Here is a 60834-nt window from a genome sequence, read left to right as displayed (position 1 = left end):
CCTCAAACCCCGAAATTATTAGCTTGGTCAAGAGGCTCAAGCGAGCCATTTCCCACCGTGACCAACCATTTTACATGATACATATGCGCTCACACACTGACCTTCCCGGTCCTATAGCGGAAGGGATTAGGATGGCAGATGCGCTCACTGCGCCTGTGCATGTTGCCAACATGCCTGATCGATTCCAGCAGGCTTCGTTGAGCCATGCACTATGTCACCAAAATGTCCTGGCCTTGAGGCAAATGTTTGAATTAACAGTGGACCAAGCCAAAGCCATTGTGGCAGCCTGTCCCCATTGTCAACCCCTCCAAATAACATCAATGGGGTCTGGAATCAACCCCAGAGGGCTTAACAGCGGGGAGCTTTGGCAGTCTGATGTGACTCATGTGCCCGAATTCGGCCGTCTAAAATCTGTCCACGTGAGCGTCGACACCTTTTCAGGCGCGATCTTTGCCACCGCGCATTCGGGGGAAAAGGCGAAGGATGCGATTTCGCACTTCCTGCAGGCCTTCGCTGTCCTTGGCATTCCTTGCAAGGTCAAGACGGACAATGGTTCGTGTTACACCTCTGGACCAGTGAGGAAATTTTTCCTCCAATGGGGAATCTCCCACATTACCGGGATTCCCCATTCCGCCACGGGTCAGGCCTTGGTGAGAGGGCCCATCGGTCCCTCAAGAGAGTGCTCCTTCAGCAAAAAGGGGGGCCAGAAACAGAGACCCTTGGCAAATCAGCTCGCCAGGGCTCTTTTCACTCTAAATTTTCTCAATTGCTCCAATCAGGAGCCAGACCCCCCAGTGGTTCGCCACTCTGCCAACAGCAAGCGAGCCAAGCTGAAAGAGTGCCCTCTTGTCCTAATCAAGGAACTGGACACCCTGAACATCATCGGTCCCTTCCCATTCATCATCTGGGGGCGGGGATACTGTTGCGTCTCCACCCCTGAAGGGCCATGATGGGTCCCGGGCAAGTTTGTTAAGTCCTTTTTGCAAGCAGGTCCTTTCTCACCACGACCGAACAAGAAAGATGTGACATCTGCGCACTGGAGGCGGAAGAAGAAGGCCAAGACGCCACCAGCTTCTCCGCCCCAGCTCCGGCCACGACTCCGCCGGAATGCCACATAACATCAACAGCAGAGCCCCTCCGGGAATCCCTGAACCAGCCTTCCCATTCCTTCCCCCTCTTCCCTATAGCCTTTCCTCCCTCCCTCCTGAACCTACCCACACAAAGTATTTCTTAAGTTAATGCTTTTCGTTTGTCTCCCCATTCAGTGAGCAGAATGTGCCTCTCCACCGCTATGCGTCTCGCACTGCTCGTCTACCTCGCGGTCCCAGTCCACCTGTAGGCTGTCCGGCAGCCAGACGCCAACGTCTGGGTGACATTAGCCTGAGCCATGAGCCAGCAGCAAATGTGCTTGTCTACCGACGTGGTCCGAGATCCACTCTCATCGGCCTTGGTAGGAGCACCAGTCCAAGTCGATGCATATACCCCCTCCCTGGTCTCCCTGTGGAGGTCAACTTTTAATTTGAAGCAAAGTCACTATGAATTTTTCAAGGACCGCCAAAAGTTTTCTCTCCCTCTTCCCATCCAAAACCCCCTCCTGCTGTGGCAGAAGTGGGTTGCAGATGAGCCAAAGATGGAGAAAGAGCCCCACGAATTTCAGTTAATTGGCTCTCTAAAAGCTATGGCTTGCGTGCAATTCGACTATCAAACCCCATACGAGTCTGACAAAAAGCTTTACCAGGGGCTGAGACAGGGCAACCCTAATTATGTTGCAAAGAATCGGTGCCTCCATATTGCCCACATCAAAGCGCCCTCGTGTCCGGACTGGCACTACCAACACCCGATTCGGCTCCCTGAGGGAGTATTTCTGATTTGTGGGGAACGCGCTTGGGCAGGAGTTCCATCTCATCTCGTGGGAGGACCATGCACTTTTGGCCGACTGACCCTTGCTTCGCCCAACATGACCCACCTCCCGGTGTGGTCAAACGATCCCAAAATCCTCCGATTCAGTTCCTGACTGCAGCACAGATATTTACCATTGGAGTAAAGGTAAACAAATCGCGGTTTCCGAGTTTCTGCCTTGGGTTTCTCCGGCCAAAGCACTTGGTGAACTCGGAAATCTCGAGTGCTGGATATTGAAGCAAGCCAAATTGACATCAGAGGCCATTGCTGACCTCTTGCGAGATGAGCAAGTTGCCAGGCACGCGACTTTACAGAACAGAGCTGCCATCGATTTCTTGCTCCTCGCCCATGGTCACAGCTGTCACCAGTTCGAGGGTCTGTGCTGCTTCAACCTGTCCTCCCAGAGCTGCAGCATACACCAAAGGCTCCAAGACATGGACTTGTTGATCCGCAACATCACCTTCGAGTCCAGCTTGTGGTTTGAAAACACGAAAGATGGCGTCCACAAAGCAATCAACGCCACTCTCGCCACTGTTGGAGGATGGGCCCACAAGCTCTTGAGAGGACTGGGGCTGCCTGAATGGGGAGCCACGCTTTTAAAAGACTGCTTTATTGTTTTAGTTGCGATTTCCTTAGTTGCTGCTTCGTTTGCAATTATTAAGAAATTTTTGATTAAACAGATTTGTTCCTTAGTTAATAAAGAAGGGGGAGGTGTAGAGGTGTGGCGGCCTGGGCAGGCCGATCCTGAGTCCTCAGCCCCAGCAGTCAATGCTCTTCAGGTCATTGAAGAGGAGGGTGCTGAAGATGCACTCTCCTGGGGCTCAGCAGAGGCTGAAGTTTGAGCCGCCCCCTCTCCTCCCCTGGAAAGTTTTCCCCTTGGTTTATTGGTTTAAAGTTTTGCTTCCCCACCTTGTTCCCTCCCCTGTTGCTGCCCCCTGCTAGAAGGTTCTGTCACTGCTGCTCCCCCATTGGTTACGATGTATTCCCTCCCCTGTTGTATTTGATTTGCTCCCCCGCTTATCCCTCACTGTTGTTCCAGAGCCCGTTGGCTCCGCCCCTGTTGTTCCGCCCTCGGAAACCCCGTATTCCCCAATAAAACCCCCTGTCCCCTTTGTCCCGGGCCCTCGTGGTATCGCGCCTGAGGACCCTACGAGCTCTGCTCCAGGCTTCCTTGTGTACCACCTGGCCTGCAAGCCCTCCGACGCTCACCCCGCTTCTGCTACCCTAATAAACGAGCCTTGGAGACTTGCAACTCGCCTTGGACTCTCTTTATCCTCGGGGGCCAAAGCCTCGTCACTGCCTTCCCGCCCCAAGGACTTTCTCCTTTGCCGCGGGCCTGCAGCGGGCCCTGGGGCCAACTGAGACTGCCGGGGGGACGGAGGAGAAGAGCAGGGTGGGCCGAGGTCAGGACCTCAGGCTAGGTCCCAGTGACCTACCAGGGGCCCGCGAAGCTCCCAGCCCGACCCATACTACAACACTTGGTTGCCTTTGTTCACTCATCCTCTGTCTTGCTGGGTGCTTGGCTAGACACCAGCTGAACTCCAATCCTCCCGTCACCTGTCCTGCCTCCCTGTGCTCCTGATGCCCTGCCTGCTTTGTCCCTGCATTCCTGCCTGCCTGTAACCTTGCTTCACTGATCCAGCCTGCCACCGCTATCCCCTCTGCAACCTGTCCAGGGTCCTGCCTCTCCTGCCCAATCCCTGCTCACCTCGTGTCCAGCTGCCTGTCCACGCAGGAGCTGTGCCTGTGAGGCTGTGCCTCTCCAAGAGCTGCACAGGTTCCCCGGCAGGCAGCGTGCATACACCCCCTGCCTCTTGGACGTCAACAGTACATCCCAACCTGCTGGTGAAAACACCCGCTTCTTCTGTCTCCTCTCTCTGCCCCCTACCCCCCCGCCCCATTCTTTTTCATTCTTCTCCTTCCTTTGCTGTCTTTTCTACTCTTCTTTAGTAGGGCCACTCCTTTTTTATTACCAATAAACGGTTCTCAGACACAATGTTGTCTCATTTGACTTAATTTCATCCTAAACTACTGTTGCCTTTTGGTGGTTTTAGAAACTATGCAGACACTGTTAAAAAGGGGTAAAAGGGTTTTACTTTGGTATTTTAATGGGATCCTAGGTGCACAGCTCTTCAAAGGTGGAACACACTGAGATGCACACACACACTATGTAATACGTATACAATTTTATTGGACTTTGCAAATTAGCATACCTGTGTAAAATCTTCCAATAAGAAACTTAATAAATGAAGTAATTATCCCCATATTCTAATCACCTCCTCCTACATGAGGCTAGAGCCCAGTTGACTAAATATGTTCCAGAGAGAAGGCTTCAACCAAAGTTGAAGCCTCGAGTTTTGAGATAGCATAGAACTCTCTGGCCTCCTACTGTGAATGTTTGGTCTTCCTGCCTTGTAGGACCCCAAAACTAAGCTAGACTATCAGACTACAAATATTACAAGCATGGAGGCCAAGGCTACAAAGAGTGTATAAAGGGTACAGAAAATATAAAAAGGGTATAAAAATTTATAGAAGGGTATATAAAAAGAAAAGGCAATCACCATCTGTTTTTAAAAAACTCCTTGCAGTTTCCCATAGTGGAACAGCTATGCTACGGCTTTGGCCTCAACAAGACCTGAAACTACTTCCACCCTTGTTGTCGTCAGCCGGGACGACTTTGCCACTCTGCCACAGACACCGTCTAGCTGGCAGCCCGTCCGTGAGGCACAGCTGCAGGAGCGGGTCACTCGCTCAGTCTTTAGAGGGGCGCGGCCCCTGGAGAGCAACAATGAAGCACGGTGGTAGACGGCCAAAGTCAGCAAAGGGATCGAGAGACAGAGAATCTCTGAGAGCACTTTAACAGGGAGTGCAGCAAGCTGTGGTCTCTGGGGAGATCCTCCCTGAGGAGAGGGTGCACGGGGGTTTTAGGGCAGGGAAAAGTGGGAGTGGAAACAGGCAGGACAAGGGTGGAGCCAACCAGGCTTGGGGAGATGGGTGAAGGACAAGCAGGACAGCAAATAAATTTTGAAGGAGGCAGCACCGAACGCAGGAACCAACCACGAACTGGGGATAACAGAACTGTCTAGAAGCTCAGAGGAACACATAAACTTTCCAACGAATCGAGGCTTAACAAACTTAGAAAACTTTGGGGGAGGAGGGCGGAGGCTTAAACTTCAGTCTCAGAGTCTGTGTCCCAGGTGTCTGAGGAGAGGTCCTCTGGGGGGCTTGGTGGCTGGGCCACTGCCACCACTGGAGATTGCGGGGACGAGACCTCCGCACTTCGCCTTCCGTTCTCAGTGTCAGGATCCCAATCTGGAGCTACTTGTGGCATTTTATGATCGTCGGGTGGGCCTTGTTGGTTTTCTCTTTCCCAGATTTGAATCCTGGCTACTCGTATCATTTGTCGTTCTTCCAGCGTGAATATTATCCTTAAGATTGATTTCAATTCTTCCCACATATAGGCGTTAGGGCTGAGAAACTGGTCTAATTGCTCAGCTGCTCCTACCAGGTCATCCAGCGATCCCTTTATTTCCCTCCTGAAACTTCGTACCTCTGCAGAGGTCAGAGGGGCATTCACATACCCTATTCCCCCTTGTGCCCCTCCCAAGGGCGCTTCCCTCAGGGGCAACAATCCCTGGCTACCCCCTTGCTCAAAAGCCTTCCTCCCTCTGGTATTTAAGTAGGGACCCTCCCCACTGAGACCAGGAGAACTCAGGTTCGTAGCTTGGTCTGAAGGACCAGGGGTGAGCGGTATATTGTTAGTAGTCATTGGAGACTGGCTGGAGAAAACAGTAGGGGCAGATGGGAGAAGAGGTCCGGCAAGGGCTGGAGTGGTGGGAGGGTTAGGGGTCACAGGGTTAGGAACGTAGGAGGGAGGTAGGGGATCCCAGGACCTCTTCTTTAGATTTTAACTATCCTGCTCCTCCTGAGTCCCCCCAATGTTTTAAACACCCTAACCTCACTGGTCTTACACTCCCCAATCCAGCAGGCCACATACTCGCATTCCTCCGGGTTGGGCACCTCTCTATTATTTACGTATGTGTTTAGTGCTGAACATATCCATTTTTCCATAGAACCATATCTGGGCCAATGCACATGGTCCATCCTAATCTTCTCTCTAGTCCACTCCATCATACAGAACCTTATCATTTTATTCTTATCTTTGTTCTTAGCTCTGGGGTCCTTATCCCACTGTGCTAATTTAATTCCCAGTAGGCTGTCTAGTGGAATTTCCCTAAGGATCTGTGTACCTTTTACCTTGGGATTAGCCTTGCTGTTCTTGGCCCCCATTATGTCTAGAATGGATTTTCACCCCAGATACCCTGATTTAAATTAGCATTGGACAACTCACTCACACCACAATAAAAAAGACACCCCGATAAGAAATTTCTTTTATTCCCTCCCGGATCCCCCAGTTCGCTTTCTCTCCATTTCACACTCTCACACTCACGGCACACTTTTTCTCTTCCTAAGATTTCTAACTTTTGACTTCTGGTATCCTTCCCAGCAAACTTTGATCCCCGGGCGGACAGCCCTGGAGATCAGCCCCCTCCTCGCCCACTTCGGACCCTGTCTGAGACGGCCCCTCTCAGGATCTTGGGTTCCAAGTTGCTCTCTTCTACCCTCACCCAGGAGTTCGAGCACCCAAATGTCACGTTGCTCTCCTTTCATGGCCGCAAGCCCCACGCGACACAGAAGGGCAGACGGCCAGGCCGAAGCACACCAGGTTCTCAGGGGGCAGTGAAGCCGCACGGCAGGCATGGAGCTCGGGGGCTGAGAGCCAATGGGGAAATGTAGAACAGATGAAATGTAGGCTTGCAGTCTGGGACTCCGAGGGAATTTATTGAGGTTGAGAGGTAACGGTCCAAGGGCGGTGAAGAGGGACAGAGAAGCAAGGGGAGGCAAAGGGGCAGGGAGTCTGAGGCTGCGAGCCCCGAACAAAGGATTACAGGGACTTGAAAGGGAGAAGGGAAGTGGCTAGCTCTAAGGAGCCAACTAGGGAAGACTCAAGGGGTGGAGACAGGGAAGGGAAAGGGGGTAACAACCAATAAGTTTAAAACAAGGGAGGGTACAAACTCAGGGAACCAATAGAGCACCAAACTGGGGAGAACTTTCTAGACTAGAAACCATATACAGAACAGGGATGGGGCAAAGTGCAGGGCCAATGAGCTCTTACAGATGTGCATACTTAATTCCCCAAATGCAGGGGCTATTGCTCCCCCATCGCCATAACTGAAACAGTCCAGACCAGCTCCTTTTACTTAACTGGCCTCTTCCTTATCCACTGCCCCCTGCAGCTGGTCTCTTGACCTTAAATCCTGCAATGCCACTGCAACATCCGAACTTGAATCCCTTTCCCTTCTCCCTCAGACCCAGGGGCTTGGACACCCGAACTTGAATCCCTCTCCACTGTCTCACTCACTCTCACAGGTTCGGATACTCAAACTTGAATCCCTCTCCACCACTCCTTCCCAGGGGCCCTTACCTCGTCCAACCGATCCCAGGGGTTCGGACAACCGAACTTGAATCCCTCTCCACCACCTTCTCACTCCCAGGGGTCCAACCAGGACTTGACTCCCTTTCCTTCTGGTAGTACCGGGCTTGAAGCCCTACCCTCAGTCTCAAAAGCTCCTCATGCACCCTCCCCGGCACACAAGGCAGCACCCACCCCCACCCAAGCCTGTAGGGGCTACAGACTCCTGGGAACATTTCCCCGGGGGACCCCTCTTTCTCTCTTCTTCACAATCACTTCACCCCTTCACCTGCCGACCTCCTCGTGGAGGAACAGAACCGCGGTTAGAAGGGCTCCACACTCATTTCGTGAATCCGAGCTGCCGGTCCGCATCTCACACACTCGCTTGGTCACCCAACCACCCCACTGCAGCCTACTTACTGTCCCTCTTTTTCAGCTGCGGGCCAGTGCACCAGTTGTGGGCCACTCCACTACTCGAGGGGAGCTCCAGGAGCCTTCCTCATTTCAGGTTTGTGTTGTGAGTCCCTTCTTGTCCTTCAGGACTTCAGTCAGCAGTCCTCTGGCGGGGTTGGAGGGGCCCAGTCAGGCCACCTAAAATATGGTGGGGCACGCCTCCCTTCCAAGACCCTCCAGTCTTGTCGAGGTGTGGCTTGTATCCCACACGAGTCCCCAAATTGTGACACTTCACAATTAAAAAAAATTTGAAAAGTTTATTAAAGAAAAGAAAAATGACAATAGGGGATGCCCACAATGCAAAGCAGCAGCGCTGGGTGCGTGGCTGGTCTGGCCAGAGGCACACGGCACTGGGGCTCGTGCAGCCACTTTTATGCTCTCCCGACATCAACCAAGGGCCCTTGATACATTCATCCAATACTGGACTGGGCTGTCCCCTTCTTGCCCCTTTGCCCACCTGCTGGAGATGGTCTTTCCTAAATCCTTCCCTTTGGGCATGCTCCCTTGTGGTAATGGGCATGGGGGGCTGTTGGACTGGCACCTTGACTTTCCTTCTGGAAAGCTCCTGGTGGCTCCCGGCGGCCATCTTACCCCTATATTTAACTATTTTAAAACACTAAATACTCTCTTTAATTAACTCATTTGAAAAATTAACTTCCCAACCCTTTCATACAAAAGTCAATTTCACTTCTTCATTTTTAACAAGGTGGATTTTCTCTTTCCCAAATTCTTACCCCTGCAATTCGTATAATTTATCTCTTCTCCAAATTAAATAAAGTCCCCATAATAGATTACATTTCTTCCCAAGTATAGATATTGGGACCTAAAAATTTACCCAAGGGGTCCTCTAATGTATTATTTATTTTTCTTTTGAATTCTTTTACTTCAGTGCTAGGGAGAGGTACATTCACAAATCCTACACTCCTTGGAGCTCCCTGCATAAGCACCTCTCGCAAGGGAAACATGGAAATATTTGCATTAACATTCGACATGGTATTTGAAGGGAGGAATGTGAAATTTTAAATGTCTTTCTTTAACTGCGCTAACTTTGTAATTCTAGTTCTCTGTGGCTGCTGTTCTATCATATTGTGAGATTGTACCATTTCACTAACACCAGCCCCACCACGTGGGCCCACTATTTCATGGGAAAAAGCTATGCCACACGGATCCGCCATTTCACGGGGACCAACTCCGCCATGTGGACCCGCCATTATAATACCTTTCCCACTCAACTACTGCTTCTTCTAAATTCGGACCATTTGATCCTCTGTCAGGCACACAGGGAGGGGCTAAGTGGTCTAAGGGGTCCCGTTTTTCCCCTCTTTCTCTCCCCGCTAGTTTTCGTCAAGTCTTTAGTCCAAACATGGACAAATATCCTTTCCAACAAGCAGCATAATTCCTCTCTTCTTTTGCATACAGGCTCTTTTGCATACAGATTTAAAGCCTGACATATCCAATCTTCTGAAGACCCACATCTTGCCCAGTATAATGGGTCTGGTCTAATGGGCTCTTTATTATACAATATAGAATCATCTTTTCCTTATCCTTCCCCTGAGTATAAGACAGCTCCTCTTGTCCCCAGTCTCTAAGCACCCTCCCCAAAGGACTGTCAGGAGGTATGCTCAGAATCTTTAAACTCCTCTCCACTCCCCTTAGTCTTCGTGTCAGGCTACCGCGCCCTTGACTCAGTTCGGGAATCGGGGGAGCTGCTATCAGTGGCACCCGCAGGGCAGTGCACCCGGGCAGGGAGGAGGGAAGGTGGAAAGCGAAGCTCTCCAGGGACCGAGGCAAACCAGAGACTGTAGGCGCGGAGACATGAAATGTAGGCTATTCAGTTGGCGTTCCAGCAGTAGGTTTATTGAGGAGAGGGCAGATAGGCGGGAGGACGGGAAGGGTCTGGAGACGGCAACCAAATGGCCCAGAACTGGGGTGTGCACAAGGTTTTAAGGGAAGGGAAGAAGGGGAGGAGAAACTGGGAAGGACCAATAGGGGTTACAGAATTGGGAATTGACAAGGCGTGATCGTATAGTAAACAAAGGGAGGGGTAGAGTGCATTTGAAAAAACCAGTAACAAAAGACTGCCTGAGCAAACAAAGAGGAACATTCTCGAACATTACCATAAACAGAACAGGGGAGGAGAGAAGTGCGAGGCCAATGGGTGACTTTGTGGACGCATATTCATGAGTCCTTGAGCAGAGCTCCCTGTGAATGTTTCACTCAGTCGCCGTGACTCAGAAGTCCCTTCACTCCCAGCACTCGCTTGTGGGACTTTCCCCATTCAACAGACCAGGGGCGCTCAAATGCGCCAGGGCCACTGCAACATCTTCACACTGCAGCTATTTCCCTTCTCGCAGTATTCCCACAGGACTCTTTTCTTCCAAAACCGACTTGCTTTGTCTCTTCACTGGCCATATTCCTGGCAGAATAAAGGAACCACAGTTAGAAGGACTCCACAATTGCTTCGCAGGCAATTCTGCATCTGTAGCACACTCACTCAGTCCTGCTCCCCCCAGCCACCCAGGTAATACTTAACGATCATTTTTCTTACATGGGTCCTGTGCGCAGGAGTAACCAGCTGTCGTGCGTAAACTTTACTCTCACCCTCTCTTCCTCTCCCCTTTTTGCTACAGAAGTCCCCCAGCCAGGTCTCATCTGCAGGTCTCACAAGGTAGAACAAGAAGCCAAGGGTTGCTAAACTCAGCAGGGTGTGCCTTCCCTGGCCCTTGATGTCCCAACCCGCAGGGCTAGAAGTTAAGGATCCCGGACAAATCCCCAAATTGTGAGAAATGCCTCACTTTCTGATAGAATTGAGAGGGGACAAAATCTTCAAAGCAAAATTTTTTTATTAATATCAACAAATCACCTGAGTCAGGTGTGTTTCTCCTCCGAGAGGTGAACACACACACTTTGTTAAAATGGCAACCTTTTTATACCCTTTTGCGTTTGAGGAGGATTGCTGTCCCCTTCCCCATTGGTTGGGTACTCAAGAACTTATACTCTCTTCTGACTGCTCACCCTTCCCCAAAACGCTCCTTTCCCCTCCCCCCCGCCCCCCATCTTTCTCCATTTTTTGGTTATATCTTCAACTTTACTTCTTTATTGGTTCCTGACAACACTTAGCAAGTGCAAGAAACAGATCAAACAAACCACATCTAAACCACAGGTGACAAGAAACAGGAAACAGAATTAAGACTTTTCCTTCTTTTACTCTGTAGTCCTTCCAGGCCGAAGCAAAATGCTATTTAATGTCTCACACCAACTAAAAGAACTATTTTTATGAGCAAAGGACATTGTAAGACTCTCTTAAGGATATAGTATTTGATACCTAAGAAGTTGATTTACGTATTTAAAAGGCTGACACAAGGCTATTATACTACTAGTAGTATGCAGTGCTCATCCTTTAATGTCCTTTTAGGAAGTACTTTCTTTTGGTATTCATTAAAGGCTTACTCAGCAGCAGTCAGATATCCTACCAGCTGCAACTCATGATGACACCACCCTGTGTCCCACTCTGCTACTTCACTTCTTGGGCTGTTTCTTGGTACCCCATTTAGCCTCTGGAGCCTCTCAAGACCTGTTCCCAAATCATTCTTTTCAGGGACTGCTTCCCTACATCCATACAAAATGTCTACCTAACATAACAAAGTTCCTCTATTTCTGTAGAAAAAAAAAAAAGGGAATTCTGGTACTTTAGGTTATGTTAGTTTCAACAGGTGACTGCCTACAGTTTTTGGGAATTAGAGAAGCAACTTGTGTGATCTTTTTCAGTTTTCCTTTTCCAAGAACCTTTGCTCAGCATCCACATGGCATGACTGACAACTTCCATAATATGATAAAGGATTCTTCTGTAGCTCAGGAAGATACAAAGAAAGAATCAGTCATTATTCTGTACATCAGAATAATGGAATATATGAAGGCAGTATCACTCTGCTAACAAAACACTACATGTCATGGACCTGTGATTCTGCACTATTTGAATCACGCAGAAGATTTTCCACAAGAAATTCCACAAGAACTACATGATTTTACTGCCAAGACGCTAGAACCTGAAGATGATGGGAAATTTTCAGGGGCACTCTGGACCTTTCTTAAAACATTTGAGGTTTGCAAGAACAGAGCAGTGTGTCCAGACCATCATCAACTTAATATTCGAGTAAACATGACCCCGAATGTACCAGATCAAAGTATACAAACAGCTGATAGCGTGAAAGTACAGATGCCAAAGGTTTTTGCTCTCTATATATTTTTCATATATTTGTAGCTTTGTAGACTGCTGATATGTGGTTGTCGTTTCTAGCACTTTTCCCACCCTTTCCCTCTAGCTTTTAGAATAAGCTAACCCTTCTAATAAATTCTTATGGTTTTATTTAGTCTTGCTTTTTGGTTTAGCAAGAACACTTTGTTTTGCACCATATATCGTAGACATAACAAAATGAAGGGCTAAAAGATCAGGGAGGGCTCCAATAGGGCAGAACCCAGGAGGAAAAGACCTAAGCAACTGCTCTTCTAATCAGACAGTATTTGTTAGATATAATAATTAACTGTATAGAAATTGTACAAATCTGATTCCACCTGTGCCTACAGCCAAGGGGGAACCTGGAAGCTTTCATTAAAGATCTGGTTTTTGTATTAACTATATTAATATTGCCTGAAAAATGTTTTTCTTTTTTGATTCAGGCAATAGTACTGCCTCTCCACATTGTATATGCAGCAAACTTTGGTTGAGTAATAAACAATAGCGTGGAGAAGTTGGCATTTTCTGATTATGTGAGCAAATGCTTTTTCAGAGAATTCATGTGGTAGAAATTCCACCATATGAGGAAGCATATTTTGTTAGTAAGGTCATAATTAAATATATAGATGAAGGCAGAACAAATCAAGTTAGCAACAATCAGCTGCTTCAATTACTGGCAGGGTTTAAGTGTCTGTCACCTCAGGCTGAAGAAGAGTGAAACCCACTGAAAATGAAACTGAGTGGAACCCAAGAGTGACCAACTGTATTTATCACAAAAGTAAACTACATCATGCAAAAGTAATGTATATCTTGGGAAACACGGTTTGGATTTACTCAGTGGTCTTGGTTGCCAGCCTTTCCAGTAAGATGGTGTGGGCTCAATGAATACAATATTCCTCTTGAGATTCCATCTTGGGTCTGTTAATGGACAATCCAGAACACATAACAGAATTCAGAAATTGTGCAGACACATGCAAATATTGGATCATGCAAAGAACTTGGAACTTTTATTGTCTACAGTGCAAAATTCCTGAATCAAACTCCAACATCAGCAGCCCAGATCACCTCCTGTTAGTGCATCAAGCAGCACTCAGCAAACAGAAGCATAAAGCAGGATACAGCTGGTCTAGAGAATGCATCCAACCCACAGAATACCAATACAATAAAATTCTACCAAAAACTCTCATTCTTCTAAAACTACTTCTGGGAACCATCCATGTGATGGTGTAGCTCAAACTAAGGAAGCAGAAAACTCTACACTGCATCAGCATAATGTGCTTTTTCACAAAACAAACTTTATTTGGCTGACATGGAGCTGCATCAGTCTGCATTTGCAGAAAAGTCTACCTGTGTGAATTACAATAAAGAAAGCTATTACTGTTCTCGTCAAAGAAAAAAAACGAGCATGGTGCAAATTACTCCTGAACCAGAATATCCACATCTCTTCGCATTTTGAACACTGGGTAGAGTCTGAAAATGAAAGCCCTTTCACTGCATTTCAGAAGTGAAATGCAAAAACACATTTTACTTCTGCAGAGGCTGAGTAATCAGCTGACTCCTCAAAAGACAGTGCCACAGAAAGTGAATAGTTTGGAGACAAAACATTCTCCTTTGATTTGATTGAAGAATTATGCTTCAAAATAGTGTCTCTTGCACCATGTGAGCAAGGGAAACAGCTGACACTGGGGATTGGAATGGGCTGCCCAGGGAGTCCCCGTCCCTCGAGGTGTTTGAAACGAGACTGAATGTGGTACTCTGTGCCGTGGTTTAGTTGATAAAGTGGTGTCAGGTCATACGTTGGACTTGATGCTAAGTTTGTCTCTTCCAACCTAATTAGTTCTGTGATTCTTCCAATCACTCCCCAAACATATTGCCCCAGAGGGATTCCTGTTCCTCCTGGGGAGAGTGAGAGCACACACGTGGGATTATCTGGGCAGGGCGTCTCGTGGACAGGCTGATCCCCAGCCTTGAATTAAAAAATAAAATTAAAAAAAAAAACCAGGGGGTTTTGCAGACCATTGAAACCCAATTTGCTGGTGCAGTAAAAAAACCAGACGATTTTGTGCCTGAAACCTGCAGCTGTGAATGGCACATGCAAGAGGCTCTCCCACGCCGCAGAGCGCCAGGGAGCAGCTCGGCAGCCCCGCATACCCCAGGGGCCCAAGAAATCTGCATGAACCCGAGCGTGCTGCCCTCGGCTAGCAGGAAGCGTGGCAGCACCACGGAGCCGAGACGGGCGCGGAGAAAGCCGGGGCACTGTCCGTAACTCGAGAGCCGCGGGCAGCAGCGCACCTCCAGCGCCGGGGCTGCGGCGCGGGCGGGCAAGCGGGCCGGCTGCCGGGGAGAGAGCCCGCCGACGGGCTAGGTGCTCCCAGCGCGGACCAGCTGGCTGGCTGGCTGTTGTGGGAGCGGGCTGGCTGCTGCGGGAACGGACCGGCTGCTGCGGGAACGGACGGCCTGGCCGGCTACTGAGAGAGGGGACAGCTAGCTAGTTGGCCACTGCGGGAGCGGGCTGGCTGCTGCGGGAGCGGAGCGGCTGTTTGGTTGGCTAGTTGGCTGGCTGGCTAGTTGGCTGGCTAGCTAGCTGCCGGGCTGCTGCGCGCACGCTGCGGCTGCTGAAGGAACGGGCAGTACCGCCCCGCGCTCCCGTTTCCCGGGCGCGCCCCCGCAGCCAGCGCGCAGCCGCACTGCTCCAAAACAGTTTCTTGCTCACGTCGGAGAAGCCGCTTCCGTTTCCAACGCCGCATTCCGGCCACACCTGCCCGTGCCCGAGCCCCGGCTCGCTGCGCCGCCCGGCCCGGCCCGCCCGAGGAGGACCCCGCGCTCAGCCGCCCCAGCAAGCCATGTCCGAGGAAGGTAAGACTCCCGGCCGGCCGGCTCTCCCCGCTGAGGGCAGCGGGCTGGACGCGGCGCCGCCGGGGCGCGGGGAACGCTCCCTCATCGTTCGCAACAGCCCCAACGCCGAGCCGGCCGGGCCACGCCCACCGCGCCCGTCGCTATTCGCCCGCTCCCGCGCGGCCGGCGCTGCCATTGGCTGCCGCTCCTGCCCGTCGCCGCCGCGTCAGCACCGGCGGGGTCTCGCGGCGCGGGGGCGCGGCGGGCGCGGCTCATGGCGGGCGGGGCTGCGCTTTTTCGCCCCACGGAGCGTGAGGGCCCAGGGCGCCCCAAGGGCCTGCTCTGGGAGTGTGTGCTCCCGGGACACGACTCTCGGGGAAGTAAGTGCTCAGAAGTAGTGTGGCGCAACCACAGCTTGTTTGCCTCAGTTGCGGTGTTGATGGTGGGGGAAGCTTTTGCTTTCCGTAGTCTTCAAATGGCGGGTGAGCGTAGTGCCGAAATGCTGGGGAGACTTTGCCGCGGGTCTCGGCTCTGGCAGGTTCCCCCAGCGCTGCAGTTACTCGGATACAAAACCTGAGTAAAGGAGAGGTGAATGATGCTCCTAAAGTGAGAACCGTGCCGTATTGAGTTTTCTGTCAGAAGACACAGTGCATAGCGCAACTCAAGTGTTTTAAACTTCAGCCATCTTTATTTAGGACCCAAGCAGGCCTGTTTGTGCCAGCTACTCTCTTCACCTTGCTCTTTAGAAGGGTGATGTTTTTACAGGTTCAGTTTATGTTCATTTAGCTTGTTGCTGTCACAGATCTACCCTCTAAAGTAAAGTTCACTTTTGTTTTGCTCAGATACCCAATTTCCTTGTATGACTTCATTGTTCAAGGAACTGTTCTAAAAAGGAAACAGAGAGTTCACTGTGCGGTTCTGCAAGTGCCAACATGAAGTAAAGGGTTAGGACTGAGATGCAGAAGAGCATCGCAATGCTGATATAATCCTTACTAAATAAACATACACAGTGATGCATTTTTTGGTCTTTCTCCTTTGTTTTCAATTATTTGGTCTCCTGATTGGCTTTGTCTGTAACTCAGTAATCCTAGCAGACGCTAAGTCTGTACTAATCCCTGGCAATAGAAAATACATGCCTTTGGTCAAAATGCGCAGTATGATAACACCAGTGGTCTTTATGTGAGAGTGGTTTTACTTTGACTTTCGGTGGTTTTAGCATCTCAGTGTTCCAAATGTGACATGTAAAAGTACAGGAAATCTGGTTTTATTACTGTGTTTGTTTCCATGATAACGGGTGTCTATGAGCTTAGCGTTTGTTTCTGTTGTCAAAGTTTATTGCAAATTCTGACAACGGCACTCTAAATTATGTATTATTTCAGTGTTTAGAGGTTGTTGTTGAGCATTTTATGTCTGGTACAGTATTCTGGGGTCTCTGAACCCTGACAACACATTAGAGGTAGGACAAAATAATCAGAAGTATGCTGAATTCAAGGATGTGACTTGAGGTGAGTGCTACCAGTTTTTCTGAGCGCAGTATTTAAACATCTTTGTAAAATTCAGTTTTACTTACACGTGATTGGCTTACTTACACATGAGTGGCATTTGGGAGTGTTGAGATTATGTTTGCAGAAATACAGAGGTGTGTCTAATTGACCTGTTACAAAATGAAGAAAACACACCAGATTTCTGGGAAACGTTTTTGTGATTTTGCAAGGAGCTCTCCAGGAACTCTGTAGTACAGGTTGAGATAGGATTTAGTACTAATTGGTGCTTTCAGCCATCTCTCCCATTAACCTCCCTTTACCATGCCATACTTGATGGTCACCTACATTTCTGTTTCTACAATAAGCGACAGCATTCATGGGGTAATGTTCTGATTCAATACAAGTTCTTCTTTATGCCACTGGTTTATGTGATTTAATCAGTAACATACTTGTGGAAAGAAAAAAATACTCAGCTTGTCTTCACACTTCAGCTGATGCATCAGATCTGGTCATATTTCTGTGCTTGTAGCTCTCATTATCATAGTATGCAGAAATCTGCTTAAAACTCAGTTATGTCTGCAGTGAAATCGAGTTAATAGGCAGATGGTCACTTAGAGCTGTGATGGGATGATACTGACCCTGAAAAGTTCTTGATCTCTCCCTTGTTTTAGTTCACTTTTTTGTGTATGTTAGTGCAAGAGTCACGCCATAAATAGTGCAGGATCTGATCATGACTCAAGGCTAGCTGCCTCTCCTTTTGTGGCTTAGCTTCAACCCAGGTAAGTTCTTTGTTTATTTGGGTGGGGTTGCTTTGCTTGATTTGTTCTGGCATGTTATTCATAGCTGCTACAGAGTTTTTTTTGGCTTTAGTGTTTTTCTTTTCAGTTCTGCCTTTGAAAGAGTTCATGTGTGTTTGTTGTTTGTTTGCTTGGTTTTAGTGTTTCTTGATGTTTAATACCAACAACTTTCAATCTTTAAATTATTCTAGAGAAAATAATTCATTTGTCTGTGGTCTATCAGTGTCCTATCTATGGTCTTGGGTATATGCCCCTATTTTCTTTATGCTGTAGTTCGGTTGTATTCATCTCTCATTCCTATGTTTCACATTTTTCTTTCTGTTTTCAGCTCATTTCACCAAAGCCTGTATTTGGTGATAGGGAATTGAGTTGTAGTAAAAAGCAGTCATTTGGTTGTTGGAGTATGTTGATCAAATGACAGCATTTCCAAAGAAAAGAGGAAATTTTCAAGTCTCAATTACTTTTAAATATATCTTCCTGTTGGTTAATGGAAATAAATTCTTTGTGATGTGTGGTTTCACAGTGCTGCATAAAAAGCTGTAATTTAATATAGTACAGGGTTAGACACAGAGTTGGACGTTTTTGGGTGCAAATAATTCAAGTGTAAGTACCTTAACTTTCTGCAAGTACCTGCTGCCTGGTGATTTTGTCCAGAAGTGAAGATGACCTCCCGATGAAAGAATTCTAAATTATGAATATAAACATTTAAGAAATTAAAAATATCACCTCGAATTCTAGCTTTTTAATATGGTCATTTTACTGTCCTGCTCTGTCAGTAAATGTCTTTCATTACAATACATGTTTTTTTATGAACTTTAACCTTTCAGCATGTTCTGCAGCCCTACTGAAAATAATGTCATAGCCTGTATCATGTAACCAGAGTATGCATTTAGTCCGAAAAGGAAATTAATTTGGTCGTGTTTTATAATTTTAGACTTCAGTTTTCAAACAGAAATTCAGAGTTCTAAACTGATAACTTGTTCCAGTGATTGGATAAATTAGCCTATTTAGTAAGTCTTACTAATGTGTATTTCACATTACAGTAAAAGCCTTCTTTGAAATATGTAAACCTAAAATATTTTCTGGGTCACAATTTTTAAATCCATCCTTTCCTTTCAAGACTTACCTGAAAAGTTTAAATATCTATGTCATGAACTTCTGTGTCAGTGGACTGAGTACATGTCTATAAATTACCAACTTGGCACTAGAAATGTAGTTGCATCTTCATGCAAGTCAGAAGTAAAAAATACCTTGATGGCTTCATTTTATTTTTATTCAGGAGCACGAATTAATCCATAGAATTTGGCAGTTTGTGGTTTCTACCTGAGAGTCAGAGTTGTATTTCTTGCTGTTTGGTGCTATGTATGTATGGCAATCTTCTCTATTCCTATGAATTTAAAGAAACATCAGAAATATTTAGAATTGCTTAGAGGACTAAGTTGCAGTGTTTTTCAGATTGTGGGTAACTAGCTGTAATTTTTTTCTTGTCACAAGTTTTTGAAGGCGTGAATAATATTCCATAATGGTCTATATTCTAATTTTCTGTAAGTAAACTTCACTTAATCCTCAATTATCTTATAAACAAGCTATTTTTAATCACATATATATTCCTCTTGATGACAAATGTCATTAATCTACAGCAAAGACTTTTAAATTTGTCCACTGACTTTAGAGGCCAGGCAATTAGAATGCATTAAGAAAAGGAAGAAGTGGTTGGTATGAAGCAGGTGAGTTTACATTCTTGGAGCTGCTTTCCTTATTGTTGCAGTGTGACCAGTCACACTAATAAGCCTTCATGGAAATGGGTGGTGTATTCTAATCTCCAAGTTTCTTGACTGTTCATGTAAAAGTGCTATTGTGAAGACAGAATAATTTCCTTTCCATGTATGAAAGCAGCCACGTTCAGCAATGGGTGATGGAAATTAAAAAGCCAGGAGTGAGGACTCCTGGCCATCATCTGAGCGTTAGAAGTTTTGAGAGGCTAGTACTTCTTTCTGCATTGCTTCCACATCACTGTAGAAATGTGTTGCAATTATTTTGTGTGGTTTTTTGTTACTTGATTTTTTTGTTTGTTTGTTTGTTTGTTTTTAATTGAGGTGTTTTTCCTTTCTGTATCCTGTTTGGTTTATTCTCCAGCTGTGAGTTGCTGTAACTACAGGCTTTGGAAACACTTTCTGCCCAGAGTCCAGAGCACTCTTGAAATTCTGACTTTGAAACTTGTTTAAGGGAGGGTGGTAGCGGATGTGGACGACTGAGTTTTGCTTTCGGTATCAACCAGTTGTAGAAACTCCTGACTTCTAATCTTACTGGTGAAACTTGTTTAAAGGAGGTTGGTAGCAGATGTGGACGACTGAGTTTTGCTTTTGATATCAACCAGTTGTAGAAACTCTCCTGATTTCTGATCTTACTGGTCTTCCCGTAATCCAGATGGAGCTGCTGGGACGTTGCTGTGTCTTTGCTATGTGCTGGTTCCACCAAATTTTCTCTGTTCTATACTCATCACTCTGTCTGCTGTAGATTTGAGTGACATAGTTGCTTATCAGGTAGGATTGTTTTGCTTGCATTATTTGAGGGAGGCATGAGATTTATGGCAAAGATTATGAATATACAGGTAAGGCAAAGATTATGAATATACAGGTAAGGCAAAGATTATGAATATACCAGTAAATGCTGTGCTCTTTAGGGTTGCATAAATAACATACAACTTGTATTGCTTTGTCTAGTTAGGGATAGAAAGAGGATTGCAGGAGAGTGGAGGCTCAGCTGTAAGTAGGGCGTTTGTCAGACCATGCACTAATCTGGCATCCTGGCTGGCGAAATTGGCAGAGAGGATTCTCATCCCTCCTGCTTCGATGCAGATGCACTTTTACTGACTCTTTGTTAATTCTCTCCAAAAGTAGGTAGAATACTAAATGACTGTCAACAAAAAAATTTGTGCCTGTGAGGCAGTTAAATAATTCAGCACATGCTAATAACTCATGTTAACCTGCAATGAACTTCAGTGAGTGAATATCACTGAAGTGTTTTGCTAAAAGCTGCACCTAAATTAGGTTCATGAGTAAGCCTGTTGTTTACTTCTGTACAGCTCATGAAAACTGGCCAAGAACTGTTCTCTTACTGGCAGCTAAGCAGCATATCCTAGCGTGTGTCCTCAGCTAAACTCCTTTGTGCAGGTCAGCTCTGCCCCAGGTAGCTTGTTGGCTTTGTTTACAGCTATAAACAAAGCTCTTGACTGTGTGGCACTTGATGAGTGTTTCTGAACAGACCATCAGTTTCTTAGTCTGATGACAGCCTAATCAAAACCCTGCTATATTATGTCTTTTGAATTAGATGGGAGTTTTGGTCAGAGGCAAAACTGAGTGAACTGTGGAATTCAACTTGATTCCTACCTTTTGGTTTCTTTAAGGAATTAGAAGAGAGCAGGATTTGGAGTAAAGTGATTATATGAGGATAGAGACGCAGAATCTTGTTCCACTCAGAGAGTTCTGATTCATTCCTGGAGCTCCATCCATCCTGCGCACTGAACAGGGAAGAGACCCTGAGGAAAATACAGCCTATGTTACACATAGTTAGAGTGTCATTATGCATGTGTGCTGGCTGAATTTAAGTTTTATTTCCTAACTTTAAATGGTTCCTTCCATGGTACTGTTACATCACAAATAAATTCCAGTCCCAGCCCGACCCTGTCAAAAACATGGGATCTAGCAATATTAACTATAATGCAGTTATTCTTAAACTGTATTCTCTTGATGTAGTGTTTTTAACTGGAAAAAATCTGGTACTGGAGATTTGCCATTTAATGTTTCTGCACATTTATTGCATTGGGAGCCAGTGTTTGGGTTGATATGAATACCAAGTATACGGTTAGTATTTGGAAACTGATTTGTTTAAAGTGTATTAAGCAAGTCTTATTTCTGAAACTAAATTTCAAGACCAAATTAATACTTTTCTTATATACTTGAATATGTAAATAGTGGAGTTTGTAGAAGTGCTTGTTACTGGCTTGTAACTGTTCCTGTTGAAGCTGGACCCTTTAGGAAGAGCTGGGTACTGAAGAGTTTCAGAAATCCCACCCACTAAGCAATAGTAAGCTGCTTCCCTTACAGTGTGTGTTAAAATCTCATTGTCTGTGTTTAAAAGTGACTTTGCATTTAGATGCTAAAGTGAAGCTGAATTTATTGTAGCCTGTGGTACAATTGAGATAATGCTGGATGTGATACAGGCACTGCAGTTGTCCTCTGATTATACAGAATGGCCTGTAGTCTCACCTGTTTTCTCTTTCTACATCTGATAATAGATTATTTGTGTGTGAAGACTGAGGAAGAGGATGAAGCAATGATTATGGACCATGGAGACAGTGGACTGTCCACACAAAGCTGCATGCCAGTGCAACAAAACTCTGAAGCAAACAGTGCTGTTCACCAGATGGATCAACTTGCCTATGGTAATTACTTTCCATTTTTATTGTGGTCTAATAGTTAATGGCTAGTTTTAATGCCATAAATTCAGTGCTTTTGTATTCAATGCTTTCTTTATTACCCGTATCTTTAAAACACATTTGATTAGAAAGCTACTTTATAGAAATTGCTTGGCAGTGCCTTTAAAAAGTGGTGTCTTTTAGTTATTACTCAAGAGGTCTTTATAAATAGTGAGCCTGTTAAAATATTGTGCTGTAAAAAGACAAGTTTTTACTTACTTGTAAAGGTAAGTATACCTAGGAATGAATAAGGAGGCAATTTGGAAAACAAATGTAATGAAAGAACATAACCTAAAAAATTAGGTTTTTAGTAATCTGTCCAGTAACTTAGTATTGGAGATACTGATATGTAGTGATAGCAAGATGGTTGTTTAAGGTGATAAATTATTAGCTGTAAGTAGCTGTTGGTGATTGTCTTTAATTAATTTCATTTATTTTAACATGCAAGATCAAAGTCTCTCAAGAAATCTTAGCCAATGCTTTATTGGTGCAGAAAAAAATTATTCATAGCTGTTACAAGCATTTAGTAAGTCCAGTAGCAGTATTACCAAGTCAGTGAGGAAAATTACTGAACTAAGTGAAGGCACTTTTTTGTTTGGGGGATTTTTTTTTTATTCAGCCAGTTAACTCTGTAGAGAATCCCATGAGTATTTCTCTTCACAGACACAAGTTATATCTGTTTCCTAGCGTTGTTGGGTGCTTCTAAGAACCTTTAGTCTTTTTGTCTTCTATTTTAGCAATAGGGTATTCTGTAGTTTTCTGTATGTTTATGTCTAAAAGCAAATTTGGGAGTGGAGGATGGTTTGGATGGTTTACCTCGTGTTTTGTCTCCATTACTTAAAACAAACAAACAAACAAAACATCCCACAAAAATAAAAACTGCCCAAAAAGCTGTCGTAGAGAGTTGCTGACCTTCATTTTAGGACATGAGTAATTATTTCATTATTAATAATTATAAATAATTTCATTATTAACCATGGTGAGTTCAGTTGTTTCTTAAAAGGTAAAAGATGGTTTTGTTAACTTTGGGCATATTAGCATTAGATATTGTCTAGTTAAAATCAAGTATAGTGAGGTATGTGAGTGAAACACACCACAAGTTTATCTTATGTATAACTACTGAACTTTGAACTGAAATTCACTCCGATTGTTTTTATTGAACCACCATCTTAGAACAATATTTTGTAATGCAGTGCCTTCCCTTCAGATCTTGTTCTGCCTCTCCAAACAAGTTTCTCATACTTTTGTCTTGTATCTTCTTATCTACAATACCATAGCTCTCAGAGCAAGCTCAACATCACTCAGAGATCTAGGTCTTTATATCACCTTGCATGCTGCAGAACACCTTTTATTTTGCTTTCTTCTTAGCCATTTATGCCCACAAAGTCAAGATTGCTTTTACTGGCAGGTTTTTCTTTGTGTCATTATATTTGGAAGAAACAATATTAAATTGAATTTGTCATTTCTGATCTAAATTAATTGGATTAATAACTGTTTGATCATATGTTGGCAAACAAATTTCAAATAATGAAGCAGTCTAAGAGTTAGAAAAAGAAAAGGGTGATTGGACCTGGATTTACTGTAGTGAAATGTTTAATGCAATGGGACACTTGATGATGTGCTTTGCTTTCTCTTCACTTTCCCAGGAAGCGAAGACTTGCCAGTGCTTGCTGATGAAACAGCCTCACAAATGAACCATTCTGCAATGATGCAGAGAGGAAATGGTCTCAGCCCTGAAAAAATGGATTTTCTGGTTTTGCATAATAAAAGAAAACTACTTTCTCCTGCTGTAGTGGAACACAATGTGGTATGTTTCACCAAACAGTTGCCCTTTGTTTTGAGGCCAGTGTCAATCTTATTTGGAGTATCATTTTTCTTTCACTGTTGTGTGATTATTTGATGACATCCCACTGAAGATGGGTAGGATATCCCTACCTGGATGCTTTTAGCAAGTCTCCAGCCTCTTATTCTGCAGTCTGTCTGTACTTCCAGAGTTGCCCTATCGCAGGTGCAGAATCCAGAAGTTCTCCTTTTTAAACTTCATGTAGTTGGTTGCCCAGCCTCTGATTTGTTCAGATATCTCTGTGGCGCCTCTCTGCCTTCAAGGAAGTCAACAGCTCCTGCTAATTTAGTGTCATCAGAAAATTCAGCATCCCTTCCAGTCCTGTGTCCACATCATTGATGAAGATGTTGAAGAGCACAGGGCCAACGATGGAGCTCTGCAGAACTCCACTAGTGAGAGGTCACTGGTCTGATTCCCACTGGTCACCTCACTCACTGTTACCCTTTGTGCCTGGCTCATGAGCCAGTTGCTCATCCATCACATGATGTCGTTTATCCAGCTTTGGGATCAACGTTTTGTCCAGAGGATCCTGTGAGAGATAGTATCAAAAGCTTTCCTGAAATAGATTACATTAACTTCCCTTGATCAACTAGGTGGGCCATCTTGTCATAAAAGGAAATTAACTTTGACAAAAAGGGCTTTACGCTCCTGAAGCTGTGCTAGCTGTGACTGATGACTCAGTTGTCCTTCAGGTGTTTCTCAGTAACTCCTAGAGTAATATCCATATTTTTACCAGTCACTGAGTTCTGTGTGTTGTAAACAAAACAAAAGCATCACCTACCAACCCCCAGCCTTCTTTTTCTAAAATAAAAACTGATTAGTTAAGAAAATAAAATTGAAAAGAAAAAAACAACAAAGAAAACACTCCCAGCAGGCACATTAAATCAGTGGTGTATGGTGGATGGGATCGGCATCTATCTACCATCTGTCCAGTAAAAGGAAAATATCGGGAATGTCCAGGCGGTGGCGCCGTTCTTCTTGTCTAGAAGCAGCTTTAAAGCCGTGAGAAAATTGTCTCGTTTTGAAATTTTTTACAGCTTCTGCTTGCAGTTATACCCACTGAAGTCTCATAATTTGCACTCAAAGGTCTTTTCCAATCTAAGTGATTCTGTGATTGCAGAAGTTTGGCTGTATAGTACATACAGCTAGATGACAAAGTTCTGCCCTTAGAATAAGCAAATAAAAATGCATATTTTTATAAATATGTGTGTGTATATATATGTGTGCATATACATATATATAGATACACATATGCATATATATACACACATATATACGCATATGCATATATGTATCTATATATATATATACATACACACACATATATGCATATTGTTCCTCCAAGGCACCCAGCTCAAGCTGTTATTCTGCTCCTGTACCATGCTAGACTTACTTGAAGGCAACAGATATTTGAGACTCTGCTATGGCAAACCCAGTATCAAGCTGGTAAGGAAATCCTGTCTGGCTGAAAAAGTAGAATGTGTAGGGAGTCAAGCAGAGCACCTGAGCCACCCAGTGCAAAGGGGCTTCAGTTCCAGCAGTTACAGTCTCTGGATAACCACCAGAGTGGCTCCTGAGTGGTCAGACAGGAAAGTTTCCTTAACATCCCAGTACATAAATAAGATGACTGTGTTAAGTCTTGTTTTCTTGGGCACTCTTATAGCCAAGGGAGGGAATATAGATACAATTGAAAGTGTCCCAGTTGGATTCCTAGAAGAATACTTTAATTTTTCAAAATAATAAATGTTCGTTATGTTATTTCCCAGATGAGAACCAGGGAAGAAGAATATGAGGATAGTGACAGTGTCATTTATGAGTATGAACCAGACTATGAATGTGTAAGTTAATTTTCTTTTGTTTGACTGACTTTGAAAAGCTGCTTTGGGGATGGGTGTTTTGAGGTAGGCTGAAGTAACATGTGACATTTGAAGTTGGGATTTACTTGTTTAACGTGATATCCTAAGCCTCTGTATGTATTAGTACCTTACACTCCTTTTTTTTTCTTTTTTCTTTTTTATTTAATTATTATTTTAATGAAAAAGGAGAGCGTTTTATCTGAAGCTTCATATACTGGATATCAGCAGAATCCTCTTATGGAGGTCCTCAGTTATTGCCAGGTATTTTTTTTCTTTATATCTGAAATGGCACTTAAACAATTTTAGTTAAACTTCAGGAAGAGTTGTATTGTATATTTGACAACAGTGACTTGATCCTTTCCAGTTGTTTACTTGTTAGTTGCCCACATAACTACAATATTTTCGAAGTAAAACTAATCTCTTTCATATTCTCTGAACTTTTCATTTTTAATTTTCAAATATTAAGCTTTAATACAAAATGTAATGTCTAGTTACTGGGAGGAGCTTCACAGTAATGGGAAAGATATGGGCTGTGGTAATGGGCTGTGATACATACCCAGCTATTGAAAGTACATTTTGCTTGCCAAAGATGTGCCAAAAATCCTGGTAGTGTTGTTTTTGTGAGTTCTTTCCTGTTGATTTCTGAAGCAGTAGCTGGCAAAATTGAAAATAACTGCACTAAAAATTAAAAGCATCCCACATTCATTCAGGTGAGCATTTGTGGGACTGGAGTCATTCAGGCCATGTTTAATGGAAGTCAATTTGTAAGTGGCTTGTAGCCAAATGTTAATGTCTTGTAAGTCTCCTTAAGCATTCAGCAGTTCTGTGGAAGAAAGTTGACTGAGTTTTATTGAGGGAGTTTAGCTTTTAATTGAACTGTTGTGGTTTCTTCAGGTTCAGGTTGGGTTTTTGTGAAACAGAACTTTTTTCAGTCTTATGTTTGTTGGCAGGCCATGTATGAAGCCATTCAAAAGTTGGATAAAAAATTTGACCAGCTTCATCGTAAGGTCTCGGAAATGCAGCATAGTCGTATAAAGCCATTGTTGCTCAAACCTGTGAGTATTAAAGACCTAAGAGATTTGGTTTTGCTTTAATTCTCCCATTTCCTCTGATGCTTATTTAAAAAATCCAATCCTTTCACTAAGATTAAAATAAGTAGCAAAATAGTAGACTTAAAATCTATTTCAATTCAATTACTTGAGATTCCTGACTATGTGCCTGCTTCAGTCTCCTGTGTTATTGACTGGTGGCCACAGATTGGCAGTGACCCCCACTGAATTGAGGATGCTGTGATAGATGCTGTAAAATTCTATTTGTATTGGTATGAACAGAAGTGAATTGTGTAGGTACATCTTAAACTTCAGTATATTGCTGTTGCACCTTTGCAATCTATGATGTGCTCATTGGTTTCTGCAGTTAGAAGAGAGTTTAAGCATCAGTCAGGTTGGCTAAATTGACTACCTAAATTTTAGATATCAACAGTATGTTGTCATATCCATTACAATATATAATTTATTACTTTCCTTAATGAAGACATCTTTTTTTAACATTTTAATAAGATTTGATGTTGAGTACACACTATTCATTGTGTTCCTAAATGGTCCATCGAGTGTTAACTAAGGAGACACAACATTAGTACTTCTAACAATGATCTTTAAAGGGAAAGAATAACAGATGATTTTTGAAAAAGGTCATAAAATCCATAATGACCTTTTTTATCAACAACACTGCAAAGCTTTTAATGTGGCAGAGGTGATACTGCTGTCAGATGTCAAGACCACAGTAGGCTGTTTGCTCTTAGGGTGGGTGAAGCTGAATTTCACACCTGTCAGCTATCAGTAGGATACTAGGTTTTATTTGGTGTTTGTGCTTTCAACTCCAAGCTTGTACTGTCTACGCATCCAAAACCACCAGTTTCAGGGGATAAACTGATCTTGTCACCTACAAATGAGCCCTGTAAGACCTCTGTGCTCTTTCCCTCCCTTCTGATGTGTGGGATGGCAGCTGCTTTAGTCTTTGGGTTTTTGGTCTAAAAGTGACCCACGCTGCTTTTTTTTTCACCTTTTTTTTTTCCTGAAGGGTTTTATCCCTATGAAGAGTCAGATGCAACCTGGCAGCTATTTTCTTGGGTTCTGCCATTTAAAACCATCAGGAGTGCTGTTGGGTTTTTTTCATAGCTGTACCATTGCTGTGAAGGGCTAATGGAATGGTTTGTGATAAAGGTACTTTTTTTATTAGATGAAATCCAGAGGCTGGAGAAACAGACAAACTTTCAGATACATAAGGTTTTCTTAAGGTCATAGCTTTTTTTAAGGTTACAAGGGTGAAATATGATGAGATTTCTCTTAAACAAACAAAACCACCCAAAATTAAACAAAATAAGAAAAACAAACCCACATGTATCATTTGCATTTGGTGGCTCCTGCTCAGTGACGTGTGTTTTGAACTAGAATGCATGCTGTATGTTTTTTAATGAAAGTACTTGAAGTGATGGAAAATGTAGCCCATGTCTCAGTTTGTCTGTCTCAGTCTCTTTGGAATCTTAATTTGTAGATGAGATCTGAATGTTTAATGTTTTCAGGTTATACATTAAGAAAGAAGAGAAAGATTTTGGTTTTTCTTCTTGTTTGAAAGGAAGCTAGCCTGGCAGTGGACACATTCCTTGAAAATTCATCAGCCAGTGATAGGGTCAATGACTGAAAAAATTTAAATTTTATTTTTCCTATTTAATTTAATTTTTTATAGAGTTCTAGAAAGTAAATTTGCCACCACCCCAGGCAGAACAAATTTGAGAACCATTGAAGCTGACCAGATAAACTCTTAGTCTTGCAATTACAAGTGAGAACAGAAGAAAGTAGAGGGAAGGCGAAAACATGATAGCTCTGAGAAAATGACAGAAACTGCAATAGGAATAGCCTGCTGCCAATAGTGTAATTACTAAAATCTAGTTTTCCTGGTTTGCTAAAAAAAAATAAATTATCACTTATGTCTAATTTAACCTTTAAATTGTTTTCTTAATCATGTTTGCAGAAACCAGTTGGACTTACATACAGAAGTTCCAGTCATTTTTCCCCAGGAAAAATAAGAGTACAAAAACATATGGAAAGGGATTTAAGTCTTCATCTTTCTTCATCAGGCCAGGGAAGGCATAGCCCAGTTGTAAGGGTTGCTTTACAAAATGGCCATGTTCCCAAAGTAAAACATGCTCAGCAGAGTTTTCAGCTTGAATCTCAGCAGCCTCTTGGAAGGCAGAGCCCACCACTCCCCACTATAGTTTCTACACATTCATTGCATTCATCATACTCAGCAACTAATGGGATGCCTGACCTTTCACCACAATCAAATCTTCCTCCCAGTATTGTGGAAAGTACTGTCAATGTTGCATCTTCACCAGAGGCATCATCATCATCGATACCAGCACCATCTGAGCCCAGTCAGGAAAATAATGCTGTGAACTGTGGAAATGCATTTGAGGATGTGAATATTAGTGAAGAGTTACCATCTTCTTCAGTCTTCATCAATCCTAGCTTTGGTGAGCTCCTTTGTGATAGATACTCAGAAACAAAAGCTAAAAAAAAAAGTCTGGTACTACCACAAACCTTTGATTTACAGTAGGTACTTTGGGTTCTTTTAATTCCAGGCTCTCTTTTTCTCTCTTAATGTAATCTTCTTTAACCTGTGTATAACTCACAAGCAATATGTGCATGCTATACACATGTTGGAGGAGGAAAAGAGATTGCCACTAAAGCTTAAGTGAGGCATATACCTGTATGCATGTTGTTTTAAGAAAGCAGCTTACCTGATCTGTGCAAAGGAAATACCTGCTTTCTTCTTGTGGAGGATTTTATCAGTGAAAAATCCTTTCTATACTCAAATCCTCCAGTGTTTGGTTTTTTCCAAAATACTTAATTCCACAGAAAGTCTATAGATCATTGCATTACCGTAAAGATACACATATAAAATAGCACTATGTCTCAAAAACAAACGCCTTTTTAAAGTTTAAATTACCTGAGTTATGTGCAGGGTTGAGCTATGACTTTTTTCATTGCTTTTGATCTAAAAAGTAAGTTTGTACAGCTGAAAAGCTGCATGAATAATAGGTGAAATACTCAGATACTTATCTAAAAATTAACAGTTATTAAAATAAACAGTTCTATGTAGGTATATGCCACTCTTTGTGAGTCAGTGTCTTGAAAACATACATGGTATCTGCACATATGTAAAATAGGTCAGTGTGAACATTGCGGACTGTTGGATGTCTAATGTATTTTCTTGGGTGTTTTGATTTCAGTTAGTTATGTTGGTGGTTAATGTGAATCAAAATTATATTACTGTTACCATTCCAGTTTAAAGCTGCTTTTGTGAGAGCAAAGATAAGTAGTAATACACAGTAGAATTAGCTGTAGTAGAGAACATACTTGGAGAGTCAAGAGAAAGACTTTGAAAACGTGTTCTATTTTAACAACTTTCTTGGGATTTTAAATTTTTTTTCTTTAATTGTTTTTGTTCTACAAAAGAGTTTGTTGGTGATCCAGCAAGAAACGTAAAAGTCCCTGGAAACCATTTGGTGAAGGCTCGGCAAAAGGCTAAACCCAAGTATGCAGCGCGCCATTTGGTTCGTGCCTTGTTCCCCAAGAAAACTTTATTGTGCAGCGTTATGGGAGCGAGTGCACGAGGGCGCAGGACATTGGATCCAAACAAAATTGCTGCCATAAGAGGTACGTTACCATTCAGAATGCACGGATTTACTTCTTTCACACTTAACGAAGTTTTGGACTTACAAGGAGTCCTTTTCTGTATGTTTCTGGCTAATCGTTGTCTGCAACTGGTGAACAGATAAATGCTGTAGTGGTATGTGTTAAAGGGTTAAAATTGAGTGTGAGATTATATAAGACATGTGAAATAGTTGGAGCAACAGCATTACCCTGTCTCTGTTCTTTTTTTGAGGGGAGAAGGTTGTTGGTTTTCGGGTTTTTTTTTAAAGTTAGTTTGATAAATCTCACATTTCCCCTAATTCTACCAGGAAATGCTTAATATCATAAAAGCATTGTTCACAACACCTCAAAAAGTATCACAGAACATCTTGACTTCATAGTGCCACTTAGCTTCAAAACATAAGTTTACTATCTTTATTTATGGATGGAAATATAAAGCTTGTAAATGGAGAGCAGTAAACATGAAGTATTTGTTAGCTTTCTCTCTCTTCCTAAATTAGGATATTTCTAAATGCTGTCTTTTGTCATTAAGCTTAAAACATTTTCTGTATTTTATATGCAGAGTTTCTTGCAACTAACTTTCCAACCTATGATTTGAGCGAGCATGGAAAAGACTGGAAAACCTGTATCACAAATGTGAATTCTATGATCCGCTCTTTACGCTCTGAAAGAAAAGCAAACTCAGCAAGTTCTCCTAAGGTGATGATTTATTAAGTACTAAGATTGTGCTTTTTTTCTCAGATTAATTATTTGACTTCCTCATCATACAAATGCTGTAATTGGAAGTTCCTTGGGTTCTGTCTCTGCATTGCTCAGCACAGGCCTGCTGACTGCAGCACTGGTTCCATGTGGGGAATACTGGAATATGCCTTTCTTCTCTGCTTCTTCCTGCTCCTGCTTCCAGTGTTCAGTTAATAGATGTTCAGGCATGGGATACTAAAAGGAAAGCACTGCAAATGTTGCCCAGAAGTAGTGTCAGATTTGATTGAGAGCTTAAACACATAGCTGGTAGCACTTGTTTTCCCAGGCTTTTTTTTTTCAGATACATCCAGCCATGCATTTCAGTTTTATATTGACTGAAACATCGCTCCCAAAACGCCTGCAGCTCCCTTTACCTCTGCTTCTAAAATGCTCTGTGCATGTCTTTGAATACCTATTAACTGTTCCACCTGTGGTTTTCATTATAGAAATTCAGGAGTAACTATATTGTAAATATCTGAAAATCTAATTTATACTAAATGTGAAGTAAACTGGAACACTAATTAGAAAACTGGTAGGCTTCTCTCAGTGCATGTGCTAACCTCATTTAATGTTTCAGGAGACAGCTGAGGGGAAAGAAAAAGTGACTGATGCTCCTGATACATCTCATTGTGTAGATTTAAATTTCAATGAAGATAGTGAAGGCAGTTCTCAAAACTCTCAGAAAACAAGCGGCTCCACAACTGACATATTGCAGAATGCAGGACTGGATAAGTTTCCAGAAGCTTTCCACACATCTTCAGTCAGGAAACAACCGTGTTTGGAACCTATGGGTAAACTGAGAAATTTTTGTTTTCTGGAATTGCTTGTTACATTTTAAATGGTCAGTGAGAGGCAAAAGATGCTACTGTAGGTATAATTGCATAGTAAAGGGATTTTCTGAACTACGTGATTCTTCTTTTTCTCTTAAGGCAGTCATTTGATGTGTACATAGTAAGTCTTTTTGGGAATGAACGAGAACATTAACTCTGGCTAACAGAATATATATTTGCATCTACCAGTGTCCCATAATGCATAGCCACTGTCCCATTGGGAAGTTCAGCTACAGTTCCTGTGTTGTCCCTGGCTTTTTTCTTTTATTTGGTAGATATTCTGCCTTAAACAAGTATGCTAGCTCACAATATCTATATAGTGGTGTTGCAATTTCAGAAGAAAAATCGCACCTTTCTGCAAAACTGACTATTTGGCACAATAAAGATTTTAAAGCAGCCTTTATATTTTCATTTTTTAAGTGAAAGTATGCAATACACAAAGGCATTGGGGGAAAATCCATGTACAGGATGTGATGCTTAGAGAGCCTACAGGAAAATGAACTGAGATTAGTTGCCCTTGGAAATAATTGATTCGATTAGGATTACTTTAAGGCTGTATCAGATCTGTTCCTGCACCCAAGATTTGTTAGTCTGATCCCACAGATCTCCTGATGTACTAAAAATTTTGCTTTTTTTTCTTAATGTTTGCAGTGAAGTCAGGTTAGAGTAGTTAAAAAATACTCTCTTTCTGTTTCCACTTACAGGATCTAAGCACCACTGAAATAGCAGAACTTTTATTTACTTATTATTGGAATAGCATCATCTTTTCACATGAGATGAAAACAAGTTAGAAAGCAATCATTAGTAATGCAGGTTACATTGCTGTCATTGCTGAAGACATATCAGAAGTGAAGTTACATGGTTGTAAACCAGGCAGGGCTTTCTGGCTGCTTGGGCATGTGTCTGCAATATGTTTCATGTTAGCACTAGCTGCAGTGTTACTGTTTTGCTCTGGTCTTTCTGAGCAAGTAGAGCAGCTTGTGGGTGAACTTTTTGTGTTAGTTTTGATGTAATACACCCACTTTGAACCATGGTCAGTTTTGGATGAGCAAAATTTTTTTTCTCCTTGACATCTTCTCCAGAACCTCTTGGGAGCCCATGGCGCAACGTTCAGTTGCCTTTCTCAGTCATTTATGTCGCTAAGGGGAAGACACGGCCAGAGTTGTCAGCTCGCTACCTAATTCGTCATATGTTCCCTGAGGATGTGCTGGTGAAAAGCAACGTATATGGTAGTCTTGATCGTGGCATGAGCCCACTGGACTCCAACAAAATTAATGCTCTCAGAGGTAAGTCAGAAAATCTCTGTGAAATCATAATGTGGGGAAACTAATAAGAGTATTAACTTCAAATGCTATGAACAAAGCATGGAGCTTCAGCAGTTAGTCTGTGAAACTGTTCTTGCAGGCACTACTGGAAGCAGTGGAATAAATTGAGAGGAAGTACATGAAGTTATATTTTAGTAGCTCAAGAAATTCTCTGTATCATGAACCTGTATGGATTTGTGTGGGAAATCTCACTCACCATGACATTGGCTTGAAAAAGGGCAAGGCAGGGGCAGATGGAAGCAGTCCCTGAGGATTCTGGAGGCAATCAGAGATAATTTTTTGACACAGGGGCTATGTAGATGAAGCAGAGAGCAGAGATGTCATGCACAGCAGGTTATAGCTCTCTTCACAAAAAGGGTTGTGTGATAATTGGTGGCGGTACTGCCTGTAGAGGTTATGAAATCATGGGCCCCAAGATGCTGAGTTAGAAGGGTCTCAGTATAGGCCCTGTAGCTTGGGAGAGCAGACTGATATATTTGGGCAAGTCACAGGTGGGAGCTTGTGAGAGACAGTTCTGAATAGGAGAGAAGCTCAGGAAAGTTGACAGCTCTTGAAGGACAGCCTTCTGCAAGCACACAGGAGTCCATCTTGACTCTTAGGAGAACTGAGAGAGTTATGGATTGGATGGCCACACCAGCTCCCTGAACATTACACTGCAGACCAGGAAGGGGTCCCGCATTGCCTTCCTGTAATTCCAACAACTGGTCAGTTTTGGTGAAAGAAGAGACTTCAAAAGCTGTTCTGTGCACCATGTACAAGGGGTCTGTAGGCCTTGTAGTAGGAATTCCTGTTCCCTGCTCTTCCTCTGAGTCCAAGTGTTTTTGAATTTACTGTTGGGGATGGAGCTAGAGAGCCTGGCTGCTGCTTCAGCCAACAGCCTGTGTGTCCTTTGTCAGCATAGTTTATAACAAGAGCATCCCAAGGCACACTTACTCTCTCCTTCACCTCTCCTCCTGGAGCAGAGTGAACTGCAAGAGCACAGGTTTTTATCTCAGTTATTTTCTACCTTCAGACCAAAGTTTTTGTGGCAAAATGGGTTTCCAGGTTTGTAACTACAAGTTAAAATATTAATTGTAAACAATGATTAGACTTTTAGTTGCTGGTATATGGAAGAACTAAGCTGATACAATATCCACTAGCTATACTTTTCCTTCTACTGCGAAGGTAAATGTAGTTGTTAATTAGAGAGGAGAAGCAATATTGCCTTTGATTTGAAATTACAGATGAGAATTCCTTTTTGGTTTTTATTTAAGTCTTTCAGCAGTTTGCTTAGAGAAAACATAATTCAGCTCAGAAGGACAATCACTCCTCAATAACTTAGAAAAACTATTTTAATTTTGCTCTTAAACTACTTATTTTACTCATGGAAGGGGAGAAAGGAACCATACTCCTACCCTTTTTATGTCATTGCTACAAAACACAGGAATTTGTTTACTGATCTTTTTTGCAGTATGGCAAGGAATGAGCTCTTGCAGCTTTTCTGTCACTCTTGTTGCTGTACAGCTGTGTTACACTGAATTGCTGTGTTTAATTTTAGTGAATATAGTTGTCAGAGATCCTCTGAAGGAGAGCTTGGTCCTGCCTAATACTGGTCATTCTGAAATGGAGCCCAAGATTTGTTTTCTCTAGGTGACCACATCAGAAGGTGAAGTTACTCACTTCAGTGATCAAGACGTGGTCAAGTTTTCTTTTCATATTTTGTTTTTATGCTTAGACCTTTTTTTACTCATTTTCAAATCTAACAGAAAGGGGGAAAACAGTATGTGCCCTGCTTTGCTTTTCAAGGTTTGTAATATGCCTAGCTATCCTGGTTTGGTAGCATGCACTTGTTTTAGCTTAATTAGATCCAGAAAGAGTATATAGCTTGCATAAATAATTGATAACTCACTATTACTTACTTGTTTATTTTTAGACTTTCTTCAAGAGAATTTTCCATCCTTTGATCTGAGTGAAACTGGGTTTGATTGGAAGGCATGTGTGGCTGCCATAAACAGCACCATCCGCAGTCTCCGCCATGAGCTCAAAAAGGCCACGTCTGGAATCCGCCAGAGAGGCCTGGCAGTGCTGCCATTGAGGGCAGAGTCCCCCAGAGAATCCCACTTCCGTAAAGCCAGTGGAAAGTAACATTCTCATCTCACAGATTGAAGCTCTCTAACACTGTCTCAAATCTTCATTTAGCAGGTTTTTATTAATTCCATGTAGAAGCCTGTAACAGCAAGTTGTCCTATTCAACAGAGTTGTCAGCAGCACTAAATATTATCACTTCATGAGACCAAAGTTAGCAGAAGACTTGGGAGCCCTGACTCTTTGTATAAGTAGCATTTGTGCTCCTCAGAAATGACTTTCACTGTTCCTTTTAGCATTTGCAATGTGCTCTCTCCTAAAAGCTTTTTCTCATGATACATTGAATCTGAAAGACTAATCTGATTAGAAAAGATGCACTGTGCATCAGTTCAGCATAAGCAGATGGAAATGAGGAGAGGAAAGAGTGGTCCTCCTTGGAGGATGAATCATAGCCAGCTAAATTATCTCATTATGTGTGAGGAATGAAATTTGCTTTGACAATTTGATATCTTCAGCAAAAATACCAGAAAGAAAAAAATATTTTTAATTGCATTTGGTTAACTTGTAGTATCTGGACTTGATGATCTCAGAAGTCTTTTCCAACCTTAATGATTCTGTGATCTCTCATATTTTTGCCTCCTATAATAGTCTTTTTTGTAGGATAAGAGGCAGACAGCAGTGTAAGTACAGCTGGTACTTTGTCCTGATTTAGCTCTACAAAATGACAAAAAAAATTCAAAACAAACAGTCCAATGGTTGGTTCTGGTTTTTTTCTTAATGAAATTTAAGGAAAATACTTCTTCAGGATCCTGAACGCCACCATCTTGTGGTTACTGCAGCTAAGGGTTCACATTTTCAGCAAGTGTCTCGTTGTAGGTGCATATGAGGTCCAGAAAAGCACCTCTCTGTCAATAATAAATGTTAATGCCCTTGCCTTTCCTTTCTGTCCACACAAGACTAAGATTTATTAGTGCACTAAGTTATATATTAAAAAAAAAACCAAAAAACCAACCAAACAAATTTTAACAAACTAATTGTGAAAATCACCTGGATTATGAACTCTTAAAAATAAATAAAAATTTGTTACCATATATATTCAATTTCACATCTTGCTCAGTTTAATTGGTAAGTTAAAATTCAACAGCAGTAACTGTACAGAAGTTAATGGGGTTTTTTTTTCTGGGTAGGTTCTTTGTTATTTGGGGGTTTTTTTGTTCATTTGTTTTCAAAAGAGGAAGTTGTCATAGAATCATAAAATATACTGAGTTGGAAGGGACACATTAGGATCATCAAGTCTGACTCCTGACTCTGCACGAGACTATCCCCAGAAATGACACCATGTGCCTGGGAGCATTGTTCAAACGCTTCTTGAGCTCTGTCAGGCGTGGTGCTGTCACCACTTCCCAGGGGAGACTGTTTGAGTGTCCAGCCTCCCTCTGGGTGAAGAACCTTTTCCTGGTATCAAACTTAAACCTCTCCTGCCACAACTTCAGACCATTCCTGTCACTGGTCACGAGAGTGAAGAGAGCAGTACCTGCCCCTCCACTTCTCCTTGGGAGGATGTTGAAGACCACAATGAGGTCTCCCTTCAGTCTCCTCCAAGCTGAACAAACCAAGTGACCTCAGCTGCTGTTCCTCATCCAGCTTCCCCTCCACACCACTCACCATCTTCGCTGCCCTCCTTTGGACACTCTCTATGTATACAGTTCAATGAATTTTTTGTATTGTGGTGCCCAAAACTGCCCCCAGCACTCCAGGTGAGGCTGCCCCTCACCTGGGGCAGAGCAGAGCAGAGCAGGACAATCCCCTCCCTTGCCTGGCTGGTGATGCTGATTGTGCCTGATGCCCCCAGGACACAGCTGACCCTCCTGGCTGCCAGGGCACTGCTGGCTCATGTTCAGCTTGCCATCAAGCAGGACCCCCAGGTCCCTTTCCATAGTGCTGCTGTCCAGCCTCTCATTCCCCAGTCTATACAGACAGTCAGGGTTGCCCTGTTCCAGTGCAAAATCTGGCACTTGCCCTTGTTAAACTCCATACAGCTGGATAAGCCTTTCTCTTCTGTGGTTTTCAGCATGGGTCACATGCTCCTCACAGTGTCCCTGCTGGCTGACTGCTGTGTGAAGTTGCCTTGCCATTTGTGTTGGGTCTGAGCACAGTCTCAGGTCCAACTTCTTCACAGAAGGAAGCTGCTTGGCTATCTGGCACAGGGAGTGGATTTTACCTCTGAAAGTTGTGGAAACTGTGGCTTCCAAAGTAATGCCTTTGTACATAGCAGAACTAGATTTAACTAAATCTGAAGGCAAAGGTTTCATAGTTTATTTGTAATAGGATAAAATAGTGAACTTACTCATTCTCATTTCAACTTCTGTTCATAACAGGCATTTATTACATAGAGTATAGGACCAGCTTTTTAATTGCAAGTTAGGATATGCAATGGCCTTATCAAATACAACATTAGCTCCTGCCACCTCCTTGCAGAAGTCCTCTGTAGTATTTAAGAAATAGGCTGAATTTCTGATTTTCTTCTCTTACTAGAAATATTGTTCTGCAAATTTGATTGTTCTGGTGTACTACTGACAAATTCATCCGTTACTGTTCTATACAGTCCTTGTTGTAAATGCCAAGAGCTTTGTTGTGTATAAATATTACTAGTTCCAAACCTCAGAAAAAAGCCAAAAAATGCTTATATTTTTTCAGTAGTTTTATGAATTTTTTTCATTGCCCTTCACAGATTTTAATGGTAGAAGGATATATTTATTTAATGACGTTTGGCACTGAAATCTTTTGAGTGTGGTGCATACCTATAGCTTCCATATTGTAAAGAGAATTGAATAATTGAAGTAAAAATAGTTTTTGTGTTTCTGTTTTAAATGTATTAAATGTTGCTAATTTTTATAAAGTAAAATTAAAGTATTTTGCTGTTAGGAATAAAGTATTTTACAAATAAAATTAGCATACAGCTCTTTGACTGCATATGTGTGTCTTGTGTCATGGATCTACAGTTCAAGTACAGTTTCATCTGAAAAGATTCTTCTCATGTCCTCTAAAGAACCAAGGCTTTGAGAGATCTTCTGGTTCAGGTGAGGTGATTTCTAAATTTAGACTGCCTTAACGAAAGCAAACTCTTTACTTCACCAAAGTAGACCAAAGCAAACTCTTCTAGACTTGACTTGTCAGTTACAGCTGTGTGTGAGTTATCCAAAACAGATTTCCACAAAAGGATCGGAGTTGAGTAAAATTTAAGAATGTCCTTTAAACTGATGAATTGGTAGACGAGGCCTTACTCATGCAGTGGAATCAGTTTCTGTGTTAGCTCTTACTCAAGGAATAAAACAGGGCTGCCAGGAAGCACTGTGTTTTCACTGCCAGGTGCTGTGGATCCCTGGATGTGACCTAAGGAATGAACCATTGTTTGCTGCACTTTGTACCAGGGAGCAGCTTGAGTGGCCAGAGCTGGGTGCCCGCAGCACAGGCAGCATGTGCCCTTCCCAGGAGGGTGCTCTGGTGTGAGCTGGTCCCCAGCAGGGGCCACTGCTGGGGCGACTGCCAGGGCCACTGCCAGGGCCACAGGGGACAGGGCAATGAGCCAGGTCCAGAGTCCGGTCAGCAGCTCTGCAGGTTTGAGCGTCCACAGGAGCCAGGACCCAGCAGGACTGGGGATGTGACTGTGAGTGGGACACTCTGCTTGCCCTGCCCAGCAAGGGGGGTCAGGGGATGGGGCTGGCAGGGCCAGGCTGCAGCACAGCCCTGCAGGGGGTGAGGGCCTGGCCCCAGGCACAGGGGTGGCCAAGAAGGACAGGGACAGGCTGCTCAGGGCACCTGGGGCTTCTTGGTGCACCCTGATCAGAATTTGTGCTGGTTTCACAGTGTGGATGTAAACAACCCATTTTACAGCTGTGTTCAGCTTTTATAACCAGAACTTTTTCCTTAGAACAATATCAATACTTGCTATTTTCTTCAAGTGTTTATTCAGGTAGTCTTAGGATCTTAGAATAGGCTGTAGAAAGGGCTAAATACTTGTGCAGTTATTTGTTTGTATTTTTTAATAGATATGACAATGTGATCATTTTTTAGGTCTCTTGTGTGATTGGTTTTCTTTTGTTCAGTGTATGGTATGATGATACCTGTGTACGAAATGAGGACTTTAAATGTCACCTTAACTATAGGCTTATTTGTTTAACTTACAACTTCAGCATAGATTTTTTTATTTTTATAGTATTCCCCCCTGAAATGAGCTTTCAACCTCAAGTGGTGAAGTGACATGGATGGTACTACTCCAAGAAATTCACTTTGGCGCTGGAAGCAGGTCTGTCCCTCGGGTGGATTGAAGGGCTAGAGCACCACCTACCGACAGCCAAAAGTTTTTCTGAGAAACCAAAAACCTCCCTGACTGAAACTAACACCAGATACTCTCACACAGTGATGCAGCTCTCAGAATTTGATTGGTACTCTCACTGGAAATTTGAAGTTTCACTTCTACCTGTGCTTTATCCTTTCAAGCTAAATATTTCCATATGAAAATTATCTAAGTTGGGATTGTTTGTTCAGTGAGATGTTGTTTTTTATTTAATTGCTTTTAACATCATCTGTAACCCTTTAACATAAGGGGCAACTGTTCACATAGTTTTGTATGAGTAATAAAATGTGGGAGTGACAGAACACCAAGTTCAGCATCCTCTTTTCTCACAGCCTTAGCAAATTCTTTGGCATTTAATCTGCTATTGTGAACTTTCCAAAGGTGGCATCTGCTCTAGAGGCCCCATTGCCTTGCTTTAACCCCAGCTGGCAGCTAAGCCCCATGCAGCCACTGGTTCACTCACCCCAGTGGGGTGGGGGAGGAGAGTCTGAAGGGTAAAAGTGAGAAAACTCATGGGTTGAGATAAATACAGTTTAATAGGTAAAGCAGAACAAGAAGTTCATTCATCACATCCCATGGGCAGGCAGGTTTTCAGCCATCTCCAGGAAAGCCAGGCTCCATCATGTGTGAAGGTGACTTGAGAAGACAAACTCTGAACATCTCTGAATATCCTCTCCTTCCTTCTTCTCACCCAGCTCTGTAGGCTGAGCATGACACCATGTGGTTTGGGATATTCCTGTGGTCAGTTGGGGTCAGCTGTCCTGGCTGTGTCCCCTCCCAGCTCCTTGTGCACCCCCAGCCCTCTCACTGCTGGCTTGGGGTGAGGAGCAGAAAAGGTCTTGACTATGCAAATGCTACCCAGCAATAGGGAGTATGTATCTGCATTGTCAGCCCTGTTTCCAGCACAAACCCAAAACACAGTCCCATCCTAGCTACTGTGAAGAGAATTAACTCTGCCCCAGCCAAAACCAGCACACCATTGAGGAAGAGGACTTCAGAGCCATCAGCAGGCAGCCAGAGGCTTGGGAAATTCCCAAACTCTGTGAAGCAACCACAGGTAGTGCAGAAGGACATCTTTCTTCCTGTACTGTCAGGTTTTAGAAGGTGGTATAACAACATTGTAGGCCAGAAGACATTTAAAAATATCACTGGGTGCCTAGTTAGAAACAGGAAGAGTTCTGTGACAGAATAACAAACAAGCCCAAATAAGGAGATTTGCAAATGATTGTTTAGGAGTCTGCAAGGAATGGGTCTAAGAAAGCTGGATTTTGAGAGCAGTTTTTGTATTGTATCCTACTGTGGTTCTTGCTGCCCAGAGCACCTATCTTCACTCAGATTTCGCAACAAATGTTCTGAAAGGGATTGGCTTAGGTTTATGATCCACAAGATAATTCCTTTCCCTTACCAGCTCCACAGGCAGGAAATTTCAGAAGGAAAGGGAAAGCTGTTTAAGTTGACACTGAGGAGGATGGGAGCAGAGAATAGGACCATATTTTACATTACTGACTTGCATACTGCTATGCTTGTTTTAAGGCCTATAGGAAAGGAGTGAACAGAGCAGTCAGGAGCTTGGGACATGAAAATGAAGTAGGTGGGGGACATATTTTTCCCCAATTGTCAAAGAGGGATGGAAACACTGAAGAAATGAAGAGTAATGCATTACTGACGTGATAGGTTTTGTTTAAATGTTTTGCAGATAATTTGCTGACTCTAAACTAAAGCAAGTGAGAAAAACACAGTTTTTTTTTTAAATAAACCTTAAAAAAAACCAAACCGAAACAGATGCCACAAAGCAACAACAAAAAAGCCAACAGCCTTCTGTCGCTTTGTCTAAGAGGTCAAAAATAACACTTTAACGTCCTATTTTCTGTTCCCCTTTTGCCACTACTCTGAAGGAAAAATTAGTTTTCTACTTTATGGTTATGACCCTCTTGGAAATAAATTCAGCCACTGAAAGCAGCAGTCTATTAAAATATGTTTGTTTTCAACACATTGCAGAACACTTAAATTCCAGTAAGATAGTTTTCCATAAAGCACTTTTTCCATCCTTGAATGTATTTGAATCGTAAGTGAGGAATATTTTTCTGCTATGCAGTCTTGTGGAGGTGCTAGTTGAGCAGATTTTGTCCACCCTTTTTTTTTTTTAAGAATGTAGTTTTACTGAGCCACATTTTCATTGGTAGCAGTGATAAACAAAACCAAATATCTGCAAAAATCTTTACTTTCCTCCATGTAGCCAGTGGTTTTCCATGGAGAACTTGGTTTTGAATGTAATTTCTTTTTGTCTTTTGCAACTGTAAAAACAGTAAAAGATTTCTTTACTATGGCAAGACAACAAAGATGGCTTATTCTTTGTAAAAGGGGGGTAAAAAAAAAACCTACCACATCCCAAGCATTGAATATTTTTCTATTTTTGTGGCTTTTCTGAATTTCATTTTAAATCTGCACTTGTCCTAAGAAAGTCTTTTCTCAGAAACTGTGAGTAAAACCTTGCTTAGTCTGGAAGCAAATCTAGTCTAACTTTTGCTTGGCTTTGGTTTATTACACTTGAGCCTATGGCCCAGTTCTGCAAGCATCTGAGTTTGTAACTTCCATCCTATTTATCATTCCTCAAGGTAGGAAAGATTAATATATGGAAACGCAATTGAAAGATCATGCAAATAATAATAAAAAAAATTATAATAACTCATCAAATGATCACAAGGAACAAATGTAGGAAATCCGTGTTGTGGACACTGAGAAAAGCTTTGCAAATTTAGCTATTCCCTCCTGCTGGGGGTTTCTGGCCTCATCCCAGCTGACAAAGCACCACACTCCAGTTGGTAATTTGGCATGGGAGCTTGCACAGGGACCCTGGACTCTGAGCAGCAGTGTTGCTGCCCAAACACTCTTCTTCTGGCTTCCCTGAAGCAGAAAGAAAGACCAAGAGGAGTGACAATGCCTGAGGCTGTCACAAATCTCTGCTGAGGGAATGTGAGCCAAAGCACCAAGACAGGCAGTAGAAACCTCTGCATAATCCAAAGTACTGAAGATTATATTTCTGCATTTTACAAAGCAGTTGGGATTCACTGGTTGCTATTGTGACCATGTTCTTAGATCCCTGTGACAGAGGGAGCTAAGAACATGGTTTCTACTGTCTGTCTTAATTTCTCCAAAGAAATTCTATTCAATTACATGTCAGGAAAATGACAGTGATCATTAACAAAAGCCACTCATTTGCAGAGTAGAGGGATGCCGAAACCATGACAAGTAAGCTTTCTGGGCCAGGGGTCATTTTATTTCTGTTTCCATACAAAATGCTTTGTGCAAAAGGGTTTCTGAGCAGAAAACCCATCAGCACTATAGTAATTAAGCAAATTCTGGTCTTTATTTGAATGTCTGAGACAAACAAATTGAAACTGAAAGTATTCTCTCTGCAGATCCTACTGGACATAGGCAAAATTGTTTGAAATGTAACTATATACAATTTTGAACGTTTATATGTATTTTTTAAACAATTTTTAATTTTATATGGGTTGTATGTGAATTAAAAATATTAAGCTAGAATCATTTTGAAATGGCTTTTGTAATGAATATTATGACTTCAGCCAGGGGAAGAAATGCAAATGCATCTCGTCTCCAGCTGCAGATGAGTTGAAATGTGGAGTCCCTAACCCTACATGCACACTTTGAACACTTTTTTTTTCTTTCTGCTGACAGCCTTTTAGCAGCATCCCCTCAGGAGGCTTATATTATAAAGTGTAATCTATCTTCTGTTTGATGAATTCTAGGATATTTAAAGAAAAAGTGCTGAAAGAAGCAGACTTGCTGCTGAACCCCTTGTCCTGAATCAATTCCCCAGTCCAATGCGCCTGTTAGCTGCTGAAGCCCTGCTTATCCTTCCATTAGGATTAAGTATCCTGTATGCCAGAACGTAGATATTTCCTTTATCTAGTGCCTCCTCACTCTGACTCCCCCTTTTCTGCCTACACCCTGTAGCCCTGAGCGACCCTTCTGTCCTAGAATGTCACAGAATGAACCCACCCAAGTCAGCCCCACCTGCAGCAGTTCACCACCAAAATGTCCATCGGATTCCCTTCTTTCCCAGATCCACAGCATACCTGGCTGCATAAAAGCACTTGGTTTCTTGAACACGGATCACTTTTTTGTTCTTATATTCTTTCTGCTAACTTGGAAGGGTCAGCTTGGAGAGCTGTTGTTTAAGTAAATACAGCTTAGCAAGTGGTGACTCAGTAATCTGTATTGTCTGGTATTTTCTGACTTGCATCAGAAATGGAAGAACAATAGTGGAGTCTGACTCCCTGGAGATTCTGAGTTTGGGTTTTGGTGTTTGGATTTGGTTTTTTTAATAAAAGCAAGAACATTTGTTGGTGACTGAAATGTCTTGGGATATTACGCTGAGACCATATATTTTAGCTGAGCTTTAGTAGGCCTTCTAACTTGAAAAACTGAACAAAAAAAGAATTGTTCAGTGCAAAAAAAAGAGCAATGTTTTTTAAGTCTGCAAAAGGCATTTATTTTTGTATGTGATTTCATCTTCTGAAGTGCATTGTGAATGTAACTGAAAATATACTGCAAAGGACTATGTAGAAAAATATAGCCTCAAATAAACAGTGTAAGAGAGCTTTCTTAAGGAGCAAAAAAATTATGAAAGAGAAAATAAAATACCTCCAGGCCTCTATTTTGAAAACAATGCAAATGATAGACTACATTTCATTTTTGTATGCTAGCTATCCCTTTCACTAAAAAGAAAAATTGATCCCAACCTTTTCTGCAATTAAAAACATTTCAAATGTGTAATAGGCACCCTTCTCCCTTCAGCCCATCACCACAGTCTTTATTCTGATGTGCCATAGAAGGGAATTAATCTCTTTACAGTTTTTTTCTTTTTCCTTCCTACATTCATACAATGTTCCCTGTGAGACTGTGAGCCCTCCTATCTGTGTGTGCCATAAAACAAATATTTGAATTGTATATCATTTTAAAACAGGCCTTTCGAAGGAAAGTGCTTTAATTAACATTTACTTTTATTTGCAAAGGAGCGTCGAAGATCCTTTATATCCGAATATAGGTCGCAGCTCCCAAAGAATACCAAGGATGTACTGTAAACTCTGCTATTGATATATTAGTGTCACACTCCCAGCCTTATTAATTCTGCATGGTTGTGAAGCACTAATCATTTCTATTAATTTCAATTACAGTGTCGTGTGGTGACTGCAGTGGGGATGTGAGGCTGTTGTCGAAGGTGAGTGCCACACAGAACCACCAGTTCTCATGGGTGACAGCAGGAGCCAGGCTTTGCTGCCCTGGCTGTGCAGGGAGAGCAGAGCACAGGCTCTGTGCCTGGCACAAGGTTACTCTGAAGCCTTTTGCAAGGCTCTGCCTGGAAACCCAGGAGTCTCCAGCCAGTGGGCACTGCTGGTAGGAAAAAAAAATACAAGTGTCTCCATGGCTTTTGTAGCAATGATGATAATTGGCAGATCATTAGGAACACGATGGAAGGGATGGGGCAGGGCTGAATAAAAATCAGATGTGTCTCTGTGGTCCCTGGGAGCAGGCTCGGCTGGGGCATCACTCACACACACCCGTGGGGTGTGGACAAGGGGGACCCCATGGAGGGAGCCCTGCATTCCTCCCCTCTAGCCTGCAAGGAGCACAGGCACTGTGGGGATTTCTTCCCATGTTTGCATGGAAAACCTGAAGCTGTGGGGATTTATTTCCTCAGGTGTTGGAGATAGAAAGAGTAAAAGTAATGAAAATCTGCTAAAGACTGAAAATAATAAATTCCTCATATTCTCCCCATCTTCTCCAACCCCCTGGAGCACATGAATTCATTGGCCAGATAAGCAGGATACTTTATGCGCTTGGCCATGCAATCTTGGTTTGTATCCAGGGGACTTTACAGGTGTAAAATTAACCACAGGAGAGCTCTTCTATTGCTCACTGACTGCAGTGCAAACATATGGAGGACTACAAGTGAAAAATAATTAAAACAATATTTGAATACATGCCTGTTCTCTCATCTTATATGTACAACACATGTAAATCAATCCTATTTTTCTTTCAGTATCTTAATGCAGAAAAGTGTTTAAAACATGATTTTCTCTGTGAAATAGCACATTTTGGAGATAATTTGCCTGTGCTGAGAGCACAACGGTGTCCAGAAATGCACACAAAACCAAAGGTTTTATTGTTTGGCATGAACAACAGAATACCTTGGAATGATCCTGTGAAAATACTGTGGCAGACTTCTCTAAGTTGGCTGCCAGTGCCTTTCAATAGCATACCTCTTAAAAAATAAATCTGGATTTAACTGATACTAAAAGGTCATGGTCCATCAGCTACACTAAAATGTTTTTAAACCTGTCCCAATACACACCCATCCAATAAACCAGGGAGGCTCCTTCTGAAATTTTCTTCTATCCAGTTCAGAAAATGTATTTTGAAGTTCACCTAGACACATGCTTACTCAGCAGACCAGAGTGGTTCCAAATTAAGTGAGTTTTTAATGAAAAAACCCTCAAACCTTCCTAATTATATATTTTTCCTCAAGAGACAGGAACAGCTGCAAGGGTGCCATTCTTATTTCTCTGGTAAGTAGCCTGCATTTTATTTACTTATTAAGACCATTTAACGCTCCTGAAAGGTGCCAGTTTGAGAGCTGTAGAGCATACAATTCTTGTTTTTCTCCCACTTTTTTATTTTTTATTGAAGTGGCCAGAGCTACTGTGGCACAGGCAGCTGTGTCATTAGCTTTCCTGCTGTGCCTTGCGAACTCAAGAGAGGGATTCAATCAAATTTCTCCCTCAGGTGGAAAGTGTTGCAGAGTCACTGAAACTGGGGTGGGAGCAAGGGGAGAAGAAAACAAGGAATCTGAATACCAGGGACAGCAAAGTGCAGGCAGGGAGAGTGTGGGTGGACAGAGATGAAGCACAGCATTGCCAAGGAAGGCAAGGATGTGCCTCCAAAGGAGGAGCAGACCCCACAGCAGCTTCATGCAACAGTGACATGGCAGATCTACTCCCATCTCACATGCTCATCTGTTGTCACAGTTTCCCCCCACGTGAATAAAAGCAAATTATGCTTCACTTCTGACAGCACTTGTGCATTTGACTGAGGATCTAGAATATCATGTTGCTCTTAAAATAGATTAATATGCATATATATCATTGTATTTGTGTGCATAGTGACTGAGGATTTCTGCCCCAGTGTTTGCCATCATAAATTAAAGTGCAACTGCTCCAAACTATTAGTGATCCACTACTGGTGATTGCTTTGGGGGCGGGGGAGGGGGGCACATCATGGCAATTACATCTGCAAATATGGTATGGGTTATGTTCTAGTAGCTCTTATTTTTTCTAAAGCGGCGAACAAAAAGAAACTCACAATACAAACCACCGCCTGGTTACAAATATGAAATCCATTAGATCAATTAGTGGCAGAAGAAGGACCATTTGGATCCATATTTGGGGTAATTATTGAATCTGCTTCTTACATTTATTGCAGTCAGCTTAATCTAATGCCCCTCACCCACTCTGTGTGTGTGACTGCAGGTGTGTATGTGCACAGGCACAGAAAACATGTATCAATTATTTGCATGTAGAAACACAGCTGGTTAACATTATTTCAATAGCATGCAGGCACACACAAACAGCTATGTGTAAAATTTCACATAGAAAAGTTCTTTTTAAACACTGGCTTTGGAGATTGACCTCTGAGAACTCTTCCCATGGCCTGACTTCCTACCATCAGCATCAGCAGGAGCTGGTTTACAGCTCAGCTCTGTCTGAATGCAGGTTTGGCAGCATCTTACAGCTCTCTGGGTTTAATTTGCACTGCCAGGCTTGGTGGAATGGGGCTTGGCTATGTGAGTTAAAGCCCAACCAGAGGTCTGGCTGGTAGAGCTGCAGGAGCCTGGGGCAGTGTCAGGACACCACCCTGCCAAAGACCAGGTGGGTTAAAGAGAATGCCAGTCCACAGCACCATTACAGCTGTACCCCCAGAGTGTTACACCAGCCCAGAGCAGCACAAACTGTCCAGGGTCAGCTGGTCAAGTCTGGTTGTGTGACCTTTGCTCAGGGAATGAAGCCCCCATTCTCCTCAGGCCCCTTGGTTTGATGGGGACAGGACCTCCCAGGTTTCTCTTGCAGGCCCCTGTGCCTGTGCCCCTTTCCTCTGCTTAGGGTGACTTCTGGAGGGAATCACTGTGAATTGCTTCATTTTCCTCTTCCATTGTCTGCGGTGGGGGAAGATGGCAAAATATCTTAGGGACAGTATAGCTAGCGAGGATGTCAGAGAGCAAGTGGAAAAAAGGGAGCAGCAGCAGCAGGCAGTTGGAAGAGGAGGATTAGGCAGCCCTGTCCCAGACCCAGAGCAGGCACAGAGCATGGGCCTGGCAAAAAATATCAGCCTTGCACTGTCTCTCTTTGGTTTTAAGGGCCTGGCATAGAGTTCAAGGCTTCTTCACAATGAAGCAGCTGGGCAACACCTGAAGGTACTTTACTTAAATCCTCACTGGATTATTTTGGGAGTCTGACTGGGTGCCAGGCTGGCTGCTTATGAGGAAGTGAATACTTAGAGACAAAATGTTCAAGTGTTTTGCCCAAGCTGTGTGTGCTGGCACAAGGAAAAGAATTAAACAGAGCAAAGTGTATGGGCCAACAGCAACCCAGCTTGACTGGAATGTGGAACTCACTCAAAGGAGAGGCACACAAAATATGGATGAGGCACAGCAGTGTGGCACAGCCTCTGCCTGGGCATCCCTGCTGGGCCTGCCCACCACCTGTATGACTCGCCCCTTATTTCCAGCTCAGCCATCCTCCCACCTTGGAATAGCACTGCTGGGTGACAGGCAGGCACATAAACATCAGGCACATGTTCTTCATGAAACCCAGCTAGTGATTTTAGTGGATGGAAAAAATGGATGGAAAAAATGGGTGTGATGGAGATCCACTCCCAAATCGCTGTTGGAGTTTGGGTAGCACCCTCTGATGGTACCAGAGCAGCCCCTCTGGGTACTACCAAGCTGGGAGGAATGATGGGGCCACAGATGCCAGTCACACCAGCCAGGATTAAAGCTTCTCACGTCATCAGGGCAAGACAGTAGGGAGCAGGGCTGGTGAGCCTTCAGTAGGCCATTTGGCCATACTTCTTGAAAGGCATCTTGGATGTGGAACGCGCAATTTTAACAATGTCATGTTAACATTGATGTAAGTGTAAAGAGGAGCATTTATCACCCTCAGGGGAAGTGAGTTTGAAGCAATCAAACAAGGGCAAGGACAAGGACCTGTGCGCAGACAGCTGGGCCAGGGAAAGATGTGCCAGGAATGGACTGACAGGAATGCCACTGTGCCCAGTCTTAAGGACAGAGTAACAGCTGGATAAAAATTATCCCTCCAGCTTTGAGTCTGCTTTGCCTGAGAGCAGAACAGCAGACATTTGCTGGCAAGTTCAGTGCTTCTGGCCATGATCTGGAAGGACATCATACAGATGGTGAAGAAAAACCATATGGAGTCAGATCAGCTGTTGCATGAGCTACTGAAGAGCTCTTAGCATCCAGGCATCTATAAGCATGAGGAGAAAGACATGTGGAGGAACCACTGCCTGCCTCCCACCACCCTTTGGGGGCAAAAAATGTAGGTTTTATCTGGGTATTTTATACATGCCTTTGCTTTTCATGCTTTTCTTGGACCTTATGAAATCCAAACAAGTAAAAGTTTGGTGATGTGGTCACATGGAAAAAGTCCCCACACAAATTTCTTGTGTCTGTGTGAATCCTGACATCACTTGTAGTTCTCCAGGAGAATGAAGAGTTCAAAGTCAGGCTGGGATGCACCTGTGGTGCATATTCGTTTTGTGTAGTCCTTTTGAAGTGTCCCCAGGAGGTGGTGTTGTGCTGTGCTGTGAATGCTTGGTTAAGTGAATGCTTTGAAGAGTAAAAACATTTGCCAGTTTTAATGCCTCCCTGACCTTCTGTGGTGAAAAATACTGCAACTGTTGAGCTGGAGCTCTGTTGGTCTCTGCACTTCATGCTAAGCCAACACCTTCTAGGCCCATTGACTGCTATTGTCAACCGTGAAAGCACTCCTGAAGAAGGCAGCTACCTTCTCTTCTGGGATTTAAATCCTTGCCTTTGAGAGCCAAAGCCCAATGGCAGCACACCCAACCCATAACTAAGTCACAATATCTGCTGGTGGGTGGCAGTGGGCATGTTAAACTCAGCTGAGAAGCTCTTCAGGGTCCAGGGAAGACATGGAGCTTGCCCACAGCTTCATGGCAAGTCAGCAGGGGAGGGATATGACCACAGACTCACAGGGAGAGATGTCCCAGTGCCAACAGGGACATGTAGATGTCTCACAGGCCACTGCCACCATGGCACCTCCAATACCAAAACCACTATGCAGCACAAACATTTCAAAGAACTTCCCTTTCCCATGCCATGCATAAAAGTGTTGCCACCCAGGGCTGCTGTGGAGGTGGGCTTGCCCAGTGGAGCAGAAAGCACTGCTAAGATTGCAGCCTGACTGCTTTGAAATTCTGCCTTCCAGCAAGTTTTGCTCTCTGCTTCTCCTGGTATCTGTGCAGCTTGTGCCTGACTCAGGCAGATTCTCCATCCCCTGAAAAGAGCTTTAGAGCCAGGAGCTGATGTGTGCCCCCTCCTTGCTTCCAGTTGCACGCTGGTGACAGGATCTCCCCAAGCTCATGGTCACACCAGCCCTGCAGTGCCTTTCTGTTCGATAATGTGTGTCCACGGAGGAATACTAATAAGCTCTGATTCCATATCACCCCCAGATCTGTGGGTAGGAGGGGCTTCCTCTTTCTTTCCTGTTGACCCTCAAATTGCTGGTTTTTCACGGCACTGCTGGTGTGCACTGATTTGAAACAGAAGAGGGAAGTCCCTCTTTCCCATTTTTTTGTTGGTTTCTAAGCCATTTGTGCTTTATTTCAGCTCAAGACCATTACAGCATTTTCTCTTCTGTTATGCCTCTCTTCAGCAATGAAATCTGGACAGAAAATATCTCCTGTTAAAGTGAAGGGCAAAGCTGGGAAGGAATGCAGGGTGTTAAACACAGTGTCGTGAGCTTGAGAGCCTGACCATGTGTTCCTCAAGCTGGGATGCCTGCTGTAACACTGCCTGAAACACAGCTTTCCCTTCAGGCCCACTTGCAAAGTTAGGGCCCTTCTTCCCTATTACCAGTGGCATCATCTGGGAATGTCATAGCTCTAGAAGTACAAGTCCCACAGCATGGAAAAGTTTTGTTGTTACCCTCACAGACAGAGACACAGAAATCCATCAGAATATGTTTCATCATTGTTCTTTTCTGTTACCAAGCCCTGTTAATGTAAGGAACAACTGCTGTCTTTGCAGTGAGCTATTCATTCAGGGGATTTAAATGGCTTTTTCTCATGGCAGCACAGGCAGGACTACAGGTGCATGGGTCTTGGGGAAAAGATGGTGTCCCCAGCAGTGAGGGTAGGACACATGACAATAACAGGGCTGGAAACGGATGTGCTGGAGATACCTCTGTCACTGCACTGCCAGAGACATGGTTTAGACAAGGACAGAAGTTTCTGACCAGCACTAGAGATTCAAGATGTCTGGTCTCTTCTGGGCATATATTTCAGACCTGATCCCAGGTCTTTGAACAAATAAGACTCTTCTCTCGGGTCCTGGCTTGGGCTTTCAGAGGACAAAATGCCAGGGGAGCTGCCTCCCCTCCTGCTCAGTCCCTGTGAAAGCGAAAAGTCTCATTCTCTGTGTTCTTGAAAATGTGGTCCCTGGGTGTTGCCATAGTAAATCACCTGTGATGTGCTTGAATCAGATGCAGGATATGTAGTTACCTTTCTTGATGAAAGGAAGGTTTCCCCTAAGCTCGTTCTTGAAAGTTGCAGTTATGAGCCTGCTTCAGCCACCCATGCACTCTGCAACAGTCAGCAAAATGTGTTCAGATTTAATGTCAACAGCTCCTGGTGCAACACTCCTTTGGGGCAGGGCTGAGCAAAGGAAAAAGGCAAAATCTGCTCATTCGTGATGACTTGTGTCCTGTCCTTTAGCAGGTCGTGAGAGCACAAAATACCCATCTCTTCAGTGAGGGAAGGGGGTAATGAAGCAGCTGCAGAGGCAGGAAACCAAGCTGGAATGGGGGCGTCAGATCAGATTTCAGTGCACTTGGCAAATAAATCAGTGCACCAGTAAGTTATTCCCACCATCATGCCCCACCCACCCCAATTCTGCCCAGGCTTAAAACTTGAAGCCATATCTCTCTCCTCCAAAACTAGTGCACTGTTACTTGGGCAAGAGTTTAACTCCTGATTTCACAATAATGCTTTCCTATTTCAAATTTGTGTGGCTGGTTGCACCCACCCAAATAGTTGGGTTGCTCTTGCTGCTGCAACTTTAAAAAAATGCCCCTCTGTGCACACAAATATATTGTGCTTTGGAGGCAAGGAAAAAAACCACTGGCAAGATAGTGGCTTTTCTGAGACAAAAGAGTGGAAAGTATCTACAATGACAATGTCCTTCTGAGACCTGACTGTGTGCGAAAAGGTATGTAGAAGACCTGCTGTGTCCCCTATGGACAGACACTTGGACCAGTGACACCAACTTCCCTGTTTGTCACCCTGGTTAGTGACTACAACATGCCAATTAAGTTGCGCTTGGTCTGTGTAAACTCAGTTTTTCCATCAAACCACCAATGAGTTGGCACGCCTTGCCTTTTTCCTCCATCTTAAGTCAAGACAATAAAGCCACAGAGCATACAATAGAGTTTTTTCCTGTGGGGAGACATTGTTGCCTGAGGAACCAGTTCTTTGTTTAAGAGTATTTTTATTAAAGAAGAGGAGATTGTGGGGATTAACCCCACCTCTTGCCATTTCTTGGGGCAGTTTACCAGGGTTCCACAATGGCGGAGTGCAGGTGGAATCCATTTTCACCTAAGAGATGCATAAGAATGTAAGTCCCTGAAATACTGTGTCAGACCAAAGGCTTATCAAGTTCAAGAGCTAATCTTGCACAATGGCCAGAAGCAGACACCTAGAAAGAGTATGCAAGAAAAGGCTGGTGCAGCTTCACCCTTGTCGTCACCCACATTTTCTGTCTCTACCTACTGCAAGACTTGCCAAGCCAGAGGCTGTGTTTGTGATTCAGTTTCATAGATCACCAATAGGCCCTCCCTTGGGAACTTTTCTAGTCCCCTTTTTAGTTGCTTTGGGCCATTTATGGCAATGAGTTGCACAGATGTAATTATGCACAGTATGAAACCAGCTTCTTCTCTGTGTTAGTTTTCAAATCTGCTGCCTGTTTTTTCATGGGGTGCCTCCAAACTGTTGTAATAAGAGAACAAAAGTTGCTCCCTGGCCACCTTCCCCATGCCAGCTGTGATTATATAGTCCTCAGTCACAAATTGCCTCTATCATCTCTGCTACTGCTGTAGGGAAACAGGGTCTTGGTTTCTTTATTCTTTCTTCACATGTAAGAGGTGCTGTGCTTCTGATCAGCCCCTTCATGCGTCTCTCTACTTTCTCTACTTCCTCTATATTCCTTTTGATACAGGCTGACCAGAACTGCATATGGTAACCATGGTGTGTGTGTTCTATTGGTTTCTGCACCAGTATTGCCTTCATTTTCCTCCTGCATGCACAGCACAAGAGCAATGCTAATTATTCTGCCCTGCCTGCTGAAAACTAACAAGATAAGTGCATAGGCTGTCGTCCCTTTCACTCACTGAGGTTGTTCATGAAAGCTGGTCCTGGAAGAAGAAGATGCAAGATCATGATGTTGGTATACACTCCCTGGGCACTGAATTCATTCTGCTGTGACACTGAGGAGGTGATTCCATGTGTTCCAATGCAGGCTAGCGTCAAAAGCATAATCAAAACCCAGTGAAACAGTTTGGTCTACAGCCACAGTCCAGAGTATCTCCAGGATTTACAGTGTTTTAAAAAATTAAAAAGCTCTGACTTTCCTCAGGAAGGTGCTTGAAATTTCCTGAATAAATTTTAAATCTTTCTGTTAATAAATTTAGCCTAGATCCAGCACAGTAAAACATTAAGCATCAAACATCTGCTGAACAAGAAGAACTACTAAGAATGCTAAAAATGTGTAATTCCATTCCTATTTAGGTCTTTATTCATCGTGGCAATTAAATGTACGCATTAGTGCTCTGCTGCATTAGGATCTAAGTACCTACATACAATTAAACGCTGTGCTGAACCAGGTCCCAAAGCCAGATTTTAACCTATATTTCTGTCTACTGTGTACCTCAGTTTTGTGCACTGAATATTTATTACTTGAAAGGATATTTTTCCATGAAGAGGGATTTACTTTCAAATATGTCACATGTACTATTTTAATGATTCCAGCTTGCAGAATTATTTTGTGATGGGAATAATTAATAAGGTTTTATGTATAAATATTTTAAAAATAGGTTAATCTCTTGCTTAACCACTTCAAGACCATTCTAGGCAGCAGCAGTTTTACAGGTTTGGCTGTGTATACATCAAAACATCCTGGGGCTATATGTGAAGTAAACAAATAAAGAGTTTCATATTGTTTTACCTACATATATATTGGATTTACTATAAAGATTACCTGAAAAACAGGATAAAAACAATTTTAAATCTCATCTAATCCCATCCACTGCACTTTGAGCTATAAGCCTGAGTGACCATTAAGATCTACAAGAGCACAAAGGCTTCAAGAGAAGACACAAATGCTGCTGTTTGCTCTGGTGCCTGCAGCTATCCCTGGTTTCCTTGGGATTGCATTGTGAGCTTATTTAGCCAGGAATGCTTCTTTTAGCAGCAGCATCTGCAGCATATTGAATATTGGAGCATGCTGCTATCCATTCTGCTTTCATCCAGTTGAATTGCTGGAGTGAATGAGATGCAAAGAAGTCCTAAGACTTGCCCATGGCCACACAATGAGTCAGTGGCCCAGCTGTTTTCAAAAAGAGAATAAATTTTCTGTCTCTTTACTTTAACAACTTTATTGCAAGCCACCCTTTATACACATTAGACTATTTCTCTTTTTCAGAAGGGAGGGGTATTCATGGATACCACTTATGCTTCCACTTGCATATTTGATTATCACCTTTCCTGATGGAAAAAGTCTTCCCTATGAATTACTAGTGAAATATTTTCTCCTTGTTCTATGAAGTCAGTGGAGAGAATAAACTAAATAACTGAATTTTCCTTGGCACAAACAAAAATACATGAGTTATTGTTGATATTGTCTATTATACAGTATTCTCTCTCACTTACCAGACCTAGTGTTATTCTCTTCAGAAGCTTTTTTGCTCCAAGACCTGCCAGTTTTTCAGATCAACCTATGGAGTAATTTCATTGAATGATCACATGGCATCTGCTCATGCCCTGTAACTACTCAGCCATTTACTCCTATAACTTTTTGCCTCATGATTTTTCTCTGTTTCTTGTATAATTTGATGATTATGATGATTTCTAAATGGAAACCAGAATGTTGTTCCATTCACTGGTCATGTGTCTTTGTCTTTTACATTCTGTTTTTTCAAATGAGGCTGGAATTGCACAGAAGTGATGGACTCATACCAATGGATGGCAGTGTCTGCATCCTTGGAAATGCAGAAGCAGCAGTACCTAACACCATGTACTGGCATGCCAAAGTGCTGAGATTTAACTTGATAACCTGATAATGCCTCAAGAGACCTGTGGGTACCCACAAACACATTAGCTGCAAATAATGCCCCAAACTTCACTGGCTTCTTAGGGTTATTTTTTTTTTAATCTCTCCAGAATAGATTTTAACAAAATTCATCACACACCATCAGGAGCTGAGTTCAGCTGCAGTACATGTATGTGAACTTGTGGTCCAACCCACCCTGGGTTTCTCCTCTGCAGGACCAGCCCTGCTTTTCATCTCCACACAGTGGTAATGTCATCTTGGCCCTGTCCTTGGTTGTGACCTCACCAAATTACTCCCCAAAACAGTAAGAAACAGCTGAAATTTGAATTTGAATTTTCACTTAAAAGAATCCAATGAAGAGGTATTAAGTTATTCTGAGCTGCTTGGTCATTACTATTTTGGGTTACAGTGAATGAACCCTCTGCTTGTTAATACTAGTAGTGCTGCTTGCCACAAGCTGGAAGAAATGGGCTTACACAATGTGGGTTTTTTCACATGGCATCCCACACTTCCAGGCTCTGACGGACTTCCATGGGAATACATTAATAAATTCAATTAAAACATTTTTTTCTATTCCTTTTCTACTCCCACTCTGTTTACCAGATGTGCCAACTCATCCTGGGCTTTGGTTGCCATCCCGGGCTTCCTTTTTTTGTTTATAGAGTTACTCTCAGTAATGTGTGCTCCCTCAGGGCCAGATCCTGGATTCACTTAGAGTCCTCCAGCCACGGTCCTCAGCAGATGATGGCACTCATGTGGTGAGTGGGTGTGGAGCTGGGAATACATCCCTGCCTGTGGGCATCGGTCAGCATGTCCATGATGATGCATGAAGTGAATCAGAGCTGGTCACCCTCACAGGCTGTTGGGAGTACCTGCCATAGCTAGCAAAAATTAGTACAACTGAGATCATATGCATTTTCATTAATCTTCGTAAGCCTTAAATAAAAGGAGCACTGCTGGCACCTCTGATTAAGAGCTTTCTATTGATCATAAAAGCCTTACGCTAAAATGAATTGTTTAATGTTGAAGGATTGAGATAACAGCCAAATAATTTGATTTATCGCAAAACCAAGACATAAGAAGAAAGAAAATACTTCAAATAAGAATGCTACAGTCTCTGTAGTAGGCCCTGAGCTAAATTCAGGCAGATCAGGAAAACACCCCAGCCTCCATGGCCAAGTCTGCACCACAGTACAGAGTGGTCACAGCCCCTCAATGCCTGATGAGTGCCTTGGCCAGCACTATGTGGAGGAAGGAGGCTTGAGATGCTTTAGCCCTGCACAATAAATCCATTCCTCTTCTGTGTGTGTGTGTGCTTTCACATGCCCCCACTAAAACAGATATACATTCTTATGGAAAGCAAGAAAATGAATATACAAATATTATATATTGTGTGTGGAATTTGCCCTGCTTGACCATTTCAGCCATCTGAAAGCTAGGCATTTGAGCTGGGTATTTATATTTAAAAGCCTCTATTGTTACCAGAAGGAGACAAGGCAGCTCCTTGGTGAATAACCCTTTGAGGGGATCTGAGTCACCTTCTGTTCATTATTTAGGGAGGGAATGAAGACTCTTATGAGATGCCTAGTTGTTAGATTAAGTTAGATAGTGGTACTCCTCAGTGTGTGTGTGTGGGATGATAGAAGTGGGATGATAGAAGGTGTGAGAAGTAACACAGTGATGAGCCTGCAGAACTCGCTCACAGCAAGCAATCTGCCATTGCAGGGTGTGCTGAAGGCTCACACAGAGCTTGCCACCCCCAGGCATAAAATGCACTCGCAAATCCCCTGCCATATTCTTGATAATGAGTAAAAAACCAAAAAACCCTCTTCTGACCCCCATTCTGACTACACTCATGCTTCTCAGCAACATGATTTTCTTTCAGCATGGTGGAGTTCTTGGAAGGGTTTTGGCCATTCATCAGCAGCCCTGTCGTCTGTGTAGGGAATAAGGGAACAGGGAGGTGGTAGACAAGTCATTTGGGAGAAATGAGACATATTCCAAACTTCTCTATGCCCACTTAGCTCCCAAAATGTCTGCTCTGGCTCTATTAGCAGTTAAGCATCTGTCAAGTTGCTCTGCAGTAGCCAAAGCTTACAGTGGCCAGCCAACTGCAGGCTGGGCAGTGGAGCTCAACCAGGGAGTAAGGCAGGCCTTGCCTATAAGCTGTGTGAGCTGTGTGAGCTGTGTGAGCTGTGTGAGCTGTGTGAGCTGTGTGAGCTGTGCAGAAAAAGTTGGGAGAAGCCCAAGGACCAGGGGGCTCCTTCACTTGTCCACCAGAAGACTATACTTGGCTCTGAGTGGACAGAAGTTTGCAAAGGCAGCATGGTGTCTAAAGGTGTGTGCCAAGCATGGGGAGGTATGTGCTGAGCATGAGACACATTCGGGAAGTATGTGTCCACCTCAACAGGGCTTAGAGTACAGGAAAGTCTCCCTTGGGGAGAGGGGGTGTGTGTGGGTGTGGCATATCCTCCTAACCTTCATTAGCCTATGCTGTGCCTTTTTCATAAATATGTTTGTATATCTCTCTACTTTTGAGCATACGCCTTAAAAACAAGTGCATATGCTACTTTAGTCTGCCACCCAAATCCTCCTCCCAGTCTCCCACCTAGTTTATTCAGGACTTGTCCTGCTTTGGTTCCTACTTTATTGGTTGCACTGCTTTTGCTTTTTCCATATACATGAGCTTGTATAGATGCCAGATAGCATCAAAAATCCCCACAATAATTTCCTCCTGGAGATCTGCCAGCAAAATATAGGGCAGATAAGAGCCTGTCCATACACTGTTGTGGTGGAATTAATCTGTTTCTTGTTTTTAAGCGGGGGCTGTGGTGTAAAATCAGCCTGGCTCTGCTCTCCTCCGCAGGAGGAAGAACCTTCCCAGATTTCACTATTCCCTGGCTGCTTGTTGAGTCTCTCTTCAAGTCACAACTTTCAACTACTGACCCTTTAAATTTCCTGGCATGGACTCATGTAATCTCTTTCTACTCCTTATTGCCCAGTAGAGATTGACTATGACAGCATCTCAATGCTTATGGCTTTGCTTTTGGTTATGGCTCTTTACAGATTTTAGCAGGACTTAGTCAAAGGCAAACAAGTGTAGGCAAAATTCCTATTTAGTCTTAGTGCCCTTGGTTTGGTAGCTGTGCCTTCTCAGGGCATCTCACTGTGGAAGAATTTGCATTTCAGTCAAGAAGTGAATGTTAAAGCACAAAGGAAGTGCTCTTTCTCTCTGTTGTTTCTTTTTGTGTTTTGAAGTTTGTTCTGAATTCTAACACATTATGCCCATGTGAATAGGAACATTTCAAGCACTATCTGCTTGCTGTGATCCCAATAAACAGTGGATGCCACTAATGGAGTTCCTAGCACGTTTTTGGAAGAGGAATATAGATGGCATATGGCACAGAAGAATAATTTCATAGTAATAAGCAAAAGCCAGTTATTAGCAAGACACTGCTTTGTAGCTAATGGTGTTACGGATAATGAGGCAAAGGAGAACCTGTTCTGAGTGCTGGGAAATAGCTGATTGCTTTCCTCAGCAGAAACAATACCAAGCCTAAAACACCCTCGATCCTTTACTAGATTTTGGGGGAAGCTGCCACAATGCTCAAAGATGAGCTGCAGCGCAGCTTTGGGAGTGGGCTGTGCTGCAGCTGGCAGGAGAGCTCACTGGCAGCTTCTCTACAAAGCTAGGCCAACCTGAGCAGCAGAACAGAAAACCCTGCAGGTGGCATGGCCATGCAGCCATTGCCACTGTGCTGCTGTCCCCACATTTTCATAAGCAGCAAATGTTTGTGTTCTGTGCACAGCAGTGACAGCATGTCAGAAGACGCTGAATTATTTTCAGGTTGCTTTGGGAGAGGGTTGTTGATTTACTTAAAAGCACTGTCTATCTGAAGTGGTTTTTATAGCCATTGAAAGAAGATCAGCAATGATACGAGAGCTCACAGGCAACTTTGTGAGTGTATCACACTTCTAGCTTGCAAATAGAGTTGCAATTCTGTAGAGTCTCTGAAGGGAATCCTGCTTATTTTGACAAAAAAAAAAAAGGAAAATAAATAAAAAGGGGGGACTAGGAAAGAAATCAAGAAAGAAAGAAATAAAGGGAAGAGGAAGGGAGGGAAAGGAAAAAAGGAAAAAAGGAAAAAAGGAAAAAAGGAAAAAAAAAAAAAAAAAAAAGAAAAAAGGGAGGGAGGGAGGGAGGGAGGGAGGGAGGGAGGGAAGGAAGGAGGGAGGGAGGGAGGGAGGGAGGGAGGGAGGAAGGAAGGAAGGAAGGAAGGAAGGAAGGAAGGAAGGAAGGAAGGAAGGAAGGAAGGAAGGAAGGAAGGAAGGAAGGAAGGAAGGAAGGAAGGAAGGAAGGAAGGAAGGAAGGAAGGAAGGAAGGAAGGAAGTCATTAAAAAGATGGAAAGCTTGGACCAGTTAAAAGAAGCTGAAAAACCCCACTGTTGGTGACCTAGATCTCAAGAACAGGAAAGGGCAGCCAGTTGAGGATGTGCTCATGCTAATCTGTAACCATGTATGATGGTCAAACTCCTTAGAAGTGCCTAATGATTTCATGTGCCTCAGTTCTCAGTGACAGAAATGAGCCAGGCTTGCAGAGAACTGCATGCTCAAAACACCCTGACACTCCACAAGTACTGCATGCTCCTCTTTGGACAGCCATACTCCTCTTTGGACAGCCTTAGTCCACAAACAGGCTGGGTGTTTGTCCTCTGCAGTCACACCCTTTCTGCCCCTTTGCACACCAAACTGACCTTGGTCTGGACCTCTATCCCTCTGAAACACCCTCGCCCTCACTATGGAGGGAGATGGGGTCCAGCTCACACCCACCCAGCCTGCTGGTTTCCCCCAGAAGCCCCCCCCAGCCTCCCCCTTCAGCACAGAACCTCTCCCATCAGAAATTAGGGATTTGGGATTAAAAGTAAAGCCTGCAGCAGGTTCCTATGGCCCTGCCCCCCTCAGACACCCTGTCTTGCCGGGTGCCATGCAAGGGGTTCTGCAGGACCAGCCTCCCCCTGTCCCCCTGCCACCAGCATCTCCCCACACCCTGCAAATGGCAGTGCCTCTCCCAGGTCACCAAAGGTGGCATTAAATTATTATTAATTACAACAGCAGCGACAGTGGTGCCAGTGAGCCCTGGTGCAGGGGCAGCTGCCCTAGGTGGCCATAGGAGCTGCCCAGCTTCCCACCCTCAATGGCTTCCCCAAGGGTTCACACCACACACCCCACAGAGATATGGTTCCCACACACCAAAACACAGCTGCCTCCAGAGCAGCTGTCCTGCAGCTGCTGTCACCCAGAAATTTCCACAAAAAACTGTTTCCAGCAGCACTTGCCTGGGGTATGGATCCACGGCAGGGTGGTGCCTGCACCACCTTCCTTGCTTCAAGCCACACTCAGCAGGAAAGCTGAAATGTCGTGATCAGAGCTCACAGGACGGGGTGGTGGAGAATTTCATTCCCCCTCTCCGGAAAGCCTGGGCCAGCCGGTGAACGTGAGCCAACGCCACTCAGCAAAACCCACCTCTGGCCTCCCGCCATCTACCCCTGATGAATGAGCTGCAACACACTCAAAAGGTGAGAAGGCCCAGCCAGACCCATATCTCGCAAACCTTGGCAAAACTGTGGTAAAAACCTGTGACATAGGCTTTTTGGGTTTTTTTTCTCTGTTCTGTTTTCACTTTCTGTTCGTGTTTTGGGCTCTGTGCCCCCCTGCAGCATGCCTGAGCAGGCCAGGGCTGAGGGGACACTAAGGGGACAGGGCTGTGGCAGAACTCTGATCCCGGTGGG

At 43.4% G+C, this 60834-nt stretch overlaps 1 protein-coding gene and 1 pseudogene across 1 annotated transcript; both read left to right on the top strand.

Annotated features, from left to right (window-relative positions):
• The first annotated feature begins 11522 nt into the window (after window positions 1–11522).
• LOC146444254 (putative ATP-dependent RNA helicase TDRD12) lies at window positions 11523–14531 on the top strand (annotated as a pseudogene).
• Window positions 14532–15044: 513 nt separating this feature from the next.
• On the top strand, window positions 15045–37999 carry BEND2 (BEN domain containing 2). The gene is made up of 12 exons (XM_085051344.1): window positions 15045–15274; window positions 21473–21619; window positions 23299–23459; window positions 25262–25333; window positions 25538–25612; window positions 26302–26406; window positions 28382–28883; window positions 29869–30069; window positions 30629–30765; window positions 31385–31598; window positions 32720–32923; window positions 34875–37999. Exons 1-12 carry the CDS (start codon window positions 15169–15171, stop codon window positions 35084–35086), a joined length of 2136 nt encoding a protein of 711 aa, XP_084907470.1. The 5' UTR covers window positions 15045–15168; the 3' UTR covers window positions 35087–37999.
• Window positions 38000–60834: the final 22835 nt, after the last annotated feature.

The sequence above is a fragment of the Lichenostomus cassidix genome, chromosome 1, assembly GCF_008360975.1.
Source record: "Lichenostomus cassidix isolate B80296 chromosome 1, HeHo_3.0, whole genome shotgun sequence".
NCBI lineage: Eukaryota > Metazoa > Chordata > Aves > Passeriformes > Meliphagidae > Lichenostomus > Lichenostomus cassidix.
Note: the sequence above shows the minus strand (reverse complement) of the source record. Positions and strands in the feature narration are given on the sequence as shown.

Excerpts from the sequence above, each read along its gene's own strand:
- BEND2 (XM_085051344.1), top strand. The coding sequence starts at position 15,169 with ATGGCGGGCGGGGCTGCGCTTTTTCGCCCCACGGAGCGTGAGGGCCCA. Across the intron at positions 26,407-28,381 it reads AGCCATTGTTGCTCAAACCT|AAACCAGTTGGACTTACATA; the intron begins GTGAGTATTAAA and ends TCATGTTTGCAG. Across the intron at positions 32,924-34,874 it reads CAAAATTAATGCTCTCAGAG|ACTTTCTTCAAGAGAATTTT; the intron begins GTAAGTCAGAAA and ends GTTTATTTTTAG.